Below are 72,089 nucleotides of genomic sequence, written 5' to 3' on the forward strand. Positions count from 1 at the left end.
AGGCAGGGTCTGACGATGGCTGTGTGATGGTGAGATCTTCCATTCAGGCAGAAGTTAGATAAAGTATAATGACAATGATAATAAAACCTCATATTTTAAAATATAGCCTTAAACTAATTTACCATATGTTAGTACTGTATGTGTTTTCTGTCGCCTTTAATTATATCAAATAATAAGTCAGCTTAATTTTAACTAACATTAAAATGACTCTTTGGGCTAATAACGAATAGAGTTTGTAATTACAAAAGGATGACAATAGCTTATGTTTGCTTTTCGTGGACTCATTTACTACTTGTGAACTCCAAGAGTTTTGCTCATCTGAATTCTCTTCACCCACATTAAGTGCCCTTTGAGGTTGTTCCCATTATTACCCTCCCTCATAAATAAGAAGATTGAAACAGAAAATTTAAGTAATTTGCCCAGAGACCTATAGCTGGAAGCCTCGAGCATGTAGCAGAGGCATTATGAATCCAGGCAGGGGACCTCAGAGCCCAACCTACTGACCACTTCTCTGGGGTCGGCTTTTGTACAGTGAGATGGTGTTGGTAAAAGTACCTCCCATGAACTAGATGCCCAGAGGATGTTCAGTTCCTTTTCTTTCAGAAGAACTAAATCCAGTGGTTTGTGGATTTCATCTTTAAATGGAAATAATGAGCTAAAAAGTCATATTCAAATTTATGGTTAAATATAGATTTAATGATTTATATTGTTCAAGATTATCTTTTTTAAAAAAGATTTTATTTATTTATTTGACAGAGAGAGAGTACAAGTAGGCAAAGTGGCAGGCAGAGAGAGGGGACAGGAAGCAGGCTACCCGGCTGAGCAGAGAGCCCAATGCGGGGCTCCATCCCAGGACCCTGGGATCATTACCTGAGCTGAAGACAGATGCGTAACCAACTAAACCACTCAGGCGCCCCCAAAATTATCTTATTATATTAAGATAATTATAAAATTATAAAATTAAATAAAATAAACTTTAGTATGCTTTGGAAAAGCAAGGGAACAGCAATTTTCATCTCAGATGTTTTGATAAACCTACGGAGAGCCTAGATAAGTAGTTACTGTCCTATGTGGATAATTACACTGTCAAGTATATGGTGGCCTGGAAAAAAGTTCACCTTCACTCACATTACACCAGTATTGTTGAGTCAAATAGGATGGAAAGAGTCATCAGAATGACTAGGGAGGAGTGCCTGGCTGGCCAAAGGGTACGCGATTCTTGATCTCAGGGCTCATGAGTTGGAACCCCATGTGGGGTGTAAAGATTACTCAAAAATAAAATCTTAAAAAAAAAAAAAATCACCAGGGTAACTAATTAAATTTCAGATTTCCTAGCCTACATTCTCAGACTCTTGGGCAGGGTGGGCTGACATATTAATTTTTAACAAGTATCCTACTCATGTTAACAAATAATGTTTGTGATTTATAACAAATGCGAACACAAAATACTCTCTGTCTTGGCCCCAGACCTCCCTAAATCCACTCCAGCACTTCCCCCCTTTGGGATGGCCAACACAGGTCTGAATCTCTCTAGTGTCTTCCAGTCTACAGGGGTCTGACTGGGATGTCATCACTGGAAACTGTGGGCAGAGAGGCGCCAAAAAGGGCCCCAGCTCTCCTGGACAGGCAACAGAAGAACTGCAGCTAGAAACAGTGCTGAGGAATAAAACAAATATGTGACAGTATTACGAAAATTGTAAATCACGGAGGAAATGTAAATGTTACCATTATGGCTGTTATTGTTATACTAAGTACATTTCAGTGGAGGAAGGACATTTCCTCATCATGTATAGATGCAACAGGAATTTATATTTCCTCTTTGTTTGGCTCATTTCATGCAGCAGTTTTTGAGTCATAAAAAGGGGAAAGCAGTGTTCATGATGCAAATGTTAATAATGGGAAGAGCATGTGCTTTGTCACTGGAGATGGTTTCAGGACGCTGGCGACACCTGACTGCTGTCTCACTTATTCTGACCACCCTGTTCAGGAAAACTCCAAGCTGTTCTCTGCTCCATCAAGGCTAAGGAGTAGTGTGTGTGTGGGGGGGTGGGGGGGTAGTGCATTCTATCAAATGAAAAGAAGAGGTGGTAATCATGGATCTTAGCAGGAAGCCAAGATATGGATAGTTGACCAGACATTTTGCTACCTGAGAACAAAGCCCAAAGTCCCGAGGTGTGCCATCAGTACCTGGCTTATGGACCCTGTCCTTCCTGAGGCCAGTGGCTCACTTCCTTCTAGCTTGGGATTTTTAATGTAAACTCCCATTTCTTAATATTCCCGGTAGATGTAGGAAAGGATGTTAAGGCTCAGAGCCAATGGCCAACAAAAAATTCTTGAGATGCTTTTGGTGCAAAAAGGTGGTTTTATTACAACAGGGGGACAGGGCCTGTGGGCAGAAAGAGCTGCCCTGGGGTCATGAGGAATGGCCCATTGTATACTTTTAAGGAGGGAGGGGTTTTGGGATAGAGTAAGTCTCTAAGGAATTTTGGAAGGAATGTTTCCAGGACCTTGAGGGGGCTAGCTGTTGTTGGGAAAAGGTCATTTATTACCATATAATGACTAAGGTTTCATTAGATGGAACACGCTGAGTCACCCAGTAGCCAGCCAGACATCCATGTGCCAAGGCAGCCAAGATAAGCGGCACCACTTGGTCTTGCAGCTGACACCATACCCATTAGCCATGAGTCGCCATTGTTTCAGCCAGTGATGTCTTGTATTGTTGGTTCTCTACCATTATTGTGGCAATAGATAACTGATACAACCTAAGAGGGGGAGGGATTAAGTGAAGACAGGAGAGAATATATTTGGCTGTCTGATGTGAGGTCGAGGGTGGGGTAGATTTATACTTGAAAATTAATTGCGTCATTGCTCTGGTATGAATATACACAATTAGTCAGTTTAACAACATCAGTTAAAGTAGATTACATCTAACTTTAATTTAGTGTTCCTGGAGCTTCAAATCTTAAAGTCTTTTTAAAAAGAGATTACATATTATCTGTTAATTATATCTGTTGGGATTTATCACTTGCTGAGGTTCTCAGTTCAGTATCAACAAAACATGTTTACTAAGGAACTTTTTATGCATTTTCTTAGTCACTTGAAAAGAACCTCTTGATGTCCACTTTTTCACTTTCCTTAAAATCCACCACCCCCATTTTCCTCGTATGTATGTCACTCAGAATCGCTGCAGAAAAAAGAGGGCACACACAAATTAGGATACTTGGAAGATGGTTTAATAAATGCATCACCTCCATAGGTTTGGGTGAGCTAACCCAAGGTCACATACGGAACCCAGTACTAGAAATACTGGGGCTGTTGCTACTCAAGGCAGAAAGACGGAGATGATTGGTTTCCGCAACCTGAAAGGAGAGAGCCCTTTACAGACCCTGCAGGTGGGGTGCTGGAAGGATAAAAATCCCAAGCTTATTCCCTTTTTGTGATCTCTGTGTTGGGATCCCTTCAGCCAAACCCAGTTTGAGGGCAAAGGAGCCACTGAAGCAGTTGAGATAAAAAGACTTCAGAATCCGAGGCAGATGAGGATGGAGATTAGTCTGGGAAAAGCCAATGTGAACATGACCGTGCATCTGCCTCTTGTATCTTACCAATAAACCCTCTTTCTAAATAACTAAGCAGGGCTCCTGGAAGCCTGGATATTAGATTTCCTGGATTTTGAATCATCACTGCCCAGATGTCAGATTATTAACATTATGCCTTCTATTGTCAAAACACTTCTTATGTCCCTAAGACTCTCAGGCACACCTGCTGCTCCCCGACCTATGTTATCTGCCAACGGTAGTGACCAATGCTGAAGCCTTGCCATCACACTACCAGCCACTTGGTGATAAATTGATTACACTGAGTTGTTATGCGTCTTCTGTCCTGGAAGCAGCAGCCATTAATCTTAACTAGGATCAGCACATTTCTAGCAACAGCTTGCCTTTTCTGTCTGCACCACGTGACAAGGGCTTATAAAGGATGATTCATTAACACAGTATTGTCTTAAACCAAGGGGTTCACTAAACTTCAAAGGGGATGGGCAATAGGCATAGGGCCACAGAATCCACTGGTTATACTACCCATCCCAGAGCTGTTAGAAATACACTACCTTTCTGAAGGCATTGCTGAGGTAAAAGATCGGAGGAAATATCCCATGTGGCAGGTTGCCATCTTCCAGGATGCTCTACAAGTCCTATCTCAAAAACTGTTATTTCAGGCTGTGTCCATTAAGGTTAGAATACATGGGTCTGAACACCTAGGTATAGAAAGAGGAGTGGCACAACTTCCCTTCAGTCCCAGTGATCCATTTAGGAAATTCAACCTCCTGTCTTCAAAATTGAGTTGCTCACCAGGTGGCTGTGATGGAGGAGAGGGATATACTCCCCCAGTTTTTGAGAATTATTTGAAATTGACTTTATGCAGGTTCTCTTCCTAAAAGTGTCCACAATGGTCAGTCAGTTGGGTTAGGGGTATAGAAGGCCAAGTAAATAATGAACTTTTTTTTTGAGAGTCACCTTACAGTGGGCAAGTTTGGTCCCTGAACCCCTCCAATGGTTATTTTTCCAGTTACCGAATGCATAGATTAGTATGAACACACTCAACAAAGAGCAGAAGCCTCATATTGGTTTTCTGATAAGTAGAGTCAGAAAACTGCTAGATCTATTGCTAACTAGAAAACTAGTTAGCCAGAGGCAATACTGCATTCTTAGAGGGTCTGCAGAGATTAGTGTCCTTTTAAGGACTTGAGTGATATTCTTATCCTTTTTTTTTTTTTTTTTTAGATTTTATTTATTTATTTGACACACAGAGACCAAAAGTAGGCAGAGAGGAAGACAGGGGAGGCGGGAGCAGGCTCCCTGCTGAGCAGAGAGCCCGATGCGGGGCTCAATCCCAGGACCCTGGGATTATGACCTGAGCTGAAGACAGAGGCTTTAACCCACTGAGCCACCCAGTCGCCCCTGCCATATTCTTATTCTAATAACCTGTTTGGTCTATTGGTCTATGCAGATAAGATAGGGAACTTGGAGTGTCTGGGTGGCTCAGATGGTTGAGTGTCTGTTTTCGGATCCGGTCATGGTCATGATCTCTGGGTCCTGGGATCCAGTCCCGTATCAGGCTCCTGGTTCAGCAGGGAATCTACATCTCCCTCTCCCCCTGCCTCTTTCCCCCTGCCTCTCTCCCCTGCTCAGGCTCTCTCCTCTCTCTTTCTGTCCTCTGTCTCAAATGAATAAATAAAACCTTTAGGAAAAAAAAAAAAAGATACGGGCCTTCCAGAACGACAGTGGGTTATCATCAACTTTATCATGCAGGGACTCTAAATGCAAATGGTACTGTAGATGTGTTTTCTTTACTAGAACAAGTCAACATAGTTTTGTTACCTGGTATGCAATTATTGATCTGGAGAACTCTTTTTTTTTTTTTTTTCTTTTTTTCTTTTCTCCTCTATACATCAGTACAGACTGACAACAAGAACAGGCTTTCAATTTTCTGGCCATTTACTATTCTACCTTGTAGCTATTCTGCTTTTCAGGCTTCTGTCATTATTTAGTCTGCAAGGACCCCCCCACTGTCTCTGTTCATAAAATATCATACTAATTCACTGGACTGATAATATCATGCAGTTGGACCTGGTGGTCAGAAAGCAGTTATTTTAGCTGCTAAATATAGTTATCCCACATATACATATTTGAACACCTTTATAAAATCATATATGTTCCAGAAGACTGGAAACAAATCCCTTGACAATTCCAAGTCCTGCTGACTTCATTAAATTTTGGAAGTTCTGGTGGTATAATAAGTGTGTTAACCAAGTCATTGCATCTGATCCGGATGCAAGATGAGAGATAAGTCATTGTATCTTGTCTATATTAGAAGCCAGAAAGATGTACATTACATAATGGGCTCTAGAAGTTATCAGCAGTGTATTCTTCATTCCGGTATGCTGTTTTGACCCATTTGGCAAACAATGTAAAAAGCTAACACTTTTTTGTGGGTTCCGGCACAAGAGAAGGATCTACAGTGTTCCCAGCCTGTCATGCAAGCTGCTATACCATTTTGGCCACGTGACCCCAATTAAATGGAATTTGAAATGTCTGTGCCAGATAGGGATGTGCTATGGAGCCTTTGGGACAATCTGGATTTTAGAGAAAATTATACTTTTTTTTTTTTTTTTTTTTTTTTTGCAAATCATATTCTCTTTTTGAGGAAGAATTTCTGGGTTGCTTTGTGCTGTGTTTGCAAACAGAGAGTAGTTCTCTGGTGCAGAAGGCTTAGCCTTGACCCAGAGCTATCATCATCTGTGCTGCATCCCTTCTGCTGGGACTTTCCAGAGATTATAGATGGCATCTTGATCCTTGACTGAGGCATCTAGCAACATCAGATCCATGCAGTCTTATAGAATAGGTTGTGGGGCAGCTCATACTTGAATTTGTTCCAGTTGCAAAGTCTTTTCTTTCTTCCTTGCCTTATCTTGTGTGCCCTTGCCTCTCCTTGCCTTCCCTTCCCCTCCCCCTTCCTTTTCCCTTTCCCTTTTCCCTCCCCTTTCCTTCCCGTCTTTCTCTCTTTTCCTTCCTTCCTTCCTTCCTTCCTTCCTTCCTTCCTGTTTATTTGAGAGAGTGAGCACAGGAGCAGGGGAGCAGCAGAGGGAGAGAGAGAGAGACCGAGCGCAGAAGCAGGGGGGGCAGCAGGCAGAGAGAGAAGCAGACTCCCTGCTGAGCAGGTAGCCTAACACAGGGTAGATCCCAGGACTCTGGGATCATGACCCGAGCAGAAGGCAGACACTTAACCAACTGAGCCACCCAGGCGCCCTGCAGTGCCCTTTCTTGTTCTGTGTCTTTTTCCCAAAGTCTCATCCTTCTGTGTCCTTTAGTAAAAGGGTTGGAGCAGTATTCCCAAATTCTTCCAATTTTCAGGATTTGGGTGTGTGATCCTTTAAGGACTATTATATTCCATTTCAGTAGATGACATCAACCATCTGCTTCTTAGCTTTTGATTATTTTTTTAAATTATAAAGTCAAGAAACATCATATTTTGCTGCTATTATGCCCCTAGGGAACATCATGATATCTATTACAGTATAGGCAGAAGTTGTATGTTATGATTTTATTTACTTTCTTGTTCAATATTTTCTCTTTTTGACATAAAGTTTCTTCTTAAAATTTACTTAGTTTTCTATGGGACTGTTTTTATTTATTTTATATAAAATCTGCCATATGCCTATTTATGATTTCCCATATATATTAAAACATAGTAGATAATCTCTCGAAGCCATTTTTCCCTTTAGAGAACTTTTTCTTGGAACAGTCTACTCTCCTTTTTGCATCTAGACGGCTTCTCTTTAGGAATTCTGTAAAGTTGTTACCTTGAACCACTTCTTTGCTACTTTGCCTTGTTAAATCCCTTGTTTGCTATTTTTTGATTTGCCTCTTTCAACACATGTGTAACATGCATGCATGGAATGTAAGTATTTTTGCATTCTTGATTTATTTAATCTCTATTAGTTTCCTCAATTTTTGAAACAGCAATTTCTGGGAAGTCTAATATCTCTATTAGAGAATTTTCTATCAGTTCCCCTGTCTTCAGGCTCATAGCATCTACACTTTGCTGGGAACTGAACACTTTCACGAGGCAAATCAGCTTGCTTCACTTCAGTTCTGGTCTCTGGATGTATGTACTTTAGATTTCTTATCTCTGAAAAATTCACTATTTTATCTGTATGCTGCCTTTCAAATATTTGCTGAAATCTTTTGTTCACTGGTGTTTTTGCTCCCATTCTTTCTTTTTCTGAGGATTTATTTACTGTAACTTTTTGACTATCATTTTAGAAGAGTTTTGAGAGTAAAAAGGTAAGTATGGATGGCGTTTCTACGGTGTGTAGCTAGAATTTTTAATTTTTATAGATTTTCTTCTAAACTTCATATAATTATCAAGGTATACATTTTCCCATCTCTAACGAGGTATGCTTCACACAGGACTGTAATCACGAATAATACTCACAAGCTCACGGAAGGTTTGTGGTAAGAGAAACCTTCCAGATTTCTGGTACCATGCACTCATTTTTAAAGGGCCAATTTTAGGCAAGTAGCTAATAGCAAAGCTGGGAGCCTGTTCTTTCTAATCTTTATGCTTTCTTACTCTGATCAAACATTTTTGAGGACCAGGTATTACACTGTGTGCTGAAGATAAAAGTTTGGGTAAGAAAATAAAATCTTTAAAGAAAGAAAAAAAAAAGGAAAAAGGAAAAAAAAAGTTTGGGTAAGAAATTATGTCTGTCTAGAGAGTTCAACGTCCATTGGGCAGTAGGTCAGTGGTGAAGAGGACATTGGGCATTTCTGAAAGCACATTAAATATAACAACTTTGTATCTGGAAAACTTAAAAGTGATGATTTTAATAATACAGACAATGAAAAGTGCAACTTGACAGAAATTCTTGTCTGATTGGGAGACGCAAAGCAATAATTGGGATTGCTGTCTTAATTAGAGTTATCAGAATATCCAGCAATCCTGGAGGAGGGCTGAGATGTCTAATTTATCACAAAGAAGGTAGATAAAATGCCAAGAAACAATGCTATATATAATGTTCAGCTTTTTAAAAAAAATCACTCTCCTGTTTCTCTCTTTAAATAGCTCGTGCTGACATTTAATCATTTTGGCTAGGTAAGGAGTCTTTCCTCTGAAATAAAATTGGCTTTCCAGTGTCTGATATACTCTTAGGTGTCCTACACTGTTCTGTCTCAGATTTCTATAGCGTGATGCCAGATTCTTGCCATGGGATTCTCATTACTAATCACAGACTATTTTAATTTCTAGTTAACTCCAGAACAACTTGCAGACACAGTCGCCTTGTGTTTCAGTAAATTGGTGAGTTTTATTTTAATTCTCTTTGGGGGCTGCATTCCCTTCCACTGAATGAGTGTTCTCTGTGGCCTGCAGAAATGAGATGAACATTTGAAAATGCCTTTATAAGTGAAACCCCTTTGTGCTGGAATACACACTTCTTGGACCCCAGGTGCAAAGGGCCATGCTCCTTTCTCCTCAACACCATTAGATATTCCCCAGAGAAGAGTATCCCAGACTACTGTGACCTAGTTAAATATGGGTATGTACTCATGCCCAATGTCAGACGAGGTACTTTGGGAACTTTGTATTAAACTTAAGGTTCAGAATATGATCTTTGCTTAAGAGGGAGTGAAGAAGGTGATCCGGATAGGAGTGTTTTTTATTATGATTGGACAGAGACCCAGTGTTTACTGGTTATTTATTATTTGTATTGGAAACAAGAAAGAAATGATAAACAATTCATCAGTTGTTAAAGTGATCTGTGCTTTTTTTTGGTCATTTCTATTCCTAGGTTTGAACGATTCAGATTGTCTTATGTCTCAGTAAATCAAATCATATCTATCTGTATCTATATACAATATTTATATATACTTCTAATTTGTTTTGATAACACACTTTATGCTATTTTTCAAATGCTGTCACATATTTTTAAGTTCAGTTACATTATATTTTTGATAAAGTTAACTAATCTAAAGAGGTGCCTGAACTCTATTATATACACTGATAAGGAAATATTCAAATTAATTGATTGCTGATACAGCACTTGGCACATAGCTTATTTACAGATTTGATAGCGCCTATAATCCAAAAATCTGAGACAACAGTAGGAACAATAGGAAATTGTTTAGAACTATGCCAAACTCCTATTTTAATGACTCTTGTGGCACATTTATTATGGTTTATAATTTCTGAACATATGTGAGATCTCTTTTCTTATTTACAAAGTCAGGTGAGCTATGGTTTGTAGCCCTTCTTTAATTATAAAGTTTGATTTTTGTAATTTGTTAAAATTTGATTTTAGGAGATCAGACTAAAAATTAATGGTACCTAGTGGCTCCTGGACAGCTCAGTCAAGTGTCTGATCCTTGGTTTCAGCTCAGGTCATGATCTCAGTACCATGCGACCGAGCCCCACATGGGGCTCTGCACTCAGCATAGAGACCGCTTTGGGTTCTCTCTCTTCTCTCCCTCTGCCCCTCCCCCATGCATGTGTGTTCTCTCTATCTTTCTCTCTAAAATAAATTAATAAATAAAATCCACCTGAAAGTGCCAGTCTTCATCTGCATGTGTCTGGGCAACAATATATACTGTCAATCACAACACAAAAATTTCCAAAACATATAAATGTCATTAAAAATGAACAATTCATGTGCACTTTTATTTTTTAATGTAATGCCATGTTATTAAATGAAGAAGCATTACTGGGTATTTTTGAAAACTATCCCCTGGTTAACTTGGTTTATATTTTTGGAGTCTCTACTTTCAAGAACCCTCAGAAAATGCTGAAACTAATGTTGAAATAAAAAATGGTACTGTAATATTCTCCGTGCTCTTAGGTCAAAATGTCTGCATCTCGGGAGAACAAACAGTGAAGTGGCATTCATCCTGGCATTTTGTAATATCAGAGCCTGCCAGAAATACTACCAGGGCTCAGCTGCTGACAGCATCCTGGTGGGTCTGGTTGGAGCTGACTGTTTAATAGACGTGTCAGGGTGATTAATGAACTTTTTGTTTTAGAAGAGATTAGATTTTTTGGTCAGTATAACTGCAGATGATCAAAGTGGTATTTTCACATTTTTTATATGATTACATAATTCCCACAAATTTTCAGTGATATCTGGAATTTTGACATCACAGATCTTTGAAAACAATTTATTTTTAAACAAAAAAAAACTCAATAATATCTTTATAAATTAAAAAAAATTCTTTAAGTTTTGTCAAATCTTTGAAGAAATACTTCCATCCAAATTACATTCCATGGATGATTTAGAAGCAAAGTAAACATGAGGGATTAGGAAAATTTGTAAGATTAATTTGGACAGAGTTTTTAGTTCATAAAATTGTGATCAGTTGGCTGCCCCGGCACTCGCTGTGTTTTGTTGCTTCTCAGTTCTGAGGGGAAAAACTCCGTGAGTGGGAGTGCCTTGCTAGGTGACGTCCTTAGAATGTTTTCTAATGGAAAGTGACAGCGGAACAAAGGCAGAGGGGGCAGGAGGACATGTTACCTGGTTTCTGGCAGTGCCACCTGCCTTTCGCCAGCGGAGCCACCACATAGCCACCTGTGGTGCCTCCAGTAGTAGCGAAGTGGCAACAGCAGTCACTGTAGCTTCTCAGCCTGAAAAGTACAGCTTGTTTTAAAAACTGTCATTTCCTCCCTCTTACAAGCGTTGCTGGGTTTACATTGGGCCACCAGAAAATTCAGCATGATCTCCCATCTCAGGATTCGGGCTTACTCATATCTGCAAAGTCCCTTTTGACACATAAAGTGACAGATTCACAGGATCCAGGATTTGGAGTGAGGAAATTGTTATGGTTTTCTGTTATGTTTTCTCCAAAACATAATGCATTAACCAGAAATTAAACCAAATAATAAAAACATTTTAAAAACTATTAAATTTTCAGTTCCCAGATAGCAACTGATTATTTGCTTTTGTTTAAACTTTTCCACATTTTCCGTTTCTATATGTTATGTGTGATACATTAGTTAACAATATGTGATTTTTTAAAGGAAAATTATGTATATAATGGGCCAATTCCTGTGGTAATATGTGATCACTCAGTTGCTTATACTTAGGGGAAATTCAGTCTGTAGGTCTACACAGTGGTAACCCTAGAAATTCATTTTATGACACCATCTCTTGGATTATAAGCAGAATTCTTACTAAAACCCAAACCCAAACAAAAAAACACTGTCTTAATTCTAGCTTTATAAACTGTCTTAGGGTGACTTCGTTTATACTGTTGTAGTAAACATCACAATAATCTGTAAAAACATACTGGAATTTATTCCTTATTCACATCAAGCCCATAATTGGCAGAGGGAATCGTCTAGAGCCATAGTCTACTGCTTTGATAGAGTGGCACCACTCTTCTAGTATTTGCTTCCTTCAGTGGTATAGCCTGAATGTTTGTGTCTCCCCCAAAATTTAAATGTGGGAGCTCTAACCCCCAGGGTGGTGGTATTTGGAAGTAAGAGTTTTGGGAGTAGTTGGATTTAGATGGAGTCACGAGGAACATACCCCCCATGATGGGATTAGTGCTCTTATAAGAGGAAGAGAAACCAGAAGTTCCTTTTTATGCCATATGAGGATACAAGAAGGTGACAGTCATCAGGGCAGGAAGAACAGAAGAACATTGTCAGGAAGAATATGATCATCCCAGCACTCTGATCTTGGACTTTCCAGCTGCCAAAACTGTGAGAGATAAATGTTGGTTTGAGCCGCGCAGCCTATGATATTCTGTTATAACAGCCTCGTCTGACCAAGGCTCTTGGTCATTGAAGCCATAAAAAACCACACAGGAAATCATATCCTCTGTTTATATTTCTTTCAGTAGACCCAGTGTGCTTTGCTGGAATTGGTTAGGGAGGTCTCAAGGAAAACAGATGGAGGGAACACTGGTCATGGTGCCATGTTTACTCAAACTGAAAAGGTCAAAGCCAGCATCATAGTAACAACCTTCCATAGCTTTCAAGGGATATGAAAATGGAAAATCCTGTCAAAGGTCACTTGTGAGACTGAAAATAGCTCTTATGGAAAAGATAATGCCTGTATTCATTTCCTCTGGCTACCCTAACAGATGACTACAGACTTGGCTTAACACAACAGAGATTTATTCTCTCGAGGTGCTGGAGACCAGAAGTCTAAAATCAAGGGTTTGGAAGGGTCACATTTGCTCTATAGGCTTTGGGGATGAATCTGTCCTTGTCCCCCTGAGCTCTGGTAGTGCCAGTGTTCCTTGGCCTATGGCTACATAATTCTGCCTGTCTGCACATGGACTTTTCCTCTTTGTGTTTCTCTTTTTTCTTTTACGAGGACACTTGCTATTGCAATAAGGACTTACACAGATAATCCAAAATGATCTCAGCTGGAGATTTTTAATTTATTCGAATTACATCTACAAAGACCCTTTTCAGCAATAAGGTCATATTCATAGATTCTGGGTGGACACATCTTTTTGTGGGGGGGTTGTTGTAATATAATTTAACTCACTGTTATAGTTATAAAACCAAGAGCTTTTATTAATGTTTTCTAATTTTTTTTTTATTTTTTAAAACCAAGGGCTTTAAAAACAATGTTACAAGGACATTGGTCATCAATAGGACAAGCTATGGTTATCATTTATAATTATTTCATACCCTAAACAGATGTGTTACTTTACTCCAGTCTCTATTTTCTATGAGAGTTAAGTAACAGATTTCCTCTTCCTCAGTTACACGTGTACAAATGATTATGGGGTTCCCAGAGATAAGACATTGCTGTCAGCCATCCTTGTGTACCAGACACTATACAGACATAAACCTTTGAAAGTCCAAACTGAGAAAAAAGTCAAAAGTCTTAACATTATTTTAATAAACCTTTTTGAACTCCATGCATAAGGCATAGGTTAGATACTTAAGATAGAGACAAAATTGAGTATCTTTCCCCTCCTCATGTATTTAAAAGACTTGTTAGAGAGATGCCTTTGTTATGTAGCTATATATATATTTTTTAAAGTGACATTCAAAATAAAAAAAAGGGATGGAGTCTATCATTTGTTTCCTATTTTTGAAAAAGGACCAAATATAATTTATCCGGAGGACTCTGAGAGATTTGAGAAAATAATTAGAAAATATTTACTTTATCCTAAATATATAAGAAAATGTTTTTCCTACTGACAGCAAAACTACTAAAGAACTTGAATTTGTTATTTTTTGTTTTTCATTTTCAGATTAGCAGAAACTTTTTTTTCTTCTCTTAATGACTAAATTAACTTTGACTAACTAAATGACTAAATTAGTTTAACTCGATTTGGGGAAGTAAAGCTAACATTTCTAATTAGTTTGCCAAGCTTCTATCCCAAAACTAGGCTTCCAAGTTCAGTGAATTGGAAACAAATGTGTTTATATCAGGATATGATTCTATCAATAAATTACCAAGAAATAGTGGGTAGCACTGATGAACTATCTGGCCAATCTGTGAATCATTCAAACAAGTCTTATTTTCTCTTCTAGATATTGGTCATCATGGTTCCTTTTTATCTTTGTAAACAATCAGATGTCTCCATTCCTATTCATGCAGAGGTAAAGGTAAATACTAAGAAATGTATGTAAATCACAGGAATGTGTGTTGGCTGGTGACAGGTATGGAACATGTTAGCCACTCTTGGTGTCTCCAATTAATAGGAAGCACCCTACAGTCTCTTCAGGACATGGAGTTCTTCGGGTTGTGGGCTGGTGAAGACTTTGCTTTAGACTATTCCTGCTAAGGTAATGGAGGAGGGAACAAGTGGGCTTTGCCTGTATCCCCACACTCGGTGACTTTGATACTTCATGGCTTCCGGAACCTGCTTCTTTTTGTCTGAGGACTCTCTGTGGCTCTGGAAGAAACTTGGCTTTAATGCATGGAGGTGGACATGCCCTAGGCACAGCCCTCAAGCAACGATGAACAGGAGACAGTGTAACCGTCTCAACCCTCTCCTCTCCAGATGGGCTGGCTCTGGTCTCCCCTAGTTTCCTCAGTGGGATTAAGTTCCAGGAAGCCACAGTGAGCTCTGGCTTTAAAACATCTACTCTGTTGGCTCTCTCCTTCTTTGTCTGATTTTGCATTTTCCCCATTTGGTGTTTTCTTTACATTCCAAATAACTGATTTATTCTCAAAACCTTATCTCAGGGACTACTTTTGGGTGAATCCAAATAGAGTCACCAAGGGGGGCCTGACTCTTCTCTGCCTAAAAATAAGACCCAATTTTGTCTGGCATTTTAAATCACAGATTTGACAGATAATTCAGGTGGAGTGCTGGGATATTACTTAAATTAAATATAAGATTTTCTCTCTGGGTTTAAAATTTGGTCTTAGAATGAGACACTTAGAATTTTAGAGCTGGAAGATGTATTCAAATCTTTTTATTTTACACACATGGAAATTGTGTTCTAGGGAGCCAGGGGTGTAAAGTAGTTAGTAACAAGTCAGAATAAAAACTGAGAAAAATTAACTTAAGAACATGTAAGTTGGTATATATAGTAGCTATCTTTTTTTAGATTTATTTATTTATTTTACGGAGAGAGAGAGTGTGCACGAGCGCAAGCAGAGGGAGAAACAGCAGAGGGAGAGGGAGGATCACACTCCCACAAGGAGGGGGCCCCAATGCGGGACTTAACCCCAGGACCCTAGGATCATGACCTGAGCTAAAGGCAGTTGCTTATCTGACTGAGTCACCCCGGCACCCCTATAGTATCACTCGTAATAGATAGTATTCTTATGGCTTTCTCCCCAGTTTTGTTTCCAGTACCTTATAGATGGCACATTCATGTATGTATATATGTGTACAAGCTGTCAGTGTTTAAGGATTAGACCTAATAAGCCAAATGATTCAAATTTTCAACCAATTTTCCCCCAGATAACCTGCATCTAACAATTGTACTTGAAAGTTTGTCAGATGTCCAAATTTAATATGTTCAACAGGCTGAACCAATCATCTGACGCAGCCCCACATTCTGTTGTGCTTCTCATCACTCCCTGCATCTAATACCTGTCCCCACTGCCATTGTCTATATATGGCCACTATTAAGCCTCTAATAAGTCTTCTTGCATCCTGTCTCACCTCTTTAAATGATGCTGCACACAGCAGCCAAAACGATATTTTATTTAGTCGCTTAATACCCTTCACTGCTTATCCAGACTCAGGATAAAACATCAAATCCTTATCATGGAAGTCAAGAGAAGTTTTTATTTTTCTCATTTTTCTTTGTAAGAGTTACTGTTAGATGTGTGTAATGGATTAAAGGAGTCTACAGAAACGGGCATTAGGCAAAACAGAAGGAGAAGAGCTAATTGCAAGAAGGAAGTCCTTGAGAAGGTTTGATGAGGAAGGGAACAGAGAATACCAGTGGCCAAAGTTAGGGGACATTGTGTCCTTTAACAGGAATGAAGGTAGGGAACCTAGACCGATACTTGGGAAAGGTCATACTAAGGGGAGTCCTGGAATAGGAGAATTCTTGCTCACCTTCAGCATTTTACACATGCTGTTCCAAATGCCTGAGAAAAGACCCACCCTTGCTTCACCTGGACAATTCTAACTCATTTTTCCTGGTCTCAGAGCTCAATGTACTCTTCCCAGGCAACCCTTTCTGACATTCAAAATATGTGTGCCCTCGTCTACATGCCCATGTGTTTATACATGTAATTTTATGCTGTCTTCTCTGTCTCTCCCACTGTGAGCTCTCTCTTCCATCTGTAAGGACCACACTCTTCTCACCACTATATGACTCGTACGTGGCACACAGTAGATACAAAGTAAGCATAGATGTTGATTAAATTCATATACTAGGTGATAGAAAAGATGTGTACGCTTTGTGATAATAATGGTGGGAAGGAGTGCCTGTCATAAATTTCACTTACAAGGTAAAGATTGTCAATAAATGGTAGGATAGAGAGGGAAGAACATCCAGTTAAAAAGAAAAAAAAAAAGCAACAATAGATTTTCCAACGTCACTTCCTTTCCAATATGGCTGCCAGATCATAGTGTTGATATGCTGTCTCTGTTCCAAGAAAATCCCATTGTAAGAAATTTTGACTGTAGCAGAATGGGCCTTAGGAAGCAGGGCAGTTCCTCTTCGGATTATACTGTTCAAAGCTTAATTATGAAAAGCAATTGTCCTCGGGAAAGGCAGCTGAGCTAGTTCAGCTGTCCTAACATGGTCTTTTGACCTCGGCCTCTGTGCAACTGCTTGGAACGTGTTGGTTTTTAATTACCCGGCATAGAAACATGTATTAGATGTCTATGAGAGTTGCCAAGAATTGCTGTACACAACAGAAACCCAGATCCTTCCCCAGTGGTCAGTGAGAGCAGCTGGGCTCAATTTTTCTATTTCAAGTTAGTAATGCCTGTAATTGCTCTGTGATTCTACGTGTGATTCCTCTTCCTTGTCAGAATCTCCATTTACAGCTCCCATCAGAGCTCTCAAGCCAGTAAATTCATGGGGATTGTTCCGTGGTTTGTTTTGAAATGGCAGGAGTTATGAAAGCAATTCAAACTCTCTTTCCGGTTATTTTTCCTTCCCAGTGCTTAGTCTCCCTACCTTGAGCAACAGTTTAACATGATTTTGCAAGTCACGGAACCCCTGTCGGGCTCCAGGATTCTTGAAATGGACGATATCTACTATCAGAGACTCAACCAGCTTTCATATTTCACTCTATTTATTGAGTGGCCAGTTATTACCCTTTCTTATGCCAAAATGGCTGCCTGTTAAACGGCCTAATACTCGCAAGAAAGCAAACACAACTAATGTTCAATGTTTTACTATAAAAGCAAGAAATGGAAATGACCTTTCCGGTCACTCTCTCTACCGCCTTGTCAAGTCCTCAGAGGAAGAATGCACTAAATGTGTCATAGTTTCTTGCACGGCGTTGAGTTAGAATGTCTCAAACACGAGGCCCCAGGAACTTCCCACAAGGTGCCGACAGATGGAGTTCATCTTACACACTGTAGGTTACAAGGCATTTGCTACAAAGATAAGGAAGGTGAACCAGAAAAAGACAATGTGAGTTTGATGGAATTTTAATAAAACAGCTACGGTATGGTGTGCGTTTCTTAAACTAAACTTTTTTTTTTTTTCACTGTGATAAAATTCCTTAGCCTTCCTTTGCCTAAATCCATTTTTCTTCATAAAATATATTGAGATTTTGAGCTTGTGACAGGATTCTCTACAACTTAGTTCTTTGAAAAAGAGTTCTGACGGTGCCACAAAAGGACTGTTGAGTGATTCTCCTCTTGGGGCATTTCACCTGAAAGACTTCAGATTCATCGACTTGTCTGTTTGTTTCTAGGCCCTTCTGGTTAGAAAACCTAAGCCAAATAATCAAGAATAGTGCTTAAGGAAAAAATAATAGTGCTTATAACAGAAATAAAAGACGAGTGATGCCATAAGGTAGAAGTTTTGCCAGAGACGCTACGAGCGCTGAAATGAGGTTAATTCTTACATAAGAAGAACTAAGATACGAGGGGAGACTGGACAGCTTTCTATGAGCAAGAGAGGCAGAGAGTGGATGCCACTTACGGGCACTTGAAACAATAATACATGTCAGTTTTGACTCAGTTATTTAAGTATTTTAGGGAGAAGTATTATACTTTGGGACCCACATGATTTGAATGATGGAAATAGTTCTCTGTTTCATCATGCTAGCATAGACTTATCTTGGTACAGTAGGGTAGCCTGAAGAAAGCTTTCTGTTTCCCTACTATGATTTAGGATGTATTGCTCATGGCTGAGGGTGACAGTGGTCGCCAGAAGGGCGCGTTTTGAGTTGCACGAGAAAGGAACGGAGAGGATGAACCTGCTCACTGCGGCTCTCGGAATCCCTGGTTCTGACAGAGTTGAGATACCCGGTCTGTTCGGAAAGTTCAGCTGTAGCACATTATATTTTTATTTAAATTTTTAACTGAGAGGCTTTATCTTATGCTGACTCAAAATAATTATGGATAAACTGGAATCAGAAAGAATTATAAGGCGGAAGATTAGAGCCTCTAGATATCACACAGATGGTTAGCCTAGAAATACGTTTATAACTAAATAGAACTTCATAATTTTAAATAGGAAGTGGGCATTTTTATTTTTATTTATTGGATGAGAGTTGGTATATGGTTTAGAAATGTGATGAGTAATAACTCTAATTCTACATTCATTTTAACTTATAAGTCTTCCTTCAAGTTTCAAAATTAGGAAAGTAAAAATGAGAAGTGTCCTTTTTCTCTTTCCCCTATAACCTACTAGTTTATTGCATTTCTTTTCAGAATTTATTACTATAATGTGAAAAATACAGTTGATCATTGAAAAATGTGGGGATTAGGTGTGCTGACCACTCCCCCACCTCTGCAGTTGAAAATCCTAGTATAACTTTTGACTCCTCATAAGCTTAACTGCTTATAGTCTACTGTTGACTCAAGGCCTTACTGATCACGTAAAGAGTCATCTAATACTTTGTGTATCTATAGGCATTATATTCTATAGTCTCACAACAAAGTAAGCTAGAGAAAAGAACATGTTATTACGGAAATCATAAGAAAGGGAAAAATATATTTAGAGTAATAGAGACCCACAAGTAAGTGGGCCCGCACAATTCAAAGCTGTTTGTTCAAAGGTCAACTGTATATATTTAATTACTATCTCTGTTAATGGATCATACAATCTATATTGTTTTCTATCACACACACATATTACTTTATGATAATCTCTTTTGGGAGCAACAGAAAGCTACCACGAACACATTGATTTTCTGTTATAACAAGAATGAATTATCCTGTTTTCAGTAGGCCACCGGTTTTGTTCTCTTTTTCCTCCCTTTTAGAAATATTGTTTCAGGTTATTCTAGAGGTTAACTTTAAAGACTTGATATATATGAACTTTATTTTATGAATAAGCACATTTAACATATATCTACTCGCTATGCACTATAAGGGACATTAATATATACATCCTTTATTTATTTTTTTTCGTTTACCTCTTCACATGACTTAATTATTATAAAATGTATATAGTATTGTGATTCATAACATAATTAATTTCCTCTGTCCTTTGGCTACTTGGTGACTAAAACTTGAAAACCATTTAACAGTTGTTGAGTGATTTATAACAAAGAGGCATTAATCAGGCTCTTGGCATACATTATTCAGATATTTGTCCCAACTTTTGATTTCGGCTCAGGTCATGATCTCAGGGTTGTGAAATTAAGCCCCCAGTCTGGCTCCACACTCAACTCAGAATCTACTTGAGATTCTCTCTTTCCCTCTCCATATGCCCCTTCTCTGTTCACACTCACTTGTTCTCTTTCTCTCTCTCAAATAAATAGATAAAATTTAAAAATTAATAAATGAATACACTGAGATTTTTTTAAAGAAAAATATTACCGTGAGAGACTATGGACTCTGAAAAACAACCTGAGGGCTTTGAAGGGGCGGGGGGCGGGGAGGTCGGGGTACCAGGTGGTGGGTATTAGGGAGGGCACGGATTGCATGGAGCACTGGGTGTGGTGCAAAAACAATGAATACTGTTATGCTGAAAAGAAATTTAAAAATTTCAAAAAAAATTACATACATAAAAAAAATCAAATCAAGGCACACAAATTAAAGAGCAAAAACTAAAAAACAAAAACAAAACAAAAAAACCCTGAAGGTTGAAATACATTGACCCCTAAGTGTGTGTAGACATCTCAAAATTAGCATATGTAAAACTCAACTCTCTATTCCTGTTTTGATAATCTATTGCAGGACAGCAAACTGTTCCTAAACTCTGTGTCTTAAAACAGCCATTTTATTTCGCTCAGGATCTTGTGGATTAGAAATTTGGGAAGGGATGAGATAGATGGTTCATCTCTGATCCCCATGACGTCAGCCACGGTGTCTGGGACTGAAGGGTCTTCTCCCAAGATCGCTTTTTCTCTTACAGATATGTCTGGCACCGTGTTGTCTCTGCCCCTCGCTCTCTCCCTCCTGCTCCGTGGTGCTTCACCTTCCGTGGTCTCTCCGCAGAGCCTGGGCTTCCTTAGAACATGGTAGCCTGTAGTAGTCATACTTCTTCCACTGGACTTCAGGATTTTAAGAGTGTGTTTTCCGAGAGACTAAGTCGAAGTGGCCAATCTCTTAAGGCTTGCGCCCCAAAACTGGCACTGCATCACATGTGAGATATCCCATAAGGTCAGACAGCCACAGAGCACGCCCCCCGACCCCCGCCAGGTTCAAGAGGAAGGGCATAGACCCACCTTTCAAAGGCAAAGGTATCAAGGAGGGTTTTGGCACTATAAAAGTTTGCTGCAATTTCCTATTTTATAAATCCCCTTCCACAGTTTTTCCTACCCCAGAAAAACCATTCTTTTAATCACCTTGGCCCCAAACTCTGGAAGTAACCTTCACTGCTCTCATTCTCTCTCACAGCCCATCTCAGAAAAACCTTGTAGGCTATACCTTCAAAATATATTCATATGCTGTCTACTGATTACTACCCCACAGCTCTGATCCTGGCATAAGATGTCAACATCTGTGTTCTTGACAGTTGAAGAAATCTTATATTCCTTAACTGTGGCTCTAGGTGTTTATGTGTAAGAAGAGAATAATTTCTGGCAATGCCACTGATCAGTGAATGCCACCAGAAGAGGTAGATTTAGCACTCAAGTCTTAAGAAGAAGAATTTAGCACATTTATTACTTTTTACTTAATAATATCAAAAGTTGTAAATGCACATAGCTGAATATTTTAGTGTTCAAATGAATTTGAATGTTCTTTCACTTTTCCCTTTATTACCCTCTTACTCTATTCCTAGACTGAACCATCTAAACTTTAAAAAGTGTGTTTTTTTAATTGAATTCTTTTGCTGATCATATCCATCACTAAATAATGTGTGCAACCAGCAATTTATCAACTCATCTTTTGTGGGGGTAATCATGCTAGATGATTCCATTTTCTAGTCTTCTGTTTGGAATTTTTGAAGCATTACATTTTATTTGCAGAATGTTTTTTAGGTGTATAAATGAGCTGTGAAAATGCAGGTCTAAAATTTTCATTTTCATTATGCCTCACATGTGTTAAGTATACGCAGAAGATGGTATCAAGCTATGTGTGAAATATACTTTCTCTCCTTTGTATTTTAACATGCACTCTTTTATATGTGGATAATAGATGAATTATTTTAAAAATGGTGCTTTTCAGGATTTATAAGGAGCCCATTTGGTGGTGGGGGTTGGTTCTTTTTTCCTAAAGAAGCTATTGGTCTCTGAATATAAAATTGATGTTCCAAATGGCTTTAAAAATCACAAATTCTGCATATCCTTCTGGGGCACATTCTTGTTTAATGTGGTTTGTAATCAGGATAATTAAAAACATCACTATTTTTGTTTGGTCTTTGGAGACTCAGTAATGAGAGAGAGCTGTAACTAGGTTCAGGTGTTTTAACTGGAGAGACATATCATTTGTATGCTGTTAAAATTGGTGTACTGCCTGTTCACACAATAATTATCATTAAATTATTATTGTTTTTCTAACAAATAACATTACCTTACCCACACAGCTTAAGTGATGGTCATGATCAAATTACTTTTGTTATTACTCCTAAATTAGGAAGACTTCCAGGTGACACCATTGAAGATTTTTAAAGATTTTATTTATTTGTTTGACAGACAGAGATCACAAGTAGGCAGAGAGGCAGGCAGAGAGAGAGAGGAGGAAGCAGGCTCCCCACAGAGCGGAGAGCCCGATGCAGGGCTCGATTCCAGGACCCTGGGATCATGACCTGAGCGGAAGGTAGAGGCTTTAACCCACTGAGCCACCCAGGCGCCCCGACACCATCGAAGTTTAAAGGAATTTATTGAGCATCTCCCGCATGTGGTGGCCAGTTTATTGAATGTAGCATGTACTTCACTACACAGCATCCTGCTAATGAGTACCATAAACACATATATAATAGGTAGAGAAAAAGCCTATGAAGGTCATTACATATATATTTCACTTTGATAAATAACATTCTGTGAAAGGAAGTTAAAGAAAATAAAAGGGCTTTCACCCAAAACTTGAAATGTTGATCTGAAGTTGTCAGGGCGACTCAGCAGCATTCTTCTCCCTGTGGCTTTAATGTAATACGTGTCTTCTCATTCTGAGTCCTGGAGCTGACCTTCCTACCGTGTCACCCATCATCCGGTGTACACGGAGGTTTGGGGAGTCTGAGGTCCTGTTGTGAGGCTTAATTAGCATGTCATGTGCTCAGATGTTTTCTATTACTGCCGTGCTTAGTATTATTATTGGTATATGTGTTAAGTTCTATCAGTTCCCTGGGACGGTGTACTATCTGGGTCTAGATACAGTGGTTCTTCCCTTTGGTCCATGGTCTCAAGGACGTAAGATAGAATTTGGGATGTTTGCAGGGCACCTGGGTGGCTCAGTCTGTTCAGTGTCTGCCTTCAGCTCGGGTCATGATCCTGGGGTCCTGGGTTATGGTCCCACATCAGACTCCCTGCTCAGCGAAGAGCCTCCTCCTCTCTCTGCCTGCTGCTCCCTCTGCTTGTGCTCTTTCTCTCTTTGACAAATTAAAAAAGTTAAAAAAAAATTAGAATTCTTGGTCCAGGGAACTGAATTTAGTTAACATTTACAGATACCAGTAGTGTAACTTCATCTACTTTGGGTTTCTTAAAAATACCCTTTTTATGTATTTTTTTCTTTTATTGGTTTTTAAGAGGCAAATGCAAATTCAAAACCGAATATTTCTTTTCTCTTTGTTGTTATTTGTATTACATCAGTGAGCCTTGGAAGCACAGTTTACTGTATGGTCTGTACTTTTTAATGCTACCATTTAAATTTGCTCTTTAATATTTGTTTTCTTCTTTCCACTGTCTTATGTCTACTAACTTATGTTACCTGACATTTTTTATGAAGAATCTTCTTTTAGGTATTTGTAACTTTCCCAGTTGCAAGGCCTTGATTTCTATGATGAGACCAGTTTCATCTACCTCTAATTCATTTTTTCCCTTTTGGATTTACTTGAAAGTTTGATATAGTTATTATTATTTTTCACTAGAAATGTGGAACTACTTCAAAGGTAAAAAAAAAATGCTACTACTTTACTGTTGGTAGGACTTTTTAATGTGTCATCCAATCATTCAGCGGAGCTCCCTGAAAGTTCATTGTTCATTACATATTTTGTGAGCACCCCCCATGCTTACTTGTGACAAGTCTTCCACGACTATATAGACAGGTAAGATGATCTCTACTTTCAAAGTGTTTGAGTATCACTGGGGAGTATATGCGTGGGACATAGTACATAACCGTGAAAATTAGTGAAGAAATGGGGTATAGGAAAGGAATTACAAATGCAGTGGTGTAGGTGAACACTCAAACCTATCTTTTTTATAGGTTTGAGATAAACCTATAAAAAAGGTTTATCTTTTTTATAGGTTTAATTTCTTAATTTCTTTACAACACAGTTTTCTGTTTGAACAAACTGTAACATTGTATTGAATTAATATATATAGAAAATAACGTGAAAATGGCCGAACAGAAAATAAAGGAGTAGAAGAAAGGCCCTCTTTACAGAAGTATATAAACTGATAAATGAGGAAGAAAAGATTAATTTCACATCCACTGTGGTAATAATTGATCTTGGCAAGAATCATCAATGATTGTTGACAATTACTGGAGAAAAAATTTTAGAAACAAGATTCTATGTAGTGTCAGTGTGTCACTAACATATACCAATTTGTGTACAAATGATAAAAGGTATCTTTACAGGGTAAAATAATAATAGCCAAGGTCAAAATAAAACAAGAGTCTATCATTTATTTGGAATGATGTAATACCATAAAGATATAATTTCTCCCCAATTAATACATAAATATTATAGACTTCCAACCAAATTTCAAGAGCGATTTTTTAAAAAGCAAAAATAATCTCTTTTTCTAAAATGTGTACTATTTTTCTTGGGGCCAACTAGAAGAGTCTTCAGGTTTTTTTCCCATTCAGTATTGGGTATAACTGTTACCAGCTAAGGAAATCCCCTGTTTGCTGAGACATTTTAAAATCATAAATTGACATTTATGCCCTAAAGTATATTTTCCTGCATCTAGTAAGAAAATTGTGATGAAGTACATTTGCTTATGTTGAACCACTATTGCATTCCCGGTATATATTCTAATAATTTAATATGATTTTTAAAGCACTCTGCTGCATTTTCTTAGCTAGTATTTTCTTTGCATCTGTATGTCTATATGCATCATTTCTTGGTATTACCTTTATTCTTAAAATTAATGCAATATTTATTAGCCTACAAAATGAGCTGGGTAACAAGGTTTATGAGACAACTTATATAAGATTAGCTATTTCTCTAATATTTGATAAAACATCTGTAAAACAGATGAGTTCAGTATTTTTTTTTTCTCTTTCCAAAAATTGTGCTTCTCTTTAGCAAATAGAGTAGAGAGAATTCTTGGTATATTTGAAACACTGAAATCATACTTTAATTCAGAATGAAAGATCTCAAAAATCTTACTGACTTTTTAAATAATTTATTAAGTGAGATCTATTTATTTCTTGTTCATAGTGTTCACTACCCCGTTAGCAACAGGATTATGCAAATTGAAAGATGTGTAAACAGTGTTACTGAAGTACTCCATGGCTGCAGGGAACTTGTTGAATGTGTTACAGAGAAATGACAGAATTTTATCCCTTTAAATGTCAAAGCTGTTCTTAAAGGGGACATTACTTACGAGCAAGCCATACTGAATTGACGTGGGTAATTATGGACAATTGTCATGGCTATCCCTTGCAGTGGATTTCATCCCTTGAAGAACCGAGTTCTTTTGTGTTGGTGTAACTAATTACTCTTCTAACATGGGGACCTGACTTGTCATCCTGTGGAGCACTTGAGAAGAAGGGGATTGCAAACTGATAGTAATGCTTTTCGTTTGTTTGTTTTTTTCAATGGGCAACATTTTATTTTTTTATAATTTTTTTTAAAGATTTTATTTATTTATTTGACAGACAGAGATCACAAGTAGGCAGAGAGGCAGGCAGAGAGAGACGGAGGAAGCCCTCTGAGCAGAGAGCGCAATGCGGGGCTGGATCCCAGGACTCAGGGATCATGACCTGAGCTGAAGGCAGAGGCTTTAACCCACTGAGCCACCCAGGCGCCCCAGTGGGCAACATTTTAAAAAGTTATTGGTCAAGAGATCGAAAGGACTTTTAAAGAGTGAAAAAGCAAGTTATGTCATGAAAGATGGCATTACGTATTCAACAAATCAAACTAGAAAAGTTCTTAGGATAGTTGTCTTTAACGCCATTACGTGTCCAGTCAGTACACTAGCTCATAATGTTTACGGGGAGTGTTTTTTCCATTCACGGATGTTCAGTGAACATAAGAAAAGATTGGAGTAAGCTACATGTGGTCACTGTACGATGTACCTGGAATAGAGACTGTAATTGAAAGGACTTTTTATAAACAAATTCTGCAAAGCAAGAAACTTAAAGAGAGCCTTGCTAGGGAATATAACATGCTGTATAATTGAAGGGGCATGTATTTAGACACTTACACTGTAGTGAGAGATGGTTTTGACATGCTATTTTGATCCAATCTCCATGGATTTACAGTACAATTCTAGGAAAGGGGTATTCAAACAAAAACTAAGAAATCTATTTTACTTAAAAAAAAAAAAAGTGTGAGACTTGGAGATTGAGACGATTCCCTTCTTTGGTTCCCAGTGAAATAGAGGATGGCGTGAGTAGGGGGTCACAGGTCCTGTTGGATTATCCATTGGGGCTGTGTTGCAGTGTCCTGGGATATTGTGAAACTGGCCAAAAAGAGTAATCTCTGGAATAGAAAATCTCTTCCATGTCATCTCTACCTTTCATAGCTTTGAGCTATTTGTACCTCTGTAAGTTGTATAAAACTGATAATAATACGAATGATTCTTGTCCATAGATATGGAAATTGGTTGTAGAATGCAGTAGGTTATTACCTTATGGATAGACTCATTTAACTCTATCTATAAATTCATTCTAGCGTTTCTTGTTACCTTATATATGTGTTGTACTTTGGATTCTCCTCTGTACCACTTTCATTTACTGGTTTTTCTCATTAATTTTTTTAAAAAAATTATTTATTTTTTAAAGATTTTATTTATTTATTTGACAAAGTGAGAGAGCACAAGCAGGGGGAGTAGCAGGCAGAGGGAGAGGGCGAAGCAGGGTCCCCGAAAAGCAGAGGAAGCCTGATGTGGGACTCGATACCAGGACCCCGGGATCATGACCTGAACCAAAGGCACTCACTTAACCAACTGAGCCACCCAGGCACCCTAGTTTTCTCATTAGTTAATGAGTTAAATAAACCTGTGGCAAGGCTCGTTTTTTATCTGTGGAAGACTCATGATTATGATGTCTTTCATAAATAATTGTGTATCATGTTTGGATGTCATTCACTGAGATGTGCGGTAGACTCGCCTGGCAGCCAGGTTCTCTGTGTTCAGAAAAATGCACCTCGCGGGCAGCATAATAAACCCAGATTCGTCTTTCCTTTACCTGCAGAGGTGAACATAAGGGACAATAGAACTTTAATTTTGTTCAAACTCTACTTCTCTAGTTTTTCTCCCCTCTCTTAATTTTAGATCTTGTTTCTGTTACTAGTTTGTTCATAGATGAAAAGATATTCACAACTGGTGGCAGCAAGGATTGGACATTTGGTTTTATAATCTAAACATTTGGTGATCTTTGTGGATGGATTCGTGGATTACAGAGATCTGTTTTTCAGTTGGGAGAGATGACAAGGAATCTGGATTTTTAGTCATTTGTCACTAGAATTAGAGTTCATTTCAATTAAGAACTTTGTGGCTGTCGAGAAGGAATAAGCTCATTGAGATATAGGGAAAAATAAGTACGTCTCCTTTTTTATATTTGTTTGATACTTGAAAACAAGCATCAAAATTCATTTAGGGGAGTTATCTCTATCTCTATTTTTCAGTTTCTGTTCATGTGTACCTGGAGTTGTCTTATACTGATACCCTTAATCGAAGGGTGAGCATGTGACATAGACCCAGCCAAGAAAAAAAGCATCCTATCCCTGGTGACTGGCTCAGGAAGAGCATGTGGTTTACCCGGAGCCAGTAAGGAACAGTGAAACTCTTACAGGAGTTCTTGTGATGTAGAAACTCTGTTGTCAGTGTTACTTGAACCTGAAAGGATTTCACTTTGAACTTGCTGTAGGCATGCTGCTACCACATGAAGCTGGAGAATGAACAAGTACAAAAGATTAGGACCAAGACATCAAGAGAAACTGAATCCTAAGGACATCAGTTGAGCCCTTGCAATAATCCTGGTGTCTGAGTGCAGCCCTGATGTCAGACTTGGCAATCCCATGAGTCAGTACTTTCCTTTGTGTTGGTTAAAACAATCACCTTGTGATTTTTTTTTTGTCACTTTATCTTAATTGATTCCTTATGATAACAGAGGGTTCTCCATCCCTGGACCCTTCTTTTATGCTAGTCCAATGAGTGTACCTTTACTTATCTGTGCCTCTATTTCTTATTCTGTTTAAAAAAAAGGATAAATGATATCTGTTACTTCAAAGCATTGTGAATTTTAAAAGATAAACTAAAAGAAAATCAAGAATATGTTTCACAGTGGTTGAAAGAAGCCTCTCATAACTTAATTTTTAAATAATTAGATTCTGTCAGATTTGAAATCAGTCTTCACCAGGGTAAAAGACACCCAATACTAGCCAGTACTGGGGGCCATATTGCCTCTTTATCATGATGTCCACTTCAATAAAATGCTTAATGAAGACGTTGTCTTTGGTCCATCATTGTTGCTAAGGGAAGCTCTTAGTGCAAGCCTCTGTGGTCGGCTACAGTGTGAGGGCCCCACAGCCTCTGTGCAAAGTATAAGCACTAGCCTGTTTTGTGTGCCCCCTACACTATGGTGACTATTGTTTAGTCCCTCCAGCAAACACATCGATTCACCCCCGCAGAAGTGTAGCTGCATCCGTGGGCATGTTCACACGGAAAATGGCACTGATTGACATACCACCACACTGTTTTTCTGTTAAACCTGCCCAACTCTTCCTCTTTTAACCCAGCAACCATCTTAGCCACCATCTGCTCTGTCTAAGGATTACCTAGTGAAATTTCCTCCCATGTGAGAGCTGGATAGGAATGTGTAACAGGTGTCTAAACATTCGTGCATTTTGGTTACCCTGATATTTAGTGTGTGGTGTGGGGCTTAGTGTCCTTTAACTCCAGGAAGCCCCATCCCCACTGCATTCTGTATCAGTGGCACCCCCGGAAGCATAGCCCTGGGCAGAGTGAATGGTGGTCCCTAACTGTGAGTTCTGTGAGCACTGCCATTCAAAATGTGTGTGTGTGATTTTGAAGATTTTATTTATGTATTTGAGATGGGGGGAAGAGACAGAGGGAGAGGATAGGAAGAGACTCTCAAGCAGACTCTGTGCTGAGTGTGAAGCCCAACATGGGGGCTTGATCGCAGGACCCTGAGATCACGACCTGAGCCGAGATCAAGAGTCAGATGCTTGGGGTGCCTGGGTGGCTCAGTGGGTTAAGCCGCTGCCTTTGGCTCAGGTCATGATATCAGGGTCCTGGGATCAAGTCCCGCATCGGGCTCTCTGCTTGGCAGGGAGCCTGATTCCTCCTCTCTCTCTCTCTGCCTGCCTCTATGCCTACTTGTGATCTCTCTCTGTCAAATAAAAAAAAAAAAAATCAAAAGAGTCAGATGCTTAACCAACTGGGCCACTCAGGCGTCCCTCAAAATGATTTTGTAGCCAAACATTTCTCTGCCTTTTCCTGACTTCTCCACCCCCAGGGATCACCAGAGCACTACCCTGAATCTCCAACACATGCCTTCACCTAAAGCATTCTCTGTTCACTGTGCATTGGCTATATTTGCTAGAATACAAAAATAGAACTGTGTTCAGGAAAAGGTCCCTGTCTCTGAGCCCCTTCAGAGCAGTTGTTTTCCTGTTGTCATGGATAGAGTTTGGGCGAGCTGGCTCAGGCCAGGAGGCAATTTTAACATGTCCCTGGCTTTGAATTTTGTATGCATCCAGAGGAAGGAGAGTGACCTGAGTGTTACTTGGAAATATGGGAAGATTTCTTGTCCAAATCTGGAAATAGAACACCTTCCTTTCCCTCCCAGCTCAGCCAAGCCCTTTTCTCTGCCCTCCTTACCCTCTGGTTTTCTCCTCTTGGGAAAGCAAGAGAAAGGAGATTGCTTTACCCGCTTACCTCCTTGAAGTGTACAGGGCTCACCAGGAAGTAGCCAAGGTGACTGCACCCAAGCTGTTGCTTCTGTATTACTCACTCAGAGATGCTTGTAGGCTCATGTGTTGAGATGGAAAGGAAGGTAGGTTGTTGGTGAAGAACTGACTTAGCCTGGTCCTAGACTTGGGTCTTTCCTTGCTTTTTTTCACTTTCATAAGCCCTTGAATGAATGAATGCTTTCATACTAGTTTTCCTTTTTCCCCCAAATGAAAGTCACAAAGGATAATTATATATTTCAAAATGATATTATCTTAGCAGATTGAAAGGACTCCGGATGATAGTGGACATGCAACCCTCCCCTCTCAAACTCCCTCCATGCACCCACTCACTCTTTAGAAGCATAAAAATGCAATTTATTAAAGCCAAAGCTGATTACCTTCCTTCTCAAGCTCCTGGTACCTCAAACCTCAACCCAAACCGTAGCACAGATAGAAGACATCATTTTCCTATTTGAAGGAAGAAATGTAGTTGTGAAGGATAAATATCACTGATTATTAAAAAAAGGAGAACACTTCAGAAGATGTGCTCCTAGGAGGAATTAATGAAGTTCCTGACTGGACCAAGATAATACTTTGAGTAAAATTTCTTCTCAAAAAGAGTTGGAGAAGGGTTTTCTGTTTGGCAATGAAACATATACCCACGAATCTAGTGGCAATGGCCCGAGATTCCTGGGACCAATAGTGCAGTCTTATGGAGGGCTGGCTGTGGACACAGACTTCCTGGGGGCACAGAGAGAGGATGCCCTGGACAAAGTTATTGATTGTGGGATTTTGGAAGTTTCCTGGGTTGACTGACTCTGTCTAATTTTTTCTGTCTAGAAAACACACCCTTGCGGGTGGTAGGAAAGGAGTCTCAGCAGCCCAAGCACAAAGTCAATGCTGATCATGATGTGATGTATAGAGGAGAGAAACCACATTTCTGTCTCAAGGCTATACCTTTGGAGCAGCTTCTGGGAGTGAGGAAGACAAAAGGAGCAGATTTCAAGGACACAGGAAGGAATGGGGAACCTCCATTGTCTGGGTCCAGCTTGTGTTCTTGCCGACTTCTAATAGTGGGCAGAATAGGAAATCTGCCATGCTCCCTTCCTCTGGAGCTCCCTGATGTGGGCTTCGTTTGAAAGACTTGTGTCAGCAAACCATGTGCTCTGAGACTGTGGACATAGGAGCTCATGAAAGGAGAGATCAAAGGTTACCCTTGGAAAGCTCAGGGTTAGAAAAGTCAAAACCAACTTGTCAGTGATCCCTTTTCCCCTCTACCTGTCTCTGCCTTTATTCTGAAAGACAAAAAAAGAATAAAGGACTCAGACCCAACTCTGTTTCCTCTCTCTGGGGAAGAAACAGACATCAATAGTCATGACTTTGATGAGCTAGAGCTCCGTGTTCCTTACCTGTTCTCCATTTATAAGGGCTTAGCAATATTTTCTTGTAGTATTTCTTCTTTGGAAAACTCAAAAGAATTTCTCCCTCTACACCATCCTACATTGATGTTTCACTCAGTATTCCTTTGCTTAAGAAGGATATAACATTGCAATCCTCTGATCAGTGGCTCTCAGGGGCTCCACACCTCTCTCCAGCAGCCTGAACACAAAAGATTGGCTATCCCACCTGGTATGGGGGACCAAGGGCCGGGGCACTCTGTTCTCCAACAGGTGTCTGGAACCCTCTGAATAATCAAATCCAGGGTCACTGAACCACTGTGTTTGAAATTGTACCATGCAGCCATCTACCACATGCCCCCAAATTTGTCTTTTCTCCTGGAATGATGATGTTCTAATCCATCCCGAGAGCTCCTGTCTCTCTCTTTGACAGTATGCCTGCTTTCAAGAAATGGGAAGAGGAAAGAAAGGACCGAAGTCCATCCAGTTGTTCTGTGGTCTGGGCCAAGCATTTCCTCATCTGATCGTGTTGTTAATTCCCCAGGTACTGATGAAGATGAATCCCTCTTTAGAAGGTGGAAAATTACAACCAGGAATCATATACCACACAACCAGACAGAAATAAAAATGGAATTTCAAAAGGAGAGAAACTTCCTCATCATCTGAAGATGTGGGCTGGGACAAGTGGGATTTGGACATGAATCCCAGATGCATATCACAGAGTTATGACACAGTCACACAGGGTTTCTGAGGGTAGTGGTGGTGCAGGAAGAAGATGGACACGCAATCTCTCCCTGACCTTAGGAGACACCTCTACCCATCCTGGGTTATGATATCACTCCTCTCTTCTTTCATCATTCCTGTTTTCTAGCTCCCTTGTTGCATCATGTGTTTTTACCTAGTACAACTTCCGTTCATTCCTGCATAGCCCAGTGTGTGCTGCATTAATGAGTCTGTTACTGCTGTTGGAAATAAAAGCTCTGCGTGGAGCAAGCCTCAGAATTGTCCCTCCAGAGGAGTGAGAAACTATTTTGCTTGCCCACCACCTCCTGGTTGTCATTGTAGGCTGCCTCAGAGCTCTTGAGTCCCCCCCCCCTTACCCCCAGTTCTGATGTATCCTGCAAGGAGGCTGAGCCAACTCCTGCTGCCAAAGATGGCCAGCCATGGGAATGGTCACTGTGGGCACTGCAGAGGTATGAGCTTATCACAAGCAGCATTGCCTACAATTTTCTAGCACATTTCTCTTAAATATGCCTCTAGATCCAGATTTGTGAGGAAGGAACTTAAGAGTCAGTGGTTTACCCTCCTAGTATTTATACACACACACACACACACACACACACACACACACACACACACATATATAATCTGTTCTGTTTCCATATAATATTAACCAGTTTGCAAAACTGGAGGCATCTCGAGCTGCTTCTGTACCTCTGTATTTCATGGTTCCACTTTCACATTGCCCAGTCTGCACACTGGGTGGGCAAAGCTGAGGGAAACATCTGTTACTGGAAGACTATGCCAAGGTGCACCATCTTAATCACGTGAGAGCCACTCAACTATTTTGGGGCTTTCTAGCCACCTTACTCCCCTGGCCAGGTGCCTCACTGATCAGTTGCCTCACATCCATTACTCATTTCTTAAATGTGCTATTGCTCCAGTATCATCCGTGTAGCTTCCTAGGAAGGTCATCATGAGTAGAAAGGAATGATCAGGATGCACTGTTTTAAAAAAAATTATTTTCCAAGGAACAGTGGGCTTCCTTTTCTATGGCCTTCCGAAAAATTTTGTTTTCAGAATTGTCACTTTTTCCCCCTCAAACTCAGAACTATGACCAGAATTACTGTATTTAATAGACTAATACTTTTACTTTAATTCAAACACTAGTATTGCAGAAGAAAAAATTATATCATAATTCATTGGCCCTTAAGTTCTTCCCTACTGTGTATGTATTACAGCAACCTGAGTGACTATGCAATAGCCTATGTAGGCCACAGACTAGAGATGTTATTAGCAGAGACTTTCTTCATGTCTCTGTCTACATTTTAATGGCCTCCTCTCCACACTGAAGCCCCCAAATGACTATGTGTCCTACTCATTTTCAAAGTCTGAACCTAATATGGGCACTCATTACTCTTAAAAGACTAAAAAGGGATTAGGGCAGAAAATTTGTCTGAAGTTGCTTAGTAACCTCTAAGTAAGTAACGTTTTGAGAAACACTCTGTTCCTGCTTTCTTCCTGCGGAATTTTCTTATTAGCAGGGCAACTCATCAGTGGCTATACACATTTGTATAAGCTGGTGAGCATAATGGAAATGCAAGATAATCACGCAACATCCTCTCACTCGCCCTCACACTGCCGTTGTGTTCTGAGGTACCTGGGGTATTTTCTTCTTTATCTCAGAAAGAACTGTTAAGATTTCTCAAGTTCCCTTCTTCCCTGGAGAGATGTGCCCCACAGTTCCCAGTTCCCAATATTTCAACCAGAGACATACTTGTCAAAGAGAGTCACTCAGATATCATCACTGCTGTTCCTCAGAAGCAAATAGTGGATAAGTCTTCTGAGTAATGAGACACCCTTCTCCCTCGAGTCATTAGCAGAAGACACTATTCCTTTCTCCCTCTCTGACGGTTCTATAGAACAAACATTCAATGCAAAGTTTCTTCAGCTGTGTATTCTCATATTCAAGCCTGAGGCTATAACATTTTTGACTGCTACAATCCAGCTGCTTTTTCCAGTCTGCTCCCACTAATAACTCTATTATAATATTTATAATACTGTCTATTAAAGTGAGAGGTTCTTTTCCCCACAGATACTATCAAATTATCCTCCATCTTTAGTTTATGCTCATGCCTTACTTCTTTTCTGAGAGAGGGAAGACCTGTTGACAGAGAAGATTGCTACTGAAGATCTTTGCCAACAGTACACCCACTGTAGCTAAAAAAGACTGGCCCATCTGCCGTGGCTTGGCTTAGAGCCACCAGTGCTATCAATTCCAAGGGCTGTCAGACGCGCAGCTGGAGTCTTACCACATCAACCAGGGTAGATCTTGGGAATGCTTGGGGACTAGAGAATTTGCATTCTGGGGGCTTGCTTTGTTTTGGATGCTGAATTTATTCCTACATATGAGGCAGGTGAATTTCTGGCCACAGGATTTGCAAGACATCATATTCTAAGATTAAGTGAACCTCTTCAACCTAAGAAAAATACCAGAGAAATAAAACTGTGTTTCAGAGACACGTAAGGTGAGAGTCATAGGGCATGATGGGCATGATAAGGTATGATGACAGAGTGATGACAGGGATGAGATGAGTTCACGGTGGGTCAACATGAGAGACGGGTCCTTTAGACTGATTCTTGTCACGATGGTTCTTCTAACTAAGCATTTTTATAATTGAGATGGGTAGGTGCCATGCTAAAGACACAATGACTATTGTGGAGGCCCCTTATGTCATATTGTGAAGAAGATGAAAGTGAGTTGGCAGGGATTCCTGAGAACCCAGGAATTTGATGTCCTATTTACCATGTTGGTATAGAGAGAGTTTTATAGAAAGGGTAGTGACCTGATACTCCTTTTTACTAGAAGGTAGGACAAGTATCTTTGCTCACAAAAGCAAAATAACAAGTGTAGGAAATCAACCAAGATGAAATGGCTCTGACATATCATACAGGCCCAGGCATATGGGGACACACTCAACAGCGTTAAGAATAAAATTAAAAAAAAAAAAATAGCCTCTATCGTGAGTCATAAACTACATTGATAGAACATTTAACTCAAATGCCGGGGGGACAAAAAACTTCTTTTTTAAAACGTGTGAGTGTGTGTGTGTGTGTTGTGTTTTATGCTCCTATAAAAGAAATGGGTATTACAGGAGTTACAGTTTAAAAAGAAAAATTTCTAAGGTCTTAGAGCAAAACCACAGGGCAAATCTAGTTTTCTCCCAATCAAGACAGAAAAATAAGCAGGGTCCTATGTCTTCATATTTTATAGCTGAGTTTCAGTTGGTTAGTGAATGAAAATTGATCAACTGATGGAACTTATCAGAGGAAAAATATTGGAATTCTATAATCAGATTGAGGGATGTTCCATGGTGAAGGCCAGACTGATGGGAAGAGACTCGTTCTAAAATGAAGGTGCAAAAATAATGAATACTGTTATGCTGGAAATAAAAAATAAAAATAAAATAAAATGAAGTTGCTCCAGAAGTTTGAGGAGGACCACGATCAACTCATTCCATTCAGGCTTTACTTCTGTTTGCACTGTGCAAGGTCAAGGTGCGTGTGTAAATAAGCCTTTTCGTGATAGTTTGTGGAACATATAATGAAACCATTCTAAGTTATAAGAGAAGCTTAATTTATAGACAATAAATGGTGTTCTAGATTTTCTGAAAAGTACATTTTATTGTTTATCTATCCATCTACTTAAGTACAGAACTTGTCCTAAAATTTATGGCAAGCTTAATGGACAAAAGGGAAAAAAAAAAAAAACCCAAAATAGGAGAAAAAGTAGGAAAATAGAAGCAAAATGCTATAGTGCTTGCTTTTCACTTTATATCATGGCTTTTATTCCCTGCTTGTTGACTCAGTCTGTGTAGAAATTTTATTGTAAAAATTTTAGTTTTTTACCACTTTCAGCTGATAACAAATAGCAGGCCAAACACATTTACGGTGTGTACTTCATAAGGCCTAACAAATTAAAAAAAAGCTATACCCTTAAAAAAAAAAATAAGGAAAGCTGGCATTTGGTTTATAAAGGGAAACAAATCATAATAATACTGATTCGTCAGTACAAATGCATATTGTATCCTTTTTAAAGAAAATATGGAACTGCTGAATATATTTTGGAATGGTTTCCTTCAAAAATGGTTCTTTTTATGACAATATTAGAAGAGGGTGAATCTCAGATATTTTGAAATCTTCAGAACCTTCTCCCATCATGACAAAATAATTTCATTTTTATTATGCTGAGTCATTTGTAAACAAATACTTGACTTAACTGGTTGTATAGGACCATATTCTAAGGAGTACCAGCAGGAGGAAACGTTGTGTTTGTGGTGCAAGCTTTAGTAAGATGTTAAACTTGACACTCTGAAAGGAAAGTAAGTTGGGCATGCAAGCCAAGGGTGGAATTAATGACAAAGTCAGGCAATTTCAACACAAGCTGCCAATGTTTATACCAATTAGAGCACCACCATCACTTTCCAGACAACTAAATGTCTACATGAAAGAACAGAAGATGGCCTGGTCCAGATTTCTCAATGACAGCAAAATTCACCACCACAGATATAAAACACTTGCATGGAAATAGTGCTCCTGCTTATTCTTGTAATAATTGAACTGTAGTTAAATCTTCTGTTTCCACTATATTCTACACTGTTCCAAGAAAATGTGATGAAGTAATCCTTTTGGATTATTTTTTTTAATGGGGCAGAAATATTGTTGGGTTTGTTTTAAAGGAGACATAGGTAGACATTTCTTCCTCCTTGAATGGTAATTATATAGATAGCTATAAAACTAAACTTGTACTCACAGCAAGGCTGAATAGAGTGAAAATTTGAGTCATTTTCCTGAGTTTTCTTAAAGTACAGCTCATGGAGGGTCCTATCTCCTTTATACGAGGCATAATTTACGAGGGCTGATCTGAGGATAATTTTACATAAAGGGGTCTCCAGTTGTCTATGTATTATATTCCTTAATGTACTTATCACTCAGCAAGAGTTTTTGAATATATACTCACACCATGCCATGTTCCTTACAGGAAGTTTCAGGAAGGGGGATAAGAGAAATTTGAATAAAACACCTGCCCTCAAGAAATTTCTGGTTATGTTCAAGGTAATATAGCTCTCAAAAGTTAATTACAATACAATATTGTTATATATCCATTTGTTCCTTCATTTTTCATTCTTTTATCTATTCATCCATCCAGTAATTTACTAAGCAAATTATTTTGAACACTATTGTGTTTCAGGCCCTGTAGTAGATGCTAAAGAGGAAAAATCCTAGAGATAAAATTTCTCAATTAATTTAGCTAAGAAGATAAAAAAGGTCAGTTGCATTGTTGTTCGCAAGTGCATTCAATCTACTGTTGTCATTGTACGTGCAGTACCTCCTACTGATGCTGGGTTGGTCCATGTGGCTTGCTTTGTCCACCATGACTTTGCTGTGTCCACATGTGTGTGTGGCTGGACATAAGTGCTGAAGCCAAGAGACAATTTTAAAAGCTTTTGTGTGTTTCCACCAGCTTTTTAGTTCTTTTTCTCTGGCCAGGAAAAAAATGAGTACAAATAAGGGTTTGCCCTTCAGTTGAGTCCCAGAATGAATAAGAAAATATGCGGAAAGGCATTTAGCAGCCAGTCCTGAGCTGCTTACAGAAAAGACTTGAGAAATAGAATTGGTATGAGCCATGGAGATTTTTGAGGGGGTTATTATCAGTGTAAGACTGACCAATACTGTGCTATCCAACTTTACCCATCAAATCTTGAAAATTATTTATTGGAAAGGTTCAGAGTAAGCCAGAGTTGGAAATTTTTCAACCTGAAGACAGGATACGGTTCTGTCATGTCAAACAGCATGATAAAATCCAAGAAAGTACTGATAAGGATGATATATTTGGGGGAAAAAAGTAGACTGTGGTGAAATATAAGTGAAAAGAAATATTTAATAAGAAATTATCCTGAAGAGAGAAACAAGAGTCGTGCCTTGCATGTCATTCTAAAATGTTAATATGTTTATCCTCAAGCAAATAGGGAACTAATGAAATTCAAAGAACAAAGGCAAATAATTCTCTATCTTTGAAAGTCTTCCATGGTGTCATTACTCAAAATCCTCATGAGACACACAGGTACATACCAAAAGAAAAAGAGAGAGAGCGGTAGGGGCAGGGAATGGCTCTGACTGAAGGCTGTAGTTCATCAAAGAAGTGCTATTTGAAGCCATTTAAAAATATGAGTATCTTAGTTCGTTTGGTTGACTGTAACAAAATACCACAGACTTGCTAGCTTATGAACAACGGAAATTTATTTCTTACAGTTTTGGATGCTAGAAATCCAAGATCAGGTAACCAGTAGGGTTGAGTTCTGGTGAAAGCCCACTTCCTGGTTCATAGATTGCCAACTTCTAATGGTGTCCTCACATGGTGGAAGACACAAGGGAGTTCTCTGGGGTCTCTTTTTTAAGGACAGCCCCCACCAAAATTCATATGTTGAAACGTAATGCCAATGTAATGGAACATGGAGGTGGGGTCTTGGTATGGTGCTTAGATCATGAGGGAGGAGCCCTTATAAATGAGATTCATGTTCTTAAAAAAGAGACCCCAGAGAACGGAAATTTATTTCTTACAGTTTTGGATGCCAGAAATCCAAGATTGAAGTTATTCTACGGAAAGGGGATAGCATTATAGAGGACAAGGATTAAAAAAAAAAAAAATCAGAAGTAAAGATAAAGTGATCATAAAATTGGTGATACTTCCAAGTAGGGTTCATCTGGGCCAGTGGTGGGAAATAAAATTAAAAGGCAAGTAGATGACTGGTTATTTAAAGATTTCTTTAGGCTATACAAAGATGCCTGAATTTCATTCATGGGACAAATTTGGGTGACAATGAAATAACTAAAGCAGGGGAAGAACATAGCTCAGTTTGCATTTTAGAAAGAGATATTCATGGAGAATGGATTGGAAGTAACAAAGGAAAAGATTGTTATTAAGAAGATGACTTCCAGTGTTAGATTAATGGTCCAAGGAAACTACATTGAGAGCCCGAAGCGGGGCACTAGCAGTGAAGACAGAGAGGAAGAACTGCCTCTGAGGGTTATTTAGGAACTTGAATTGACAGTGTACTGGTTAGCTGGTAGAGAGGGCTTGGAATTAAAGCTGACATCTGGACCTCATACCACATACCTATGTGGATGATTTCATGTCACAAAACCAGGAGGCAAGGAGATGTTGAAGATGTTCTTTTAGGGAGAAGATAATGTGAGGCAAAAATCAGGCTTGCTCAGTCAGTATCTGACTCCACATCCTGCTCCAGGGAGCAACAGGTGTACTCAGAAGGGTGTCTGCCTGAAATTTCAAGGTCACGGAGTTCCTTTCCATTGTCAGTTTAGGGATCTTAATCTTTCTTTTGTGTTTTCAGTGTCTCATTCAGATAAATCCATAAAAGTACAATCATATTAACATCTCGGTCAGATAAATACATTGTAAATTTGTGGAGATTCAGAGACACGATGTATGTGGGATTATTTAAGGCTACCTTCTCCCTTCCCTACCCCCCACCCCCAGAAATATAAGTAGTTATTTCTTACTTTACGCTTCATACTATTTGAAATTTCATTTTCTTCTGCAATCTGTAAATTGAGTATCAGCAGGTAAGAGATGGGCCCAGAAACATGTAATATGTAAGAACATATTAGGGAAAAAAAAATCCTCTCACTTCTGGCTTAAGTGATGCTGCCTAATAGTTGGGATGATTTGCTTCAAAGTTACCTGAATGCTGTGTATCATGGAAGAGAGTCTGCTGAGCTGTCTTAGCAAGTTTTGAAGTTATGCATATAAACTGAAATTTCCTGATCTTGTTAAAAATGCAAGGAATAGGGAACCAGTCAAATATTTAAATAATTTTCCCAAAATGGAGCATTCCTTTGGAATCCTATGATCCTGAAAATTAAGGGGGATTCGAAGCATACATTTAGTGCCCAAATTTACCTTTAGGGAGTGCTAAATATAAAAAACACTGAGTTATGTGTGGGTGGATGCCCGCACACGTGTTCATGTAAAGTTATTGTCATGTTTCATCGATGACTTTTGAATTAAATATATCAAACACAGAGGCCGAGCAATTTAGAAAATTTACCCTCTGTGCTTCACAAAAAGCTGTATATGTGTTGCTTTATTTAGTTCCTTTATTTCTAGCAAATTATAGTTGCATCTTTTATGACCATAGCCTATTTATCTTAGTAGGAAGCATTAGTAAAATGCATCTGCATACCATAGATGCTCATCTGATAAGTGCTTCTCCGTGCACTGAATGTTTTAACTTTCATAAATAGAGAGAACAATTTTTCCCTTGGGTAAAATCTATTTCATAGATTAATATACACCCTTTCATCATTTAAATGGGCTGCAGTTAGAGATCTATGTTTATGATGCTGCTTTGGTGCACTGATAGGTGGATAATACATATTTGGTTCTTTCAAAAGCAACACAGTTGTATTATTCACACCATTGCCTTTAATGAGCTGGCTCGGAGCCATCATCATCAATCCTGACATTTACGCTCCCTTCATGTTGTACCAGAGCCTTGTGATGACATAATTGTTGCTTGTATAATAAGTGCCGATGTGAAGTATATTAGCCATGAAAAAGCTAATTTATAACCCAAATGGCCAGTTTGACCATTATCTGAAAAAAAAAAAATTAGAAGATCGCACAGTTTCAAAATCAATGCTACTTCAGGGCAGATAAAATATATATTTAAAATCTTACAGCTTGGTGAAGATTGCAAGGTTGATTGAAATGCCTCAAAAACAGGGATGAGGGCCGTGCAGCGGAGCAATATAGGACTTGTAATTTATTTCTTTAATATAGCAGCAGTTTGTCAAGAGTGTCACAAAAATGTGGATTTGGCTTTATTATTGTTTGCACACTGCTCAGTACAAATGAATAATTCATTCCAAGGCAGAGAAAACAGAAGAAATATTAACAGTTATTTAACCTGACCACTGTTATGTTTCAGAAAACTGCAGTGTCACCAGGGTTTTCAGACAAAATACAAAACACTCATTTAAACTTAAATTTTAGATAAATAACAAATGCTTTTTAGCATCAGTGTGTCTCAAATAGGGCAACTTTCCTGATCAGCAGATTATTGGTCCCATGTTGCATGCTGTTCCAGATGGATAAGGGTGAAGATGGGACAGTGGTGAAGATCTGCTTGGATTCCTTTCAATACTTTGGCGTCCTTCCTATGAAAATGTATTCCCTAAGCATTCTACATGAATATCTGTTCAGGTACCCAGAAACAACGGAGAGAATAAACCATGCACTGCACTTAAATCATACGTTAAATTAATCTTGTTCACTTTGATCTAAGAAAGGTGCTTATTTTTAATAGATAAGGCCAAATTTAATAATGGATTTCTCAAAAACTTGCTAGAAAACAAACATGCCTGCCTCAAAAGGCATTGTAAGTTAAGGAAAGCCTTAATAAGGTGCTACACTTGAAATTTGTTTTGGAAGTAGTTCAAAGGAATTATGAGTTTGGAATATTTTCCACACCATCAATGAAAGGAGGTTTTCATGGTGTCAAAGCAGCTGGGAAATTTGGTCCACTCAGTCACTAGTCAGTGAGAAGGTTTATCAACCCAATTATCTGCCAAGCCAAGAATTTGACCAGATGATTGACAAATTTTGTCAAGAGAACTCATCTGATGGTTTTGGTGAACCCAGTCTTTGATTTTATTCCAAGACTCAGTGTGTTCTAGCATAGAGAGCTTTTGCTGCAGTTGTTATATGAAGAAGCTAATTTAGGTTTCACAAGATCATTCCAGCTAGAACTTGTTTGGAATGTGTTTACACAATTAGTTTATACATATAAACAAAACTGGTACAGACTGAAGATAATCTACATAACAGTGTGATTGAAGAGACTAAAATTTCTATTGTCACTTGGGCAATGCTCTTTTGATATCACAAATGCAATAAAAGCTTTACAATATTGGCACCTATGTGATATTTAATATTGACATTATCACTAACATGGAAACTCACTAAATTTTGGCTGTGGAACATATTGTAGTTATGGCACTTGTCACAAAGAATCTTAAAACAAAACCACTAAGATTTAGAGGTGGTTTTTTGACCAAGAGCTGACCCAGTCTACCAGGACCACTGTACACACAGAGCATCTATAGCCTATGGAACACATACACATCCAAGTCACTCACACTAGTCTAATGAGCGCACATATACCATCAGTAGTTAATTACAACAAAAAAACAAAATAAAATATAAAGCCCTGAATTACCCACAATCTTAAAGAGTTTCTATTTTCAGGAAATTATTTTTGGCAATTTGGCTATTAATTAATGTATCATGCCCTCAATTTCATTGTGAATAATGGTCTGTTTTATTGTTCTGGTTGGTATGTGTAACACCCATATGAGCAAATATGTACCTGGACATAGTTTAAAATCTCATTCAGTCTCATTCTTTCCCCAAAGATAGGTTATACCTTGACTTGTGGCTGCATGTAGCACAATATTTTGATATTATTGCAATGACCAATATTTAACTTTTAATTCAAAGTCTTGGTGACTTTTGTGATTATACAAAAGGGAAGAACTAAAATGTCTTGACTGTCTATTTTGTGCCTAATACTTATTGTGATGGATTATTTAGTATTCAGAAAACCTATGGAAGAAAATAACTAAAACCATACAGGTAGGGAGTAAAAGAGTGAAGTCTGAATCATTTTTACAACATACCATCTTCTAATCAATCTTCAATCACCTATAACCAATGCTTCACTATGACCCCTGCAATCTGTGCCTTTGTCAGCTTTGTATGTCAACACTCTGATTGTATCAAGCAGGATATGTAGAGCAGGCTTTGTAACAAACAAGTCCAGAATTTTAGTGGCTTAAAATAGTACAAAATAGTATTTATTTCTTATTTGTGATACACATCAATCTGGGTTTTTTGGAGGGTGTCTTCCCACTATTTCTTGATTCCAGGACCCAACTTTAACTACGATCTCTAGCGTTTATCTGTTATCACTTATAACTAATACAGACTGGAAAAAATAAAAGAAAAAAAAAGTAAAGCTCTGTCTCTTACCCATTTCTATACAGAAAGTATGTATGTCATAGGTGTGTCGTTTGTCACATTTTATTGTGACTCACATAAGTCTCATGGGCACACCTGATTTCCTATTCAGGAACTGAAATCTTTCCATATACTTGGAAGTAGAGGGAGTAAGAATATGTTTGAGATCATCCCTGATGATTGTCATAGCATATTAATGCAATAATCCCATTTTTTTTTTTTTTTCAGAGAAAGGCATGTTTTGATTTGGCAAAGGCTACTTCCATGTTGTTCTTTTGTTTTTTTTTGTGGAACTTCCATGTCTTCTGATGTGACAGTTCAGTATTAGAAGCTAAAACTAGGAAGCTGAAGTTGAATTAGTGTCAGTGTTTTTGCTCATTTCTACTGTGAAAGGATTAAAAAAAAATCCTAGGCACATTAATTTTGTAAAGCTGGAAATATTTATTTTTTTAAAAGATTTTATTTGTTTATTTGACAGAGAGAGAGAGAGAGATCACAAATAGGCAGAAAGAGAAGGGGAAGCAGGCTCCCTGTTGAATAGAGAGCCCAATGTGGGGCTCAATCCCAGGACCCTGGGATCATGACCTGAGCTGAAGGCAGAGGCTTTAACTCACTGAACCACCCAATTGCCCCAAAGCTGGAATTCTTAAATATTTTGTTAACCTATAAAATTGTGTATCTCTCTCCATTTTTTTCCCATTTTTTCATTCTCTAATAATTTAATTTTTTCTGTATCCAGTTCTCTCATCCATTTCATTCAGCATGATACATCTTCTTGACCTCCATGTCAAATACAATGACTATACTTTTTTTTTTAACATTTATTTATTTATTTATTTATTAAACTTCTAAAATTTTTTTTATGACTATACTTTTGATCAAATATACTATAGACAGTGAGGACAAAAAAGACTTGTTCAAAATCTCCACTCCACCTTGAAGCACACCTCTAGATTTCTTAAGACATTCTCAGTTTTGGTAACTGAATAAAGGCCCAGAATTTGATCTTAAAGTGCTGACCTTGGCTTCACACTGAGAAATAGTATGGCAATTAAGTTGATCTTGCCCAATTCAGTCAAGATGTTTAGACACTGTTTATAGGAACCTAGTATAATAGGTACTTGATTAGCTTCTTGGTAAATTAGACTTATTTTCTGAAATAGCCCTTTTCCTTAATAAAAATGTCTCATTTTTCTCCTCTTGAACCATCTTTATCACACCTACTCCTGGATGATTGTCTAATTCCTGGGTTATAGACCTTTGTGGAGAATAGGTCTCATACTCTGGAGGCTTATAAATGTTCTTGTTCTTTTAAAGACTTCTGAAGCACAAGCCATAATAGCAAAAAGTAATTAACATATTCCTATTTGTATTTTTTTTTTAATTTTTTGTTTTTTATAAACATATATTTTTATCCCCAGGGGTACAGGTCTGTGAATCACCAGGTTTACACACTTCACAGCACTCAACAAAGCACATACCCTCCCCGATGTCCATAATCCCACCCCCTTCTCCCAAACCCCCTCCCCCCAGCAACCCTCAGTTTGTTTTGTGAGATTAAGAGTCACTTATGGTTTGTCTCCCTCCCAATCCCATCTTGTTTCATTGATTCTTCTCCTACCCACTTAAGCCCCCATGTTGCATCACCACTTCCTCATATCAAGGAGATCATATGATAGTTGTCTTTCTCTGCTTGACTTATTTCGTTAAGCATGATACGCTCTAGTTCCATCCATGTTGTCGCAAATGGCAAGATTTCCTTTCTTTTGATGGCTGCATAGTATTCCATTGTGTATATATACCACATCTTCTTGATCCATTCATCTGTTAATGGACATCTAGGTTCTTTCCATAGTTTGGCTATTGTGGACATTGCTGCTATAAACATTTGGGTGCACGTGCCCCTTTGGATCACTACGTTTATATCTTTAGGGTAAATGCCCAATAGTGCAATTGCTGGGTCATAGGGCAGTTCTATTTTCAACATTTTGAGGAACCTCCATGCTGTTTTCCAGAGTGGCTGCACCAGCTTGCATTCCCACCAACAGTGTAGGAGGGTTCCCCTTTCTCCGCATCCTCGCCAGCATCTGTCATTTCCTGACTTGTTGATTTTAGCCATTCTGACTGGTGTGAGGTGATATCTCATTGTGGTTTTGATTTGTATTTCCCTGATGCCGAGTGATATGGAACACTTTTTCATGTGTCTGTTGGCCATCTGGATGTCTTCTTTGCAGAAATGTCTGTTCATGTTCTCTGCCCATTTCTTGATTGGATTATTTGTTCTTTGGGTGTTGAGTTTGCTAAGTTCTTTATAGATTCTGGACACTAGTCCTTTATCTGATATGTCGTTTGCAAATATCTTCTCCCATTCTGTCGGTTGTCTTTTGATTTTGTTAACTGTTTCCTTTGCTGTGCAAAAGCTTTTGATCTTGATGAAATCGATTGGGAGGGAGACAAACCAATAGTTCATTTTTGCCCTTGCTTCCCTTGCCTTTGGCGTTGTTCCTAGGAAGATGTTGCTGCGGCTGAGGTCGAAGAGGTTGCTGCCTGTGTTCTCCTCAAGGATTTTGATGGATTCCTTTCGCACATTGAGGTCCTTCATCCATTTTGAGTCTATTTTTGTGTGTGGTGTAAGGAAATGGTCCAATTTCATTTTTCTGCATGTGGCTGTCCAATTTTCCCAGCACCATTTATTGAAGAGGCTGTCTTTTTTCCATTGGACATTCTTTCCTGCTTTGTCGAAGATTAGTTGACTGTAGAGTTGAGGGTCTATTTCTGGACTCTCTATTCTGTTCCATTGATCTATGTGTCTGTTTTTGTGCCAGTACCATGCTGTCTTGATGATGACAGCTTTGTAATAGAGCTTGAAGTTCCGGAATTGTGATGCCACCAACGTTGGCTTTCTTTTTCAATATCCCTTTGGCTATTCGAGGTCTTTTCTGGTTCCATATAAATTTTAGAATTATTTGTTCAATTTCTTTGAAAAAGATGGATGGTACTTTGATAGGAATTGCATTAAATGTGTAGATTGCTTTAGGTAGCATAGACATTTTCACAATATTTATTCTTCCAATCCAGGAGCATGGAACATTTTTCCATTTCTTTGTGTCTTCCTCAATTTCTTTCATGAGTACTTTATAGTTTTCTGAGTATAGATTCTGTGCCTCTTTGGTTAGGTTTATTCCTAGGTATCTTATGGTTTTGGGTGCAATTGTAAATGGGATTGACTCCTTAATTTCTCTTTCTTCTGTCTTGCTGTTGGTGTAGAGAAATGCAACTGATTTCTGTGCGTTCATTTTATATCCTGACACTTTACTGAATTCCTGTATAAGTTCTAGCAGTTTTGGAGTGGAGTCTTTTGGGTTTTCCACATATAGTATCATATCATCTGCAAAGAGTGATAATTTGACTTCTTCTTTGCTTATTTGGATGCCTTTAATTTCCTTTTGTTGTCTGATTGCTGGACCTCTAGTACTATGTTGGGTTTTCCTCTAGTCTTTTGGGTTTTCCACATATAGTATCATATCATCTGCGAAGAGTGATAATTTGACTTCTTCTGTGCCGATTTGGATGCCTTTAATTTCCTTTTGTTGTCTGATTGCTGGACCTCTAGTACTATGTTGAATAGCAGTGGTGATAATGGACATCCCTGCCGTGTTCCTGACCTTAGCGGAAAAGCTTTCAGTTTTTCTCCATTGAGAATGATATTTGCGGTGGGTTTTTCATAGATGGCTTTGATGATATTGAGGTATGTGCCCTCTATCCCTACACTTTGAAGAGTTTTGATCAGGAAGGGATGCTGTACTTTGTCAAATGCTTTTTCAGCATCTATTGAGAGTATCATATGGTTCTTGTTCTTTCTTTTATTGATGTGTTGTATCACATTGACTGATTTGCGGATGTTGAACCAACCTTGCAGCCCTGGAATAAATCCCACTTGGTCGTGGTGAATAATCCTTTTAATGTACTGTTGAATCCTATTGGCTAGTATTTTGTTGAGTATTTTCGCATCTGTGTTCATCAAGGATATTGGTCTATAGCTCTCTTTTTTGATGGGATCCTTGTCTGGTTTTGGGATCAAGGTGATGCTGGCCTCATAAAATGAGTTTGGAAGTTTTCCTTCCATTTCTATTTTTTGGAACAGTTTCAGGAGAATAGGAATTAGTTCTTCTTTAAATGTTTGGTAGAATTCCCCCAGGAAGCCGTCTGGCCCTGGGGTTACTATTTGTATATAATGTAATATTCACAAACACCACCCATCATCATCATATCATCAATTACCGTGTTGAAACATACTTGTCAAAGTGAGACTCCTTTATTAAAATGCATATATTCTTAGTATCATACACAAAGAAACAAACTAGTTTCTAGTAATTCAATTACTTATATATATTCACATTGTGCAAGGCCTTATTCTGTGTCATGGCTTTTTAACAAAGGATGTATGTGGTATCATCTTCATAGAATCCTGGACATTTGAGCTGTCAGAATAATGGTAGTTATGCTGTTATAGAGAGAATTATTTCAAGCTGGAGTGATTGTCCCGAGTGGATGTGTTCACATAGGTGTAGTCAGAACGACTACAGGGCTGAATGAAGGCAATGGTTTTACCGGTAGATGTAGGAGAGGGGCTCAGGAAAAGGATGGGCAGAATGCCAAATACAATCTTTGTTTCAAAATTTAATTTTAGACTGGATTTGGGCGGGGGGAGGCACAGTTAATGAAAATTGGTTTTGTTTGTTTGTTTGTAAGTCTTTTCTTTTTGTATGGTTTTGTAGTAGTGGTGGTATGTTCTTATGAACCACAAGAACTCCTGTCACTTCCTTTGCATTGTTCTCGTGGGATTTGTAGCACAGTTTCTTACAAATAGCCCAGAGGACCCCAGTGACCAAGGGACTGCAAGTCAGGGCAATCTCCACTTGGTGGCAGTTCGAGTTTGTTAGGAAGAAAATTCTAGCAATCTCTTGCCCTTGAAGTGGATGTGTACCAATTCTTCCTTAAATTAGGTCATTGTAGAGAGACATTCCCCCTTTTGTCACTGTAAGATTAGCAGTTTCACCAGAAAATATGTCACATTGATTGTTACTCAGAAGTTTGGGAGCGATCGTATTTCTAGACTAGTCTCTCTGATAAAATGTCCCTAGTGCTGTTTCTGTTTATTCTCTTCTAGTATTTGCACTCTTCATTGTGTTCCCAAGTCTTTAGTAGACAATTTTATCATAAGCTGTCCTCAGCTAAACTCCCAGATCTTAGAGTTTTCTTTTCTTTCTTTCTTCCTCCTCCCTTTCTTCCTCCCCATCTAATTCCCCCTCCCCCACTTCTTCCTCCTCCTTCCAATTAGAAAGTTTTGATCTTTTCTATCCAAGTCCAAACAGAAAGCTCAAATTGATTTATTCATTTAGACAAACACTTATGTGATGTTCACTGTGTACCAGTGCAGCTTTGTGCATAGTGCTAGCTCACACAGATAAACAGTCTACATCTTATAATCTACTGATGATGACAGACCACACCTGGATCCCGGGGGACCATCAAGGAAGGCTTTAGAAACATTTTTTGATTAGGTTATTATTCATATAATGATCAAATTATTTTGTTAGTTAATTTCATTTTTGGATTTGATTCTTCATGCTTTAGAAAAATACCTAAGTATCAAAGAGAGATCCTGGCATAAAACTTGGTGTATATGTGGTGGTCAAGTTAAGTCAGTTATGGATCTTATATTAGAATATACTGTTCTCTAACTAAATGATTGAAGTATCGTAATAATGAAATTCTGGAATGATTGTGATAGGAATAACTTAGCTTTAGAAGTACCTAAGTACCTTGACATTTCTTGAAAATTGTATTGCATTCCATGCCTCCTATTACATTGCCTCTCCCATGATCCATGTCAAGATCACTCATCATGTTATTATTTCTTGCATTTACTTTTTACTACATTCGGGGTTATAGCATTTGGATGAATGTCAAAGTCTATATAGAGATTATGACTTAATACTTAGGTCATCTCAATTTTAATTCTGCAACCCTGTTATTGAAAGCAAATAACTGAGTGAAGAACAAGGGAAAGAGTGAAAAATTAAATCCTTTCTTTTTTTTCTTCAGTTTAAAAAAAAAATTTTATTTATTTAGAGAGAGAGACCAAGCATGAGCAGGAGGAGGGATAGAAGAGGAAGGAGGGGAAAAGAAAGAGAGAATCTTTAGCAGACTCTGCACTCAGTGCAGAACCTGGTGTGGGGCTTGATCTCATGACCCTGAGATCATGACCTGAACCAAAACCAAGAGTTGGACGCCTAACTGACTGAGCCACCCAGGTGCTCCTAAATCCTTTCTTAAGTTTTAAGGACATAAATGCATGATAAGTGGTATATATGAATTCAATGTAGCCTTATACTTATATGTTGCTTACATGTGATTCTGTGATGATCCCTGTCATAGGAAAAATTCTGTCTGTTAGATGGGACTGTTTTAAAGTGTGAAATTGATTTTGAACATCTCTCTATTTTTGCCACTGTTCTGTAATGTCAGAAAAGCCTCAAAGTAGCTAAAGGACCATTGGGACTTCATGGCCACTGTGGTGTCTCTTTCTTCATAGATTAAAACAAATGTCAGTCTTGTGTGTGCACAGCAAAGGACGCCAGGTGGCTTTGGCCTCAGGATAAAGCTGTGAGGTAGAACGCATAAGCATTACGAGCCTTCCACTTACCCCTCTTGGATCTGCCAGTTCCCATCTATTGTGGGATGACAAATATCTTTTTGTCCTAGGGCAGTTGATTTAATACATTCTCACTGAGTCCAAATTGTTGTCAAGAAGAGGGTTTCGTTTTCTCTTTTCATTATTTGATGAGGTGAAGTGAAGTCTGTTACGAGGTGTAGTGAGGTTCCAAAGGCACCTGTTATTTATCTGAAAGTTATAAATGATTTGGGACTTTGCAGCTCTGCTTTTCTAAAACTGCTGCAGTAATAGACCTGTTGGTACAAGGGAGGAAAAAAAAGAAAAGGAAAATCTTCACAAGTATTAAGGATTTTTCTGAAGTATCCACAGCCTTGGTGTCTGCTTGAAGAGTTTCTTAGATTAAAGGTAGTGGCAAGTGAACATCAAAGCAATTAATCTGTGCTCTTTGTTGGTTAGAGGTAGTACAGTAAGATTTGAGGGCACTTTCAACTGCTTCTGGTGATGATGGTTCATCTACAGCCCACTGTGAGGTCTTCAGTGCTTTTCCATGGTGACCAGCATATAGCAGATGCTTAGCAAGCTCCCCATACTCTGTCATTTTATAAATGTACAACAGAGGTTTTACAAGAGTGAAAAGTAGTATATAATGTGAAGATACGAGGTATTGTGATGATTGGTTGTATAGTGGTCCTTCTCAAACTTCCTGGGTGCAGAACAAGTTTTTTTTTTCCCCCTTAGCCCATTGCAGATGAGAAATGAAATTTAAAAATGCATAAAAATACCAGTCTGTATATTTCTCTTTAGAGTCAACAGACATAAAATTAATCGTCAAAGCACCGTAAGTGTTTTCAAACATTTATTTTCAATTCTAATACTTAATTCATTCTGAACTCTTAACACATGGTGAACCAGCTGTGGTCCATGCTCCTCATTTGAGCCCCACCAGATTAGATCACACGTGACTACTTTTTATTTGTTATCTATAAAGTGAGTCATAATTTCATTGGCTTCGTATGTATATCTTGCTCAACTATAAATACATAATATTAGGGAAAACACTTTTTTAAAATGTAATAATTTTATGTATGTATATATAGTGGTGTCAGGAACTTGGGTTATATTTTGATTTCTGAAGTTGAAGGATTTTCTTATTTTCTTTTTCTGGCTTGAATTATTTCACATATGCATATTGTCATGGCATATGGAATAGAAACATTGTAAATGACCACAAAGTAGTTTCTTACTGCATATATAGGAGAGAAATTCAAGAATCAGGTAGATGTAAACCACAAGATCCTATTTTTTAAATACAGATGCGTCCTTCTACATGTGTCTGTATCATAAATACTATTGTATGTGCATGGAGAGCCATGTGGGGAATCCATAAATGGCCGCTGGTGATGGCAGTGTTGAAATGGGAGAAAGGAGTTAGTGCTGGATGCTGAAAGAGACCACGGTGAACTGGAAATCACCAAAGTAGAAGCTTTGGGCAGGGACCCAACAGTCAGCTTTCGACAGTCCAGAAGTTAGTAGTCTGTGGAATGATCATCTGAATGTGGAGTCCATGGGTAGGTAAGCACCAATCCTGAAGGCACAGACATGTGTTCGAGGCTGGAATTCAGGTTGAGCCCCAAGAAAGATGCAAGAGAATGGGTTCACCCAGAGAAGAGGATCTCTAGTGGATACTAGTGTCAGTCCTTCTTGGATCAAGCCAGTGGACCTCATCCTTCAGAGCCATGACTATCCGTCCTCACTTTACACAAGAAGCAGCCTTTCTGGTGTGGACAGGAGAGGCTTATAGGAAACCGCTCTCTTCCTCAAATACTGGCAGGCCTGGGTGTTGGCTGAAGACGGCACGAGATGACTGAGTCCTTGGAAGATCTCTCGTGGATGTTTTCAGTACTTTGGGCTCCATGGTGCAGAATTAGCCTTGCGTGGAATGAAGTGTGACGCTGCTTTAGGAAGGACCAGCTGTTCTCTCTCCCCTCCCATCTGCCACACGAAGCTGGCGTCTTCTCCATGTGGATAATCAGGGAAGGTGCTGTGCCTCAGAAAGTGAAAAGCAAAACAAGCACAGCAGCAGCCTTCTAGTGGTTGATTTTCCTCACATGCGTCGACTGTGACCTACTCTGTGAATTTAAGAGGGAAGATTTGGGTAATTACCTAGATAATCTAACCTAAAACAAAACAAACAAGCAAACAAACAAAACATTTGAAAAACACCCATTTTAAGTTGTGTTGCCAATATTCAGGTTTCTCTAGCATGTCATGTCATCAATTTCTCTTTTAGCTTTTATTTTGAAAGGCAACACAAAGTTGCAATCATACAGCATGAAAGACACCGTTACCACAGTGACTTCACGAGGAAGCTTCCCCCTCCCCTGACTGTAGGTCCATCTCAGACTCTGAGTGGATAGATTCACCTGCTTTTTTTTTTTTTTAAAGATGTTATTTATTTATTTGAAAGAGAGTGAGAGTGAGAGAGAGTCTTCAGGTAAAAGGGAGTCCCTCTCCCTTTGCCCGTCAGGGTGGAGGGGCAAAGGGAGAGGGAGAAACAGACTCCCAGCTGAGCAGGGAGACCTATGTGGGGCTCCATCCCAGGACCCTAGGATCATAACCTGAGCCGAAGGCACATGCTTAACCAACTGAGCCACCCAGGTGCCCTCATCTGCTTTTCATTTTTGAAAACAATATACTTTGATTATTAGGAATTTTTATCATAGCATGATCCCAGAAGTTACAACATTCTCAAATTAATAATTCATTCATACTACTTTTGTCAGGTATCTATAGTGTTAGATCTTCGTGTGGTAAACAGGAAAATAAATATGAGAGCGGAGCTGCTCTGATGACTTTCATCTATGGAACGGGTGAGTCAGGTATAGTTCTTAAGTCTTGTAAACTGTCATCTCTCCCCTTTGTGCATGCTAACAAGAAACATTGGATTTTCTGACTCCTGTTTCTATTCATTTTATTTAAAACAGAATTCAAGGTTGAGAAATCGATATACTCACAACCAGTGGAACCATGATTCTCTACTAGCTCAACTGAATTTATTTCCCTCAGGATAGTTTAAACAGGGTTAAAATGTTAGAGGACTCTGTTTTCATTTTATCACATATCTAGAGGAGGGGTAAGCGAACTACGTCCACAGGACAAATCTGGCTTGCTGCTTGTTTTTGTTAATCAAGTTTCATGGGATCACGACAGTGCCTGCTTTGTGAGTGTTGTCTACGGCTGTTTTCACACTCCAGTGATAGAGTTGAGCACCAATGTGGAAACTGTATGGCTAAGTTATTAACTAGCTGGCTCTCTGCAGAAAAAGTGTGTCAATTCCTGACCTAGATGATCAACCAAACTTGAGCAAAAGCTTTAGATGTTTTGAGTAGTATGAATAACACATTCAGGTTTTTAACCGAATCTACATTGAAGATATAGTTTTATCTTTATCTGGAATAAAAGATATAAACAGAAAAAAAAAATCTGTGAGTTCTGGATTAATTTCATCTAGAATACCAGTGGTATCTCTACGATACAGACATTTAACGTAAAAAGCTGACCTGTATAGGGAATTGACTACATGCCAGATAATGCTTTGCATGCTTTATCCACACTTTCTGATATAAATATCATAGTAGTCCTGTCAGGTAGGTATTAATGATACACTTACTTTACAGATGAGGAGATAGAGGCCGGTGACATGGGAGACTTTGATGATGTTCACATAGCTGGCGTTGGCAGAGCTGGTTTTGAACCCAGGAAATCTTGGTTTAGAATTTACCTCCTTAACCATCACACTTCTTCCATTTGGCAACAGCAATGAAAAGTTTCCTAATGAATTTCAATGCTTACGTCCATTATTATTGCCAGTTATATGTGTGAATGGTAATGTGTAAGGTTGCATATGCATTTGTTGCCAGATAGCCTATTACTTTTGATTATTATGTAGAGCCTTTTTTATTTTATTTATATGTAGCCCATGACTAATACTTTCATGGATAATGTTTTATGGCTTTGGTACCTGCATCTATGGAAAAAAGTTACTAGACTGAGTTTTAACTTCTCTGCTAATTGTTTGAAATACTGTAATCTTAGACACAAATTAAGAATAGTTAACTATGTAAATATCCTTGAACATTTTGTTTTCAAGATAGATTCAATGTCTTCCTTTTGAGACAAGAGTGGAAAAAGAAAGGGATCTAGCTTGAGAAAATGAAGTAAAAACGTACAATTAAATAAAATTATAGGTAAGACTTTATATAATCATCTCCCTGAAAATTATAGGGTTTCTCTGTCTTGTGTAAAGAAATGTTTTACCCAAAGTGTTTCTCCAACTTCTCTTTGGTAGTATGTTAACAGTTATACAGAGGCAATGTGATCCAGAATGGAGATAATTACGGTGTAAATTTAGGCTAAAAATATGCATTCGTCTCAGGTATTTGGTAAGTGAGGCAAAAAGGAACATTCCTAAAGTGTAACCTTTTTTTTTTCAGCTGGTGCCTGGCTTTAGAATTTGAAACTCGCTCATTATTTTTTTCCAGATTAGTTTCATGAGTTGATACCATGTTTTCTAGAACCTAGAGATCCTGTCACAGTAAGCATGCCTTGGCCCTTCTACAAATTGCAACTGAAATATTTTAACTCATGGAGACTATTAAATAACTAGGCATTTAGCAGTAGTAAAACAGTTTTTAGACGTTTTTTGGCAAAGTAATGACTTAAGAATATTCTCTATACCGAGTCTAAGTGGATAGAGGTTCAGAAAAAGAAAGAAAGAAAAGAAAAGCTGTTCGTCTCTCCTTTTTGTAACTTCATCACCAAAATTTCTCATTAGTGGGCACTCTTCTGAAGAGTGCCCACTAATGAGAAATTTTTTATAGATCACAATTGTAATATAGATTACAATTATTTGTAGATCAAAGCCTGTAAACAACATGGAAAATAGGATATTGTGCTGTTAGAAGAAGTGACCAATGCTCTTTCGTTTGAACCCTGCTAAGTCCTCCCAAGGCTGATGCATCCTTCTCATATTTTGGTAGTTTTGGCCTTGTCCATCCCATCATGGAACCATCCAGTACTATGCTTTCCAGCCTTCCAGGCCTGTGGAGGGCAAACATGAAGCTTACCCTCCACCAATGAAATGTACAAATTGTGTGTTTTCAGTGAAAAATGAGCTCCCTGAGGAGACAGGGAGTAGTGTGATGCACATCCAAGCTGGGGAAGCAGACACTGGGGTCAGCTGGGGTTCTGTAGTGTGGCAATGTCTTTGTCGTTCCTAGGGCACTGTGGTGTGATTCTGAGTTGTTCCTGGAAGGTCAGCCCAGAACTTTCCTCTCAGTCATCCATCAGTTCTGGGAGTTCTCAGAATCTTGCTAGTACTCTACTACTACTACTACTACTACTACTACTACTATCATCTCTCTTCCTTTTAGAGCCGGAGTGAATTCTGTGTATGCACATGTAGGGCAGGTTGAGCCTTCTAAAACTGACAAGGAGTGCATTAGAAGTTGGGAATCAAATTTCTGGGCCAGAGTCCAAAGCGCTCAGAGCAAGTTCAAAGCGAGGTCACACTCAGGACTAGACAGAGCCTGGATTTTTACCCACTTTCTAACCACATCAGCCCTTTAATTCCTGCCAGCTTGCTCCAGCAGTGCCATGCAAACAACTCTCTTTCTCACCGAGATCTTTAATCTATTGATCTACAAATGTATCTGTTTTTATAGTAAACTTACTAATTCACTTACATCATGGCAATCATACCCATTTTCCCTCTTCCAAAATTCCATCGATCTTTCCTACTGCCCCCATCTTACAGCTGATTACTTATATTTCACTGACAATGTAGATGCTGCCAGGAAATAACTCTCTCCTCTTCACCTGGTCAGATTGAAATATACCTGTTTGTCTTACCTGCATACCCATCTTCTCTTTTCAGACTGAGTACCTTCTCCTACCAGAGGAAGTCCTTCCCTGAAGGACTGGGATTCCCTATCTTCTGGCTTTTTCAAAGACTCTAATCCTTTGGCTATTACCATTTTTCTGCATCACCAGCATTCCTCTTTCTCTTGGATCTTTCACATCACATATAACTGACTTCTTAACTTTTACAAAAGTCCCCTGACCTTCATTTATTCCTTCAGCTACTGTACCATCATTGCTTGGCTACACTCAGAGTCTTTTTTCTTAAATGAATTATCAGATCACCCAATCTCTATTTCCCCAACAAGCATGAGCATCGCATGGAACCCAAGGGTAGTGAATAAAGCCGGGCTACATGGTGGGGTTATTTCTGAAAACTGGAAAATCACCAGGGACCAGGGTTTCTTTCTCTCAAAATCTTGTTTTGCATGGTCTTTTTTGTCCGTTTCTTTCTCTGCATGTGTGTAATTTCTTCTCTTTGCAAAACACAGTAAGGTATAGAGAAGATTCTGGAAATAATTTTTGTCTGATAAAATATGTAAAACTCTTGGCCTGACCTTTTTGAGATAACCCACATTGTAGATGAACAATATACCCTGAGGTTTCTGGAATAAATCTATGTTTCCTTTGAATGTGTCTCTAGGCAGTGATTGGCCAGATGAGGGTTCAGGTTTTATTAAAGTTATTTATGTCTTCAAAAGACTAGTTTTACTTAAAATTTTCAGAGTTCCTTTTTCATAAATTTTCATGTAGAATATGATAGAAGCAAGAATCTTAAAAGTTCTTTGGGAAATATATAGTATATTTCATTGAAATGAAACATAAAACATAGTGTTCAGTTACAAAGACTTTTATCAGCAAGATGATATGTTAAGGAAACATTCAACACAGATAGTCTGATCATCCTGCGTTTAATGATGCCTTGTCTCCAAGTTGATTTTTCTTACTATTGATAAATGATCTTTAATAGATCCTCTAGCATTATGTTAAATATATAGACTCTGTATCTGGAAAATATGTGGTTTCAAATTATTGCCTTTCCACTTACCATTAATAGCTTAAAAGCTATTAATATCTATTAATAACTTGGTGCTTAATAGCTCTACTGCCTTGGGAAGGTTACTTTAATTCATTTGTGCCTCAATGTATTCATCAATAGAATAGAACTATATGCAAACTATATATGTCTAGAAGAGCATTTATTGATAAATACTAGTAATATTTGTCATTGAATATCAAAAAATATCTGTTATGTCCTCACTCGTAAATCATAGTTTGTCTGGGTATAAAATTCTAGGTTAAAAGGCTCTTCCCCAAGGGATTTTGAAGATAATATCATATGCTTTTTCTGGCATTTTTGTTACTAACATAAAGTCTGCCAATAGCAGGAATAAATCATTTTTTTCTGGGGGATTTTGTGGGCTTTTTTCTCTCTCTGATTAAAATACATGATTTATTACTTAATATAATAAGGTTAATTACCTATTTTTTTTGTCCTTTTATCTTGTGGTAAAAATTCCTTTTTTAAAAAAAGATTTTATTTATTTATTTATTTATTTGACAGAGAGAGGGAGAGAGTTAGAGAGGAAACACAAGCCTGGGGAGAAGGAGAGGGAGAAGCAGGCTTCATGCTGAGCAGGAGCCTGATGCGGGCCTCATCTCAGGGTCCTCAGTTGCTTAACAACTGAGTCACACAGGCACCCTTATTGTGGTAAAAAATTCTTAACATGAGATTTACCCTCTTAAATTTTTAAGTGCAAAACACCATAATGTTAACTATAGGCAATATGTTGTGTAGAGGACCCATAGAATTTGTTCAGTTTTATGACTGTCAACAACTCCATTTTTCCCTCCACCCCAACCCTTAGCAGCCACCATTCTACTCTCTGCCTCTATGAGTCTGACTATTTTAGATTTCTCCTATAAGTGAGAGCAAGCAGGTTTTGTCCTGTAACTAACTTATTTCACTTAGCCTAATGTACCTCAGATGTACCCATGTTGTTACAAAATGGTAAAATGTCCTTCTTTTATAAGGCTGAATACTAGTCCATTAAATGTATGTGACAATTTTTTTTAAAGATTTTATTTATTTATTTGACAGACAGAGATCACAAGTAGGCAGAGAGGCAGGCAGAGAGAGAGAGAGAGGGGGAAGCAGGTTCCCTGCTGAGCAGAGAGCCCAGTGTGGGTCTCTATCCCAGGACACTGGGATCATGACCTGAGCTGAAGGCAGAGGCTTTAATCCACTGAGCCACCCAGGTGCCCTGTGACAATTTTTTTTAGTCCATTCATCTGCTGCTGGAAATTTGGGTTGGTTTCTCTATTTTGGCTATTGTCAATAATGCAGTGAAGATGAGAATGCAAACTTCTCTTTGAGACCCGAATTTCAGTCCTTTTGGAAATATGCAGAAGTGAAATTACTGGGTCATATGATAGCTCTATTTTCAACTTATAGTAGTTCTTTTTTCAAGGATTTTTTGTTTTGTTTTGTTTTGTTTTATGAATACCCTCATGTTGTTTTCCATAAAGATTGAACCATTTTACATTCCTACCGAGAGTGTGCAAGCACTCCAATTTCTCCATGTCGTTGTCAATTCTTTTTTAATTTTTTTTCTTTTGGTAATAGTCATCAAGTGAGAGATAATATCTTACTGAGGTTCTGATTTGCATTTCCCTGGTCATTAGTGACAGTGAGCATCTTATCATATACCTGAGAGACTGTTTGTGTGTCTACTTTGGAGGAATATCTAAGTCCTTTTCCCGTTTTTTAATTGGGTCATTCATCTATTTATTTTTGCTATTGAATTGTAGGAGCTTCTTTTATGTTTTAGATCCTAATCTGTTACGAGATAAATGGTGCAAATATTTTCTCCCATTCCGTAGGTTACCTTTCACTCTGCTGATTGATTCCTTTGCTGTGCAGAAGCTTTAGCTTGATGTAATTCCAGCTGTCTATTTTTGCTTTTGTTGTCTGTACTGTGGGTGTCATATCCAACAAATTATTTCTAAGACTAATGTGGAAAAGGTTTTTCCCTATGTTCTCTTTCAGGAGTTTTACAGTTTCGGGTCTTATGTTTATGTCTTTAATCTATTTTCAGTTATTTTTTGTAAGTGGTGTAAGATAGGGGTCCCATTCAATATTTTTGCCTGCCGATGTCCAGTTTTCCCAGCACTGTTTGTGAAGAGACTGACAGTCTAAGCAGACAGTTCCAATACAGATTTTATGGGACAAGAATAACATGCTGGGAAAGCAGAAATAATTCCTTACCCTCAGTTCAAGCACAGATCTAAAGTGGTTGAGAGAATCACCTAAAATTACATGGTATTTAATACATAGAGTATATATAGATATGTATCTATCTATCTATCTATATAAAGCAAAATACTTTTTTTTCCCCTATTTCTAAAATCCTACTATCTGTTGTAGGGTTTGCTAAAACTTATAGACAAAGGATTTGCTACGTGTCAATTCAAACATCTAAAACTTGGAAAACTCAGCATTTTATGAGGAAAGTACACATGTATGTGATTACCATACATTATACACAGTAAATTATATAATAGAGGCCTGGACATTGTGCAGTAGAAGATGAAATAGAAAAATAACGAAGGTAGTGAAAAATGTTGCCTAGGCAGTTGAGGAGGATCTCACAGGGCAGTTTTAAATTTAATTATATCTTCCTTATTAAGTACCCATCCTTTTAGTATTCTGGATAATGAAATGTAAAGGACACATAAAAACCTTCAGTTACTGAGGTGTGATGGTTGTTTCCAGAAGAAGCACTTGTATAATTGTTTGGGTTGTGAGTCTATCTGACAGCTCTTTTCATGGAACAACCTTTTTACCTGAAAAAAAAACAACTGACAAACTGGTTTTCAGACCTGAGTAGCTGCACACATTTTCTCATAAATGAACAAGATGAGACTATCACTTCAAGAAAGTAACTGGTAGTATTTGAAGCCAGTGTTAAAATATGAATGCTCAAGGAATATTAGAATTCTGGAATATGGGTATTTACCACCATTAGTCTCCTTGAACTTAAGGATTTTTGTGATGAGATATGCGATTGCCAGTGATGTTGATGAATGCACTTTTTGACATTGTGTAATGAAGTGGCTTAACATTTAGATGATCCACAGAACTGAGGGAACCAGTATTTTTTAAATGACAAATGCATGATGTTAGCAAAATCTTGCAATGAGCAAAAATCTATTCAAAGTACAAAAACAAAACAAACAAAAACCCCACAAAAACAAATAAACAAAAACAAACTGCCTTGAAACCACTAATAGATTACAATGTAGCAGAGTACAAAAAGTTAATTATTATGATTTCAGATTTCATATTATAGTCACTGTGAGTTCTGATGTGTTAACAGAAAGAATATCCACAATTCTGTGAAAGAACTGTTAATGCAGTTCTCCCTTTGCCAACTAGATGTCTATTTTTTCATTTACTTTAACCAAAGCCACAACATTGCAACAGATAAGTTGCCAGGCATTCAAAGAGATTTGCAAAACTGTGAAAACATACTACTCTTCCCACTATATTCTTTGTTTTGGGATATATAGTTTTGTTGTCATTTTTGTTAAAATGTAGTGAGATTATTGTTATTTTTAAATGAATAAAAGACTTAAAAATTCTCAGTTTTAATAATTAATGTAGCAAATATTGATATATATATCATCCAGAGTTCTTTGTGGTCTCCATTAATTTTTAAAATTATTTACAGGGTCCCCAATACTAAATATTTAGAAATCTGCTGTTTTCCAAGACATTACGTATAAGGTTTTGTTGGAAAGACTACTAGTTCCTCTGTTCCCATTAACCATGCAAAATCATGGAAACTGGAAGCCATCCAGTTTCCAGTAACACTAAAAATGATTCTTAGAAACTAATACAATCTGAGATTATAGCTACTTTTTTTTGGCTGCCTTATGGATGGACATAGTTTAAATTTAAATTACTAACATACTGCTATATCTTGTTATGTTCTGTATGATGTAAAATTCTGTGGTTTTGTCTCAAATACATTGATTTCCAAGTTTCAGCTTCACTGTATTGTGAGTGACTCACTTGTTAATGTGATGTCTTACGTAAGCAAGACAACTGGTGTATCCAAGTCGGTAAACCTAAATACTATTATTAGTTTAAGGTAATATTTCAACATTTAGAAACTTATTAAGTATTTGTTTATAGGTCAACAAAGCTTAGTTAGGAATATGGAAATTCAGGAAAGGAAGCAAACTTTGTTAGGCATGAAAAATAGTCTGTTTCCCCCTTGGAATCTAGTTTGAGATTTACATAAAGGAGTAGCAATTTATGAAATGTGTGTAATGAATCAAGTTGGACATTACATTGATAAATTCAGAAGCAAACAAAAATGATGAAAGAATAAATATGTAAATTGATCAATTGGTTCAGCATAAAAATCACATAAATTATTAGAGCTTGGTATAGCAATATACAGAGTAACTCTTTCAATTGAAAAATATTTTTGTTAGTGAAATGAAGAAATAAATCATTCTATATTAAAGAACATACAATAATTTTCTTCTACTCTCAAGGAAAAATAGCAAAAATATATATCACAAGCATGACAATAAAGTTTCCACAATAAGGGATCATTTTTCAGGGACTACAACTGTAATTGATTTTTAAAAAATCCACCAGACACATTGAGAGTAATAATGTAGAAGGAGGCAATCGTGATGGATGGCTGTGGACGTGTCTCCCATTAGATCTGCATTTGAAATAACCGAGATAAAGGTGGACATTTCTCTCCCTACTATTATTTAGTTTTATATTTTCATTTTATCTCTTGCTTGTGCAACATGCACCAATTTGTGAGTTCAAGGGAAAGTTGTGTGCAGGTTTCAGTGTGAAAGCACTATACATTTACTATTCTTAGCAGTTTAGACATAGCAGCATGTCAACTAGCATACTAAGAAAACACAGTGTTAAGTTGGATAGATGATGTATCAATGCCCTCCAGTGAAAAGTCCCCCAGGAACACATCTGTAGTTGAACAGTTTGATTCCTTACAAATCGAAGTAAGGTAGAACGCACTGCATGGGGAACAATGAGATGTCTCAGTAAGAAGGTATTGGAAGGATTTGGGCTTGAGTTATGGGATTTGTGGAGGGTTTAAGGATGTGGGCTTTGCTATGAATGGATCTCTGTCATGAAGTGAGGATACTACTATGACTGGATATCTTTATACACTTTATCTAGAAGAAAGGAAGACTAGACTGGGAAAAACTATGATTAATATAGAAATATCAGCCAGCATATGGAGATGCCTGGCCACTTCTGTGGTTTGTACAATGTTCATGCTTCTTTTGTATTCAAACATTATTATGGATGGCTCATGTTTTTTTCTTGATCCATTGTAATCACAAAGTGACCTTGTCTGATATTGATGCTCTTGAACTTGCCGATGTTTAAGAGAGTACCAACACCAGGTCTAGGCTAGCTTCTGGCAACACCAAGACCTGGTTGAAATACACATCTGCTTTTTTTTGCATAACCATAGGTGTGGATAGACATAGATCACATTCCACCTTAATTCAGTTTCTTTCTTTTATTTTTACTTCTACTACACTGGAAATTCTTATAATTTTTGTCTTTATCTTCTTCACAGAAAGCTAGATTTTTAGGTAGCATGAGTTTGGAATAATGAAGAGATTATTCAGTGAAGACCATGTACACATCCCATTAAACATTAGGGCAATGAGTAATCAGGATTTAAGGTTCATAGTTTAAAGATTCCACAGAGGTGTTAGCCAGTGGGTACCTAATACATTCTTGGTTGACATATGGTTAATACTGAGCAGCCATTTTATACAGACGATGATTCCAAGAAGGAGCTGCAAGGTTACCAGAAGTGGTAGAAGCTGGCTAGAGCTGAGAATTCAAAGGTTGGAGAGAAGTTATAAGGGGACCACGGAACTTGATCATTCTCTAGTCTAGCCTTTCTTACCCATGGCCCATCATTGCATCTACCATCACTGTATGCTTTGTGAGGGAAATATTGATGATTTAAAGGGTAAATCTCTATTCCCAGGCAACTATCATCTCAGTTACTGAAAACTTCTGGAAAAGAAGAAAACGTCTGCAAAAGAAAACTTCTGGAAAACAAATATTCTCCATATTTCCGTCCTTCAAATAGGGATCATCATAGAACATTGGCAGTATTCTCATCAGAATAGCTGGGCCTTAAGAGCATTAATCTTTATAATTTTGCTACAAATGTGAAATGCTTATGCATTTTGTTCTTCCATTCTAGGCACCAAGATTTTTTTATCTATCTTTAATAATAATAAATAAGTTTTTTTTTTAATTCAGCAAATATTTTTTGAGTGCCTTCTGTGCTGTCCCCAAGCAATGAGAAAGGGATGACTTGATAGAGCAGACTCTTCTAGAGAGTCTTGATCAAATTTAGGATGAAGTTACTTCTTTTTGATAAAAGAGTGCAGTGAAAATCATCTTCCATAACATGTAGATTTCTATAAGGTCTATTCTAAACAAAACTGTGGACCTGAAATTAAATCCCCCATTAGATTATACTGGAGTAAATGCATTCCTCAGAACTCTTCAAGACTGAGTGGATATAGGGAGGGATCAACAAAAAAATTCAATTAAAAATTAATGAACCTATGTTTTGCTTGTCTCTTAGCTTAGCTCTTGTATTAAAGTTAAAATTTTAAGTCATAATTTTTAGAAACTTATATTAGTTCAAACTAGAACTGAGGTCCCAATTTGAGATTTGCTGAGTGTAATCAGAACATTCGAATGAAAGCAGCGGATTACTTGTCAAGTTTTGGTTTAGTTTAAGAAGGCTCGCTAATTTGAAGAATTTTTAGAAGAGTCACATTATGAAAGTTATAATCAAGATGCATAATCTAAAGTCAAGGATAATCATCTTTTACTACTGAAATGTCAGACATGAGCCAAGTGATTTCAGTGCTGACTACTTTTCTTACTTGACATTTAACCTTGAATAAACACTCTTATATGTAAGTTTATTTTTTATTTTTTTTAAGATTTTATTTATTTATTTGACAGAGAGATCACACGTAGGCAGAGAGAGAGGGGGAAGCAGACTCCCCACTGAGATGTGGGGCTTGATCCCAAGACTCTGAGATCCCAAGACCCATGACCTGATCTGAAGGCAGAGGCTTTAACCCACTGAGCCACCCAGGCGCCCCTTTACATGCAGAAGTTTTCTCAGGAACTGACATACTCTCGGTGAGAAGTACCGTGTGAACTCTGCTGCATTTCTTAGCTGGACTGGCCTCTCCGACGTTTCCTCTCAAGTTCAGGATTATAATGGAATCTCTGGGTGTTTCAGTAAGTTATAAGAGAAAAACATGGCTAGGAACTCTTGGATATGAGTAAATTTGGTAAGAAAACCAAAAATAATAGAAGCAGTTTCAATTAATTTTGTGTTTGTTTGTTGCTTTTAAAACTATTCCTTTTTATTATATTTTCTAATATTTTTGATTTAGAAAAGGAAATATATGTAATCTGCATGTTGGCTTTAAATGATCAACATATGGTGTATACTCATGAACCCTCCATTCATCCCAAGAAATAAAATGTATCTGATGTTTGAAGAAGGTTTTTATTATTCAGGCAAAGAAATATTGAATGTATTAAGTAATAAGAAACTTAATAAAGGATCAGAAAAATTTAAAAGTGCTGACTGACTTTTGAGGCAACTGTTGCCATCTGTAGGGTATAGTCAAAAGTTCATTTTCTATTCAACTTTAGGCTGTGTTGGAGTTTTCCCTTTGGGTTAAACAAATCAATCCTTCTTTGGATGTAGGGTATTGGTTTTCTGGTTCACCTGTTGTCAGTGATCTATATTTCAAATGGCTGGTATCTATAACCTTCGTAAACTGCCACACATTTACCAGTAGAGACAAATCAAACAAATACATGTAGATGTATAAAAGACAATAGTTTTGTTTTACCCAGGAAAAATTATTTTCCCATTACCCCCTGTTGGGTTATTTTCTAGGCATATTTATTTCAATTTCTGATGTCAGTTGCAGCCTTCATGAGCTGCTTACCCATATGCCTGTGTGATCAGCTTCATTAGCCGTTGCGTGCATAGTGCCGTGAGCGTCTGTGTCTGTAACTGTTATCTAGAAATATCTCTGATAATAGCTATGAAGTATGCCACAAAAGACTTCCAGGTTCAAACAAATTTGGCCACCCCACCCCCCAACCCTGCCCAATATTTTACTTGTACATTTTCTATATACTATTTACTTTTCTGTCTCATTTAAAAAGCCAGTTTTATATTTTTTTCTAGCTATCCCAGTTAATTGCAAACTTAAACTCAAGGGTCATGTATTGTTTATTTCTACATCACCTAAATTGTCTAGACAGTGACTGGCATTTGGGCATTAGTCAACACAGTTTGATTGAATAAATTAATGTCCTCCTTCTATTTAATGAGATTTGTTTCTGTGTAATGAGGTCTGTTAAAGAAAAAAGCTATAGTCTTGTCATGTGGTGTCTGTCTCCCCATAGCATCCTGTGCATTCTGGTCAATAAGTAAATATTTATTGACTCAAATTGGGAAATTTTACTGTTATCTGACATTCTAAGTGAGCAGCGACTAATGTCTTTATGATTTGGAAAGTAAGATCTTTTCTCCAAAATATTTTTTTCCTTGTCTGCCATAAATCTTGTGCATGGTCCTGAAGGCTCATGAGACTGTCCTTAAAACACAAAACAGCAAGGAACAGAAGCTCCTTAAGTCTGTAATCAGCTCGTGTATGTTAGTGGAGCTAAATAGGGACTAAATTTGGCATTTCTTTTACATCCTGTTTGTCCAGTTTTGTCAAGAGAGGACAGGAAGGGATCAAAAACAAGCTTGTATTTCATTGTGTCAGGATGGCTTTGGGGCAAATGAGTGATATAGGTTATAGATAAAAGCCTTTAAGTGGGCTGAATGAGCTTAACCGTTAACAAAATCACTAACTTTTGCTAAATTTAGAGGAATGTTCCTGAAAGTTATCTGAGGACTTTATCCTGGTTTATGGTTTCCATCAGGAACCAGGTATCCATTCTCACAGCTGCTGGTGGCCTCCTCCACTAACTGAGCACAGCTTAGCTCCTCTCCAGAACTGCCTTTCGCTGGAGGAAGCTGCTTTGCTCAAGTCTATGCCTGCTTTCTGGGGGCAGCCTGTGACCAGTGACTTGACATAGGAGTAGAGAGTCATGACACTTTCCTCCATTGCAATAAACCAAGGGCCTTCCTAGCCCCAGAGCTCCCCATAACATCCACTGGAGACCTCTACTGAAATGCCATCACAGGTCAGTCTTTCTTTCTGCCCAATCCTGCCCCCTTTATCCCTTCATCTTTTATAAACCACTTGCGTGCTAACTTCAGAGACTCAGCAGGTGCATTGGGATTCGTAATGAAGATGATTGGTACCAGCTATTGATATAGGAAGCTGACTCTAAAATGGGGTTCTCAACCTGGATTATTAGGTGACTGGCTGGCAATTAAAATCTTGTGGGAGATAGAGCAATTGTCATGGCATGTGGTTGTGGTATGTGCACCTTTTCTGGTGGTGAACTGGGATAGAATCCTGTGGCAGACAACGTGCTGGTGTGCACTCCATATTAGGTGTTTGATGGGTTTGGAGGAATTAGTAATTAAATAGGATGGCTATTGCTGGGGATTATCAGTGCATTAAAGCATGAAGAACAGAAAGTCATTATGGCAGCACATAGACTCTTAAATGCTGCAGTCAGAGGGCAGTAAAAGGTGAGGATGCAGCTCAGTTCTTATTTGTGAGAGTGAAAGAGCTCCAGAGATGATTGAATCTTCAACATTTGCCAGTCTGATATGCCAAGGTCAGCACCCTGATTGCGAAGGAGTATCCTTATAAGAAGAGACACCAAGAGCTTTTTACCACGTGAGGACACAATAAGGTGGCCATCTGTAATCCAGGAAAAGAACGCTCACCAGAAACCCTACCTGAAGTTAGGTTTTGCACTTCCCAGCCTCCAGAATTGTGAGAATATAAATTTCTTTTGCTTAAGCCACCTAGTCTGTGGTATTTTGTTATGGTAGCCCATCAGACTAATACATGCCTCAAGGACTAATATTCCCAATGACACACTTAGAAATTTGTGCTTCTTAGTCAAAAAACTCTTTAATTTCTGCAGATCTGATTTTAATGGAGGGGATATCTAGGAATGTGATGGCAGTTTTGCTAAACTTAAAGCTATGGATGCTACCTAGCTACCTTTGACTCATTGTCTCAAGGGACTAGCAGACAAAGGAGGCCCCTTCCTGGGTAATTGAGGAATATCTTCTATTATATCATGGGGGCAGGGAATAAAATGTTTAGCCCCTATGTAACTCTCTAGGGTGTCTTTTAGTACTTTCCTATTCAATCTTTATTGTAAATGAACAAGACATCAGCTACACTCTGGGAAGAACAAAGTAGGCAGGAGCACAGAACCGCTGGAGGCGAGGGTCTGGTTCATCACACTAAGTCCCCAATGCCAGTTAAGTCCCAAGAGAAGGCAGTGGGAAATATAACGTTGGTATTGGAGGAAAGATGATGAATACCTCCTGTGGCTTTAAGACCAGCTGCAGAAGCAGTGGCTATAGTTAACCCACTCACCTTCCTCATGTAAGTTTTCCTAGAAAAAGAGACCAACCAGAATCCTAGGGAAGCTCTTTTCAGATGGGTAGAACTCCCTATGGTTAGTTAGAATGGATTCTGAGGTATGCTGTCCAAAACCCCCATTAGAATGGTGCAAACACTGTCCCAACTGCAGGAGGTGTTATCTCTGATTGTTCGTGGTTAAGTTCCTATTTAGGAATTGACCTTGGCCAAAGAAAATGCCTTACTTCAGAGGGAAGCCTATGACCAATGGCAGATCAATGGAGGGGACATACAAAATCCCAGCTCTCTAGCTTCAATTAGGGAAATTCTGAAGGGTCTTTCATATCCAGGTATCCACATAGATTACCTGAAAACTTCTCGACAAATGCATCACTGCTCAACTCTCCATCTGCTCAGTCCTGCTTTATTTACCTGTCACAAGTGCTCTTCCGTAGATGGCTTCCCAGTAAATGTCCTCCACACAAATTATCAGTGCCTTGGGATCTTTTTCCTGTGGGATGTAACTTGCAGCAACGCTAATGTGACAGGAGCATAAACCCCAGGGGCTGACAAAGAGCAGGTAGAGACAGAGATCCAAGTCTGGGTTTTGGCGGAGTTCTGTTGAAGCTCAACTTTGTCTTTGCCCTACACGTTCTTTTTTTTTTTTTTTTTTAAGATTTTATTTATTATTTGTAAGAGAGAGAGGAGTGAGAGTGAGCACAGGCGACAGAGTGGCAGGCAGAGGCAGAGGGAGAAGCAGGCTCCCCACTGAGCAAGGAGCCCGATGTGGGACTCGATCCCATGACGCTGGGATCATGACCTGAGCCGAAGGCAGCTGCTTAACCAACTGAGCCACCCAGGCGTCCCTGCCCTACATATTCTTATTCTGGGAGCTGCACTGATGAAAATCTTTGTAAAACATTGATCACCTTGTGGAGAAAAGTGTTAATGGGAAACTGCTTCTGGATCTTCTCGATCCTCCTCAGAAGACAAGAGCACAAGTAACTCTTGTACTCAAATATTATTGGATAGAACTTGTCACATGACTGTGCTACAGAGTTCAACACACGGATAGTCCTTCAGGGACTAGTGCGTTGGGATGGGGTGCTGGAGATGGGTGAGCAGTGATTCAGCCTGCTACGGAGACTGAAGCAGGAGAGAAAATTCAGAGCCTGTGCAAGAGAATTTGAGCACAAGGGGAAGATGAGATTTCAGGGAAAGTACAGAAACTATGGCTCATGTTAAGGCATTGGGTTCCAGGTCAGAGGTTATTTAAATTATGTAACGGTAGTATATATGTTGGCAAAGAGCTGAAACTATAAATTGGTAGCCTTGGGTAATTTCCTTAATATCTCTCAGCCTCGGAAAGTGGTCATGATAAAACTTAACATGTAGTGTTTCTGGAAAGATTGAATGAGATAAGGCTTGTGAAGGGATTAGGAGTACATGTGGCATCTAGAAAATGTTCAATGGTTATTAGCTATTATTAGGCCTGAGCTCTAAAAGTAATTTGTTAAGGCTCAGAGTACTGAGTTAAAGTGGAGTTGATCATTTTTATCTAAAATCGTATTTATTTCTAAATTGACCATTTAAGTTACTGGTTGGAAGGGAAAGGTTATAAAGGCAAGGGAGTGTATGGGGCTGATATGATCGCCAAGGCATTTTGGTCCTTTCTTTTAGAAGTTAACCTTTTCTGCCTCATACTACAGGTATTTTTTTTTTCATTGTTTTTATCTTGTATGCATGTGTATTTTCTCCACTCAAAACAGGCACTACACCTTATTAATCCTTTTCACCATGCAGTACCATGCCTTATGTAGATAATTAAGACATATTAATTCTGGTTAATTGCTGTTCCATTGCTATAGGTCCGTTCTCTACTTAAAAATCATCCATGGTGTCTCATGCATACTTTGAGTTTTGATTTCCTTAATCTGGTAATCAATGTCATCTATAGTCTGGTCCCAATCTAAATTTCCAGATTTATTTCCTATTTACCACTTTATGAAATATTAACCCAACCAAACTGAGCTACTTGTTCTTTGCACATGTTTATTGATTACCTTGAGTCCTCACTTTACCTCTTGGTTTTGCTCCAGGCAACAGTTGTAAACCACCTCTTCCCACACCCTTCCTAATAGTCATCCACGCAACTACTCTGCTCTACCAAAAGGAGTCTAGGGGCTCAAAGTGATTGGTTCCCACTAGGTAAAAACTGGTTTTCATTTGTATATAGGCTTCTTAACTGTTTGTGTGTGTCTGAGCACAGAGGTGGATGGTCACCTGTACAAAGAATCGATTGTAGCATGCTATAAGATTAGGTCCCTGTGCTCATCTGGTGGCTCTGGGTATGAGCACAGGGTCAGAAACATAATTTTGTCATCTTTTTAGCATGCATTTTCCTGGAGGGGCATGAGATAGATAATTGTATGAACAGAATTAGTATTTTGAACTAAGTTATGAGAGATTATTTAAAGCATTTTAGGTAGATAATACTGTGTCATATAAATATCATTTTACTCATATTATTTGATTTGGGTCAGAGGATATATTCTACAATTGCTTAGCAGGAGAAAGAACAGAACGGAATGAGTTAAAAGTTCAGAATGTTTGGTTTTTTTTTTTTTAAACTTTAACAAATGGAGTTTAGTAAAACAAACAAACAAACAAAGACCATAGTCCACCTATACAGAAGGAAGTATGAAAAGGGTTACTAAAATATTTAGAGTTGGATGCAATAATAAATGTTTATTGTGTTCTTTGTAATGTGCTATCTTTTTAGCTTCAGCCCTTTGGGTCTGTACTGATTGCTGTCGAGGTCTTCTACCAAGTTTCCTGCATTTACACATGTCCAGGAAATCTTATAAATCTTGTTGGGAAAGCTACTCTAATATATTCAAAACAAAAGAACATAAAATTGTGATACTAAATTTTTAATGCGTGAGAACCTTCTGCAGATACATAAAAGACAGGTGTTCCATACACGTGGATTAGGAAAGCCTATTCAAACCTAATTTTGATTTCATGAATGTTATTTGGAAAGATCTCAGAATAAAAGAAATTAAGTCTGTTGCTTCATGAATGTGAAAAACTAAAAACTGAATTTTAAAGGATACATGTCAATTTACTTTAAACAATTTATGTGAAAACTAGAAAGGAATTCTATAAATATCTCGGTATGTCCTTCATGTGTAATAAAATATCTTGGTATTGGAATTAATTGACTAATTGAATGTTACAGTTTTCATGGAAGTGACTGGTGTCATGGCAGGATCTCAAAAGTCGGGGGATAAAAGCATGGGTGGGTATCACCTGGTTCAGCACCCTCAACTCACCAATGAAAAAACTAAACCAGTACTTACTCTGTCTCAACCTATGATAGAGCTGCAATGCAGTTCAAGTTACTTGACTCTTAGTTACAATATCCTCCCTGTTTTTTCAGCTCAGTGTCTATTACCTATTTTATATTGAGTATTTTGAATTAGTAAAATATTTTTGGTGACATAATCATAGGAAATCTTGAGGGCTAGCTTGTTGCTGCCCAAGAGAGACTCATGGAAACTAAGGCTCTGAGGTGAACCAGCTTTCAAGGGATTAGAGGCAGGGCTAAAAAAGGGTCATGAGGTAAACTTTCTCTACCCTTGCTTCTCGACTCTTCTCTTCTTGTCATTTGTTCCATTTGTCTGTCTCTACAGACCAGCCTTCCTCAGAGCTGTCATACTTGAGAGTTCTGCCATGCCCAGCCTCGGCAGTGTGTGGCTCTCTCACTCTGCAATTCAGTTTACCCACCAACTTAAGTTGCTGTAATGTACTCCAGTGCCCCCGACTAATAAAATATTTCAGCAAAAATAGGGGGGCAATCTGACTGGCTAGTTTGGGTTTAGTACATACTATTTGTCCAGTCACAGCAAAAATGGAAAGGGCGTCACTACTTACAGGGTCTACTTCTCAAAAAAAAAAAAAAAAAAAAAAGGAAAATGGGCTGGGAAAACATCCCATAAATTATGTGATAGAACTTGCTTCCTTCATTCAACAAGCATTTATCTAGGGCTGATACTATATATCAGGTTGTAGAGGTGAGCAAAAAAAAAAAAAAAAAAAGAAAAGAAACAATGTCTCTGGCTTCAGTGAGCTTGTATTCGTACTTAGAGGGTAGCAAGGTGAATGCTGAGGGGTACACATGGTTCCAGGATGCATATTCTTATTTCTAAATATTTGGCATTTATAGTTTAATGATTTATTCACCAGTAAGAACTCAAGTCTAGAAAGCTTAACAGTTGAAGAGATTAAATATTCTATGTAATTTCCCTTTTATGACATTGCTAAATCAAATCTATCAGCATTTTCGAGTACCTACTGCGTAGTATTCTAGGCACTTCGTGGGATACAGAGGAAGAATAATATAGGTCTCACAGACAAGGTGATTAAGCACTGCTGGGGAAATAATTTACACAGAGAACAACTACAGAATTTAAATATATGTGATTAAGTTTATGCTGGGAGCCATAAATGCAAAAGGCTCTTGGGGAAAAGAAAAAATCTCTATAGGTTGGGTTCATCAAGAAAAACTGTCACAGGACAACAGGGATTTATATTTGGATACGATTTAAACATGACAATCATTTTAGGTCCTATAGTTTATTGTCTTCTCCAGTGAACCATTAAGAAATAATATGTTTCTTTTCTATTAATACTGATAGAAATATAATAATCGTGAGTAAATGTGAACCTTAAAGACCCAGATGAGAATGAATGACAAATATAGTGGGCATAGAATTTAAGGCCTTTGTGATATTCTGGTTCTGTACAGATCTATCACAAA

At 38.2% G+C, this 72,089-nt stretch overlaps 1 long non-coding RNA gene across 1 annotated transcript; it reads left to right on the forward strand.

Annotated features, from left to right (window-relative positions):
* Positions 1 to 8,803: 8,803 nt before the first annotated feature.
* Positions 8,804 to 17,129, forward strand: LOC116585677. The gene is made up of 3 exons (XR_004283767.1): positions 8,804 to 8,856; positions 14,047 to 14,121; positions 17,097 to 17,129. It is a non-coding gene; the product is annotated as an uncharacterized LOC116585677 (long non-coding RNA).
* Positions 17,130 to 72,089: the final 54,960 nt, after the last annotated feature.

Source organism: Mustela erminea, chromosome 3 (genome assembly GCF_009829155.1).
Source record: "Mustela erminea isolate mMusErm1 chromosome 3, mMusErm1.Pri, whole genome shotgun sequence".
In the NCBI taxonomy this organism is placed as follows: Eukaryota; Metazoa; Chordata; class Mammalia; order Carnivora; family Mustelidae; genus Mustela; species Mustela erminea.